Source organism: Paramormyrops kingsleyae, chromosome 11 (assembly GCF_048594095.1).
Source record: "Paramormyrops kingsleyae isolate MSU_618 chromosome 11, PKINGS_0.4, whole genome shotgun sequence".
Classification (NCBI taxonomy): Eukaryota; Metazoa; Chordata; class Actinopteri; order Osteoglossiformes; family Mormyridae; genus Paramormyrops; species Paramormyrops kingsleyae.
This window is the reverse complement of record NC_132807.1, coordinates 3,781,174-3,851,293: the sequence shown is the minus strand read 5'-3', so window position 1 is coordinate 3,851,293 and position 70,120 is coordinate 3,781,174. Positions and strand designations below refer to the sequence as shown.

General features: G+C 46.2%; 4 protein-coding genes and 1 long non-coding RNA gene across 19 annotated transcripts in view; 2 read left to right on the top strand and 3 right to left on the bottom strand.

Annotated features, from left to right (window-relative positions):
• The window catches only part of fkbp16 (FKBP prolyl isomerase 16), an 18,541-nt gene extending 3,796 nt beyond the window's left edge, over positions 1-14,745 (top strand). The window contains exons 4-8 of the mRNA XM_023841975.2: positions 9,795-10,012; positions 11,338-11,519; positions 12,202-12,279; positions 14,233-14,370; positions 14,457-14,745. Of these exons, the coding sequence (XP_023697743.1) occupies positions 9,795-10,012; positions 11,338-11,519; positions 12,202-12,279; positions 14,233-14,370; positions 14,457-14,543 (703 nt within the window). The 3' untranslated portion in view covers positions 14,544-14,745. The remainder of the gene's footprint in view (positions 1-9,794; positions 10,013-11,337; positions 11,520-12,201; positions 12,280-14,232; positions 14,371-14,456) is intronic.
• Positions 1-15,333, bottom strand: part of LOC111859377 (uncharacterized) — an 18,933-nt gene extending 3,600 nt beyond the window's left edge. For 5 of the 10 annotated variants that reach the window (XR_011993737.1, XR_011993740.1, XR_011993734.1 and 2 more), the window contains exons 1-6: positions 14,417-14,545; positions 14,084-14,256; positions 13,365-13,505; positions 12,167-12,333; positions 4,175-5,011; positions 2,861-3,941 (exon numbers count right to left, since the gene is read on the bottom strand). This is a non-coding gene — a long non-coding RNA (uncharacterized lncRNA). Of the gene's footprint in view, positions 1-2,860; positions 3,942-4,174; positions 5,012-12,166; positions 12,334-13,364; positions 13,506-14,083; positions 14,257-14,416; positions 15,113-15,208 lie in introns of those variants that run through there. The other 5 variants (XR_011993739.1, XR_011993733.1, XR_011993741.1 and 2 more) reach the window with 5 other exon arrangements.
• A 76-nt stretch (positions 15,334-15,409) lies between these two features.
• On the top strand, positions 15,410-17,163 carry LOC111859375 (small EDRK-rich factor 2-like). The gene is made up of 3 exons (XM_023841974.2): positions 15,410-15,561; positions 16,481-16,589; positions 16,727-17,163. The coding sequence occupies exons 1-3, from the start codon at positions 15,555-15,557 to the stop codon at positions 16,791-16,793; spliced, it is 183 nt and encodes a 60-aa protein (XP_023697742.1). The 5' UTR covers positions 15,410-15,554; the 3' UTR covers positions 16,794-17,163.
• Positions 17,164-18,057: 894 nt separating this feature from the next.
• LOC111859365 (ras and EF-hand domain-containing protein-like) lies at positions 18,058-26,046 on the bottom strand. 3 transcript variants are annotated; one of them, XM_023841944.2, is made up of 15 exons: positions 25,348-26,046; positions 24,103-24,193; positions 23,162-23,254; positions 22,631-22,746; positions 22,482-22,550; positions 22,071-22,152; positions 21,940-22,001; positions 20,061-20,184; positions 19,878-19,976; positions 19,487-19,622; positions 19,290-19,371; positions 19,098-19,212; positions 18,627-18,695; positions 18,480-18,556; positions 18,058-18,392 (listed from the first exon to the last, which is right to left on the bottom strand). In XM_023841944.2, exons 1-15 carry the CDS (start codon positions 25,665-25,667, stop codon positions 18,275-18,277), a joined length of 1,653 nt encoding a protein of 550 aa, XP_023697712.1. In that variant the 5' UTR covers positions 25,668-26,046; the 3' UTR covers positions 18,058-18,274. The 3 variants fall into 3 exon arrangements, with proteins under 3 accessions (XP_023697712.1, XP_023697711.1, XP_023697710.1); XM_023841943.2 differs by having other exon boundaries at positions 18,627-18,740; positions 19,487-19,619; positions 25,348-26,045; XM_023841942.2 differs by having other exon boundaries at positions 18,627-18,740; positions 25,348-26,044.
• An 11,427-nt stretch (positions 26,047-37,473) lies between these two features.
• LOC111859369 (semaphorin-4B-like) lies at positions 37,474-69,578 on the bottom strand. 4 transcript variants are annotated; one of them, XM_023841958.2, is made up of 15 exons: positions 69,345-69,578; positions 50,852-51,195; positions 48,855-49,015; positions 48,515-48,577; positions 47,670-47,768; positions 47,057-47,168; positions 46,825-46,941; positions 46,239-46,396; positions 43,856-44,040; positions 43,614-43,764; positions 43,130-43,340; positions 42,937-43,052; positions 42,473-42,630; positions 42,176-42,267; positions 37,474-41,709 (listed from the first exon to the last, which is right to left on the bottom strand). In XM_023841958.2, exons 2-15 carry the CDS (start codon positions 50,955-50,957, stop codon positions 40,943-40,945), a joined length of 2,496 nt encoding a protein of 831 aa, XP_023697726.1. In that variant the 5' UTR covers positions 50,958-51,195; positions 69,345-69,578; the 3' UTR covers positions 37,474-40,942. The 4 variants fall into 4 exon arrangements, with proteins under 4 accessions (XP_023697726.1, XP_023697727.1, XP_023697725.1 ...); XM_023841959.2 differs by having other exon boundaries at positions 69,265-69,550; XM_023841957.2 differs by lacking the exon at positions 69,345-69,578 and adding an exon at positions 63,475-63,702.
• Between the last annotated feature and the right edge of the window lie 542 nt (positions 69,579-70,120).

The window sequence follows — 70,120 nt, the reverse complement described above, 5'->3', positions numbered from 1 at the left end:
TCTCTTTCTTCTTCAGCCTTTCTGGAAAGTTCCCCGATGCGCATGAATGGCACGTGTTTGCTTTGGCACGATGCCAACCTGGTTTTCTAGGCCGGTTCAGCTACTATCTCGGGACATGCCGTGGATGCTTCCTTCAGCCGGGGGGAGGTTTACAGGAGGCACGTCGATGGGAAAACCCGGAAAAAAACATGAATGTTATGGCATTCAGAAGAAGAAGGTGAACAAGCAGAATCAGCTGTGAAATACCCTCCCCCCCCAAAAAAAAAAACCCAGAACTCCACCATTATAATGCAAGAAGGTAATGGTGGCTGACCAATGTGCCCGGGACCCTGTGCTGGTGACGCACTATGCTGTGTTTCCATTTGAATGCTTTGCCATTTGGGTTAATGGTCTGGGCTAAAGCAGTAAGTGCTTACATGGGCCTTAGATTACAGACATGGAGATTTTAGTAGGATGCCTTCAGAAAAAAAGTATGCTGCACCTCCCCGATTAACAGCTCAAAGACTTTTGTTTGACCATACCTAGCTAAAAGGTCTTTGTTTGCCAGGACCACCAGGGGCCCCCATGCCCAGGCGTGTCGCCTGTCTCTATGGCCAGCGCCCAGATGCAGGGCCAGATCAACGGCCCTGTGTTTCCTGTGAGCAGCCCATTTAAATGAGAACCAATGTTCTGTCACAAGCGAGACAGACCCCAAGGGCTGATTCCGAAGCATTGGGCCACTTTTCCACTCAACAGTCATCCATCTTCCATAACTGCCTGTCGAGTACAAAGTCATAGTGCTGTTTTCAACCTTGTAGCCATATGTTTTTGTGAAAATGGCAGCTAGAATATTAATACTCGGTAATAATAACGGTGGTAGAAAAGAGAGGTCTTCGCTATGTAATATAGCTCCCTCTGCGTCTATCTACCTTCCCAGTGGGCCGGACATGCCCCCAGCTCCCTCTTATTGAATTTTGTGAACTCAGTGGGGGTGGGGGTTGTGGTCCCTCCATAAGTTTCCCTCCATGGTTATAATCAGAAATGATTCATTTTTTGAGGATGAGTGTTGCTATTCTCTGACACCCAACCAGCTGAGTACTCTGTGACGTGACTCTTTATAGTCAACTGGTTGGTTGAAACAAAATCTTGGTCTGGATTCTCACTTTCCGGACCTGAATTTTGCATCTCTACCCAAATGCCTGCCCGCCTAGCCCCGGTTCACCTGTTCTTCTAACTGAAACACAATGAGAGTCTGACTGAACCCTGAGGTGCACATCAGAGGCAGGAAGCATCACTTAACCCAAAAAGGGCATCGAGGAGGCCTGACTTCAGGTGTTTTCTTTTATCTTTGGCCTGCATCACAGGCTGGGAGCTTAGTGGAAGTAGACAGTGGGGCCATATCGTGCCATCAGACTTATGAGGTGTTCAGGCGGCCTGCTGTAAGAAGCCATTATGTGCGTGTATGATTAACAGTTTTTCCAATAAGAACTACATGCAGGAGTTATTTTCTCATATTACTGAGTCGCTCTTCTTGGATTTTATTTCTGGAATTGAATTGGACTCATGTCAGAAAGACCACATTACTTGTTATGAATGATAATGTGATTACGACAGACAGTCCGGGGCTCAGTCTTACTCTCGCTTTGTGGTTCTTTGTGATTAAGCCACCTGCACAAAGAAGACGGACCCATCGAATCCAGGACTGCGGTTCCTGTCGCTTCAATTCTGATGTTGGATTTGTACGCATCTTGTCTCCGGATGCCCAAGAAGGTCATACATGCCGGTAATGATCTCAGAGAATAGAAACACTCACCTTAATACAGCCGCTATAATTATCACCCAGATGCATGAGGCTCCACTATGGCAACCTTCAAGACATGCCCTTAATTAGCAGAAGAGAGCGGCTGCGAGTCAGGCGGGGCCGTGCATCTGGGGACACCACGTCCCAGAGACGTGCCGCGGGGAAACAAAGGGACCCTGAGGTCCAGAGATCCCCACTGTTGATTTACGTCTAATGAGTAAGGAGAGAACATTTCAGCTGGTCGTCATGTTTGTGAAAGTTTTGAAAGCCGGTTCCTGTGCTCCCCAGGCAGTTTAAACTGGTTTTACCTCATCTGTCATCCTTTGGGAGTTTATACTGGTGTGCAGTTTAGGACCTTAAAGCTATGTTTATCTTCTAATTGAAAGAGTTCAGCTGAAACTATGACATATAACAATATATCAGCCTTGTTACATATGTGCCAGGCCCTGTCTGCAATTACTCCCACCCCTCCACACTCACTGATGTGTTTGTGGTCTTTGCATCTCTGCTGCTTCTGCCCTTTAATACAGGATCCCACCCTGGGGGCTGAAGTTGGCCCAGTTTACAAAGAGGGCTCCTCGGTTTTTTTTTTTAAATGAGGACCGAGACCAACCGCGGACCCTCAGAGCATGTTCACCACATTAGCCTGTTCATGTCAAATGTGATTCCTGGGAGATCAGGATGCAAGACATGATTTATCTAGGGGTTGGTGGGGGACTCTACAGGAGGTCCTCAGCCATGTTCTTCATGAAGCCCCAGATGGAGCATCTAAACTCACATGGCTGGTCAGACACCTCGTCACTCGGATTTTCACCATCTGCAGGGACGGTCAACCTCCGTGTCCCCTGGAACTTCAGGGTGACCTTGCACGTTGAAAGATGTCAAATGCCACCACATCGCGTCCCAATCCAAATGAGGCGTTTGCATAGACATACATCCTTACATTAAGAACATTTATCTGAATTTAGGTTTGTAAGTCCTGCTTGGGATTCCAGACATCGTACAGATAATGGACAGGCATTGATGTCGTTAATGCAGGCTAAAATTAGCTTTACAAGTGAGATTGCCATCATGTCTCACCTTTTGCTGTCCCGCCGAGTTGTGTCATTTTTATTTACATAGTGAATGTCTTCCTCCTTATCCCTCTTATCGCGTCATGTTTGTGTTTGGCATCTGCCGCAAGGCACTGCAGAGATGTAAAGCCGAGATACAGAGTCCTTGTTGTGGCACATAACGTGGTTTACAGTCAGGGTACAGTGAATTATTTCTCACAGAGACGTCTTCGGTTGGCAGGCTGTAATGGTCTGCTGGAACCACTGTCGGCCTGGATGTAATCTACACAGGAAGCCTTTGTTGCTCAGATCCGTGGTTAGAGCACGGCACTGCGAGGCTCTGGAATATCCGGCCTGCCTTGTAATCAGATCGGAGCGATGCAGTGCATGCTGGGGCTCGTACCCGCACCGCGTGGCCCGGGGCAAACAGGCAGTTTGTGAAAATGGCCAACTGTGCCTGGACTGGCAGAATCCCACCCCCCCCCACCCCCAAAGGAACCAGTGTAGTGGAAATACCTGCTACCTTCTTGTTTAATAACTGGTGAAAAAAGCAAATAAGCTGCACAGTGAACCGTGTAAAGACGCAATAAATACGTCTGATAACGACAATAATAACCTGATGTAAAGGCATTACCTGATCCACTGTCCACACCAGTAAGTAAACAAAAGATGTCATTTATTAAGCTGGCCGTAATTTCAACCATGGGGCCAAAGCTGTGGTGGTAATACTGATAGAAAGAATAACTATTAATATAGATATATAAATATATATCACTAATAATAAAAATAAAAAATCCCAATAAAAAGGTTTCACACACGCAAAACCTGAGAAGTTCCTAAATGTCACGTGGCATAATTTACTTAATTGGATTTTCATGGAAATCCATCATCTTTTCGTACTGAAGCCCAAATGCTGGGCGTGTTTTTTTTTTTTTGCAGACGTGCTACTTGCTGGTTGCCATGGCAACCACGGGGTCGGGGGGGGGGGGGGGTACATGCTCTGGACAGACTCATCTTTTAATTGTGTTAGTCCAAACGACGCAGCTGGAAGCATGATGTTAAGGCGACGCTTGTTTTTCGCGGGACGGCCGGGTCGTAGCAGGCCGAGTCTGTCTCCCAAGAGCACAAAACAGAGAAGAAAAGGCATCTGTTCATCCTCCCAGATCAGACATCCGGATAAAATATATAAAATATATAAATTTTCATGAAGGATATTCATATTCATTTTACTCTCAAAACATCTCCAAATCAAATGACTATAGTCTGGACAGATACCATGAGTATATTTACGGGTAACAGATGATGGTAGTCAGATAGCATAACTAACTACTGACCAATCTACCTGGAGATACCTGGTGATGGCCACAGGTGACCTAACGTGACTGACACTGGGGTGACCTCCCCGTGCCCTTTCACCTCTGGGAACCGCTGAAGGTGGGCTGCCTTTGTTATTCTGGGAGTCTAATATCTCCGCTCTCCCTGCCTGGGGAAGCAGCCCATCTGCTCCAGTGACAGCTGACGGCGGACCTTTCAACACGACTTTGAGGAAAGACAGGACACAATGGAACAGAACTGTCAACAAGGCCTCCTCCAAATTCTGCCAGACTGAACATGTTTACACAAGTCCGTTTTTCAAATCCAGCCACTTCCCCTTCTCTTTTGGGGCAGGAGCAATATTGTCAACCTACAGTGAACACGGTGAGAGTAAAGAACCTCCCCAGCTCCTCCCAGCAGGGCCCCACCCATCCTTAAATCCTGGGTACACAAGTATCTTTGGTGTGGGACTCCACCTGCCAGTTTTCGGTACAGCCCCCCCCTCCTGGAGAGCTCCATAAATGGTGCCCACGGTTTTACTGAAATCCCCACAGGCAGCCGGAGGCCTTCCCAGGTGCTTTGCTCGTAACAACAAACACCTGCGCGCTGTGTGCTCACATGGGGGCGGGGGCTGTTTTTGGCCGTATTGGATAGAGCCCGCTTTGTGAAGCAGCATTCTACTGTAAACTGCAGGCTTTGGAGAAACAGATCCCTCCACTCTTCGTCCATGAAGCGGCCCATTCAGGACGACACCTGAAATTTCCGCTGTGACTCCGTCAGCCTGCGGAGAAACCACTTCCTGTGGGCTTCCTTGTCATTGTTCAATGGGCTGTGAATATTGAAAGTGCCGGAGTGCATCACCTGCCTGGAACGAAGAAAACAAATATGCCAGGTTGGGAGTGTCCGTGAGACAGAAAGCGAGAGATATTATATCACAGCTCAGGTACTAATGCGGTCATCAAACAATGTGTCCTATCCGAGTCGCTGATGCCGAAGTCCTGGGGTCCGTCATCCAGCTCGGTGATTCATACTGCAGTACCCTTCTATTAGGCTGTCGTTACCCCATTTGGCATCTCAGAAAGCACACTAAAGCACTGCTTCTGCGTAAGGGTATCCCAGAAGGTGGCGCAGTGGTTGAGGACTGAAACGCATGATCAGTAGCCTGCTGAAAATAAGCAGCAATAAAATATATAAAAATGATACTGCTGAGTAATGAGATAATGTGATAAATTACACATAAGTGAAGAAATTACAAGCTGGTTCAGCTTCTTGTAAACAACTCTGACACTGATGCTCATTTGGTCACACATTTAATGTTCAAATATTCCCTGGCTCTATTGGTTTTACACCTTTTGTTAACCAGGCTGACAAGGGAACTAAACATTTGTAAACGTGTAAAGGTAGGGCCTCCTGCAGGATGTTTGGTGTTAACTCGTCTTAGCTCATGTCAACTTGTGTTAGCCTTCTTCTCATCAGGGGTGATGGAACCGCGAGCAGCTACCTGTGCAGATGGTGAAATGATTCATCTCCTCAGCAGAGCAGTGTACGAGACCCCCAGAGGGCTGAACGTGTGGGGCAGGGGGGGGGGGGGGGCGTTCTCCTGTGATTCACTGCCTGCTTCAGTAGCTGAATTCTTTCTTGCAAATCCAGGTTCTTTCATGAGCCGAGAGTGGATGAGGGATGTGGAGATAGATGAGCGTTGGATTAGCCGGTGGGTCAAAGTCTCACGTGCGTTTCGTGGGCGAGACACCTGGCTCTCTGGAAGGCGGGATCATTTTCACTCAAAGATAAGCATCATATTGTTATCCCAGCTTAAACAGGTCTTCAGTGAAGAGGTCTACTCCTCTCAGCCGGACATAGACCATGACTCATCGGAGACCCACAATGCTGAGACTCTGTTAATTGGCTGAAGAGACGTTTTTGTAATGAAGCTGTAAAATAGAATCTTCTGACAGAGGGATTCATTTCTACTCTTCTTCAGCCACTAATAGGCAAAGAAAATGTGACTATATATGTACCACACATGCTTTGGCCCGCGGCTCCGCGAATAAACTACAAGACCAGACAGACCCTGAGACATGCTACGTTATAGCCTCTAGATCATCCCAAATTTTCAGTGCACTTCTTTCCTTAAAAACACAACACAAAATATAAGGCAGCAGGTACTGGAGAGCTTGATAAGCCATAATAAGCCATAATAAGTCGAAGACGTCAGGCTTAACTCCCAGGATGGGACCCAGCGGTGGTACCTCTGAGCCTGGTACTTCACCCGGAATGCTCTGGAAATATATCAAGCTAGGAATACACATAAAAACTGTTTTTGTGGGCCAGACGCATAAAGAACTATGTGGTACTGGGAATCAGGGAGGTGGTGGCAGGACCAGGGGCCCAAATCACACAAACACTGGCCCAGTACCAACCCAGTCAATCAGACTGGGAATCAAAGCAACAGGTCTTGAGATTGGCATCAACACAAGAATCTGGGACTAATGAAAGACAACAGAAGACTACCCCCCCCCCCCCCCCCCCAACACACACACATACACTTGATAATGCGAAGATTTAAGCTGTTTCTGTGCTCTTTACTAAACACAAAGGCTTGGTGTGTGAAGAGCCCAGCAGAGTGTACCAGAAGGCCTGCAGCACGTTGTCTAAACACGCTTACGCTGTATATGTGCTGTCAGGAAGCATTCATGGGCCGTACGGAACACCTCAATGAGCCGAGCAGCAGAAATTCACCAGGCACTGAAGTGTGACCGCTCATTTCCTCTGCTGTATTACCTTGCATCGACTTGATGACGGACCCACTGTGTACTGACTAAGAAGAAGAGTGATTGCCTATTAATATGCGGGGAATTCAGGTGATGCACGTTTATACAGGTGGTGCTGCTTCCAGCCCCAGGGATCCTGGGTTTATGCCCTGGCTCTGCGCTCGAGGAGCTCGTCTGTCTTCTTCAGTTTTCTCTGGCTTTCCTGCATCCCCTTTTCCACCATTCTCCATTCCCAGTTTCCTGATTGGTCTTTCAATGAGTGTCACCCAACCCCAGCTTAACAGAGCTCAGTTACATCGTCACAGACTGCTTACACAGCCCAAACCACATAAGTGTGGATCACAGGCCCGTGCCAGTTGGTTCTTAATGGGAAATATTCCAATGAAGTTGTTTTGATATTTCTGCCATAAAACTATATTTGGGATCTTAGATTTATATATCAAATCCGGGAATTAATAAAAAGAGCTGTGTATCGGCTATTCGTGTCCGGCGGGTGCAGAGATTGAACCCTGGCCAGACGGTCAGTGGAGTTAAAGAGCAAAACGCTGGTCTGCAGATTCATAAGAAAGCGGCCACAGCAATGAGGGCAGTAGGTGCAGGCGTGGGCCTGTAATCCACTGCAGCTGGTAGGGATCATATAAACCCGTCTCGTATTTAACGGAGCCCTTTCTCCTGCTCACCCTTTACGCTTAATTAAAATCTGCGGGGGCCCACCAGCTTCATACGCCCCTCTTAACCCAGGTGCCGTGCCCGATTGCAGCAAATGAGATATCTGGTGCCTAGTAAGCTGAGCTACAGGTTTGTTTGGCTATTCTGACAATGACTCCTTACAATAAAACTACTTTTTTTTTAAATCTCAGGTTTCACATGGGAGACTGGGGTATACCTGATGAGGAGAGTAGAGATTTTGTTAAAGAGGGTAGGACGGAGATGGCAAAAAGAGACTTTCCCCGCAGGGATCAATAAAGTATCCTTCTGAAGCTTGAGATGTTCTCCTCGTTGGTTGTTGATTATTTGACCACATTGTTTTTGAAGCCCTATGTCAAAGTTGATTAGGGATTAAGTGCCGCAATTAGCTTGTGTTCAACATTTGAAGATAAGCTTTTATGATAGGATTTTGCTGTATTATCATCTCTTTCTTAGGCATCCGTTTCCAAAAGCTCTATGAATCTGTTTACTTCCACCTGTCATTAATGCAGACTAAGGATTCCTGCTTAAGCAGGTTGAGCGTGACCCAGCATTGAATAATACGTTTTATAGATTGTGTCTGTCCTTTATGGAGTGTGTCTGCCCTGTTTAACAGCGAGGCACACAAATCATCAGCAAAGTAAGATTATGCCCACATGGGCTGAAGTCAATAGAAACTATAAATCACCGAACACAGGGGCCAAGGTGCTGTCTGGATGACAGAGTGGCTAGAATGTAATGGGCCTCGTAAACCGTGCATCGTGTATGAGGCCAGACTGAGCAGAGGCTGTCACTGCATAAATCAGCGTTTTTCAGCTGTGCTGCAGCTCAGCTCTCTGCACTACCTAGATATGTTAACTTGTGGGGGTCAACAGGAAAAATCACTAGTGATTGGTGGAAATGAGAGATCACAGACCCCAGAAAAGAAAGACCTCAAAGCATGATGAGATACAAGGTCTGGAGGTACCAAGTTCTTCCGTACAAATCAAATCAAAGATTTAGTTGTCATATACTAAGGAATACAGTACAATGTGCAGCGAAATGTTTGTCTAACTCCAAGACTGCGGTAACAGAAAACACAAATATAAAGAGACTAAACATTAAACAATAAACAATGATCATAAATAACCATTAATAGTGAACATTTAGTAGTAAAGTGACAGGTGATAGTGTCAAATGAGTAAATAAGTATATCCATATGAAAATATATAGTGGGAGTATATAATGGGTTGTAGAGGGACATTTTAAGCGTATATGGTGTGAAGGCACTATGAAAATCCCACAATAACAGCATAGACATGAGCCGGTATCACAGCATCAGTCCCTGGACAATATCCCATTGAATCGATGTTCTCCATCATCAGGAACAGGGTGTCACATGAGAAGGGGGGACAGTTCCTACACGACAGTCAAGTTGTCACCCTCACTAGTCCAGCAAAGCGGCTGTTTGCCGAATTCTTCTGGCAGGTGGTGGGGACCATGCTCAGCCAGGATTGAAAGCATCTGTGGCGAAAGTGGAAACGGCACGGTCCCAGACGGGCTGGGCCGTCTGCTGAGGCTCCCACCCCAATAAAGTGACCACAATGTACAGCAGACTCTGTTAAGCGTGAGGCTGCTCTCATTTACAGGCATCTGGCAAGCATTCTGGAGAATTTTCATAAACAGAACTCGGGTCATTCCTGAGTTTCCTCAGGAAAAAAAAAGCCCTTATATCGAACAGCAGAAGGTCCTTTGAAATCATCTGTCACCAGAAACAGCACCACATGGCACTACTAACAACGAGGACAACTGGTAATGGTCTCAGCAGGCTGGCATTAGGAAATGATCATTCTCTATGTTTAGTTTAGTGAGCTGACATCACTTTTTCTCCACCTTAGTCAACATTAGTAATCCTGTGCATGTCTGTTAGAGTTAAACCAGTTGAAATTGTATATTTATATCTGGGAATTTGTTTAGGTTGGCTCAGTGAGTTTCAGGGGGTATGAATCCTACCTGCATTCAGAGTGGGTGGAGTTTGTATGTTCTCCGTAGGGAAGTTTACTTAAACACCTTTTGCAGTGTCAGTGATGTGAGATTTAGCTCCTTTGTGAAGTCCAACTTCCCCGAGACACTTGTGGAGCACAATGTTGATGAAGCAGGGACTGATGTCTTCAGTTTGTTTCAGTAGAAACATCATGACTGTCTCTGCAGAGACCCTGATGTTCCAGCCTGGGCCTCTCTGCTCTATGAGGTCCAACTCCTGGGTTTCAGGGACAAACCAGACCCCCTGACTCTCTCGATCCCGGACCGCATACGGATTGGCAACCAGAAACGGGAGAGAGGCAACTTCTGCTTTCAGAGGGAGGACTACAGCATGGCTGCTAGAGTCTACTACATGGCCCTGGATGTCCTGACCACAACATCCAGAGGTAAACCTCAGCATTAGGCCATATGCGGCCATATGCTGTCATTTGTACTGTGGGTTGGTATGAGAACAAATCTGAAAAAAATACACAGTCTCGTTTCCCAGAATGGTGGCTGTAATGACCCTTTTGACTTTCCTAAATGTCACCTCATCTAGTGTACAAAGAAAATATCTGAGCTGAGCCTTATAGTAATAATCCATACAAATCTTCATTAAATTCAATGACCTGCCCATGAAACAACCCATGTATATGCACAGCTACTGCTGTAAACATGTGGCAGTGATATATCTCAGGATATGAAGTCCCCTGACCTCACAAACTGCTTTAAATGCAGAATAAAGCACCCGAGAGCCACCAGAAATGAGTGCAGTGAAGGTTGACTCCAGGGACTAAACAGCATTGTCAGGGCTTAGGAGCACATGAGCTAACACACAGAGTACTTGGGCGTGTGACCCTCCCCAAGGAAGATGCTGCGGGCCAACAGAGATCTGCAAACCTTCAAGAGGGAAACCATCGCAGTGCATATTTCCAGATGTATAAGGGGCTGAAATCAGCAAGTAAAAATCATAATGATACCCACAGGAGAACCTCCCGGTCCAGAAGCAGTGCTGCCCTCCAAAGGATTTCCCAAAATTCACCAGCCTAACTATATATTCAACTGTCGTCATCTGTCTCACACAGGAGAACAGAAATGGTGGGAAAAAGCTTAGGATGAAAGCTTGTAATTTTTTAAAGGCAGGATATAGGATCCCCCTCACCAGCCTCCAGAGACATCAGAGATCCCACACACCAGCAGCCCATAATCCTCAGATACGGCCCATGAACCCAGGCAGCATGCAAATTGGGTCTTAGTTCCCAGCAACGTTACAGTGCAATGAGACTTGTACCTCAGATTTCCACGCACCCTTATTGACTTATGGAAGCTGAAGACAGTCCTTTATACCTTAAAAGCGACAGTTTAGCTACAGGCTACTTCCTGACAGTTGGCCAGAGGCTTAATTTCCACAGAAAGTCCCACCTCTCTGGTAACCATACTGGCTGTTTTCATTGCCAAAGCAAGTGGCTGTCAAAATTCTGTGAGTTCCTCCTTTCTCTGATGGATGTCGTCTCCTTGGCGGTGAATAAGACATCATATATAGGGACAGTGTTTTTATACGGGTGAAAAAAGTGGAAGAAAGTTCTACAGCCACCAGGATCACCTCCGTTGTGGGTAAGGAAGCGTGATGTCCATCCCCCAGCGTCCTGGCCAATCCCCCCAAACTCCCAGCATCATTTAAAGCTTCATGTCCTCCATATGTGCAGGACCTTCTCCTGTATCCCCCTTGCAGACTGGGACAGTGCACTGGAGACGGAGATGGAGGAGGAGGTACGGGGATACCACATCAAGTGTCTCAATAACTTGGCCACAGCGCAGCTGAAGATGGAGCAGTTTGATGAGGCTCTGAGCACCAGTAGGGATGTACTGGCCCTGGACCCCCTCAATGTCAAGGCCCTCTTCAGGATGGGAAAGGTAAGGAGCCAAAGTCAAATCCTGTCCAACATAGGACATGCCTGAGCGACACAAACCTGGAATGATGGGGCTGGGTGGGACCGCTCACACTTTGCTTGCGCCAGGTTGGCATTTTTGGGCGTTAAGGTTTCACCTTTACATGTTAGCAGCTTGCTCATTACTGGGGAACTTTTGGAGGTATGTGGCCTTGAAATTTGGAAAGTTGGCCTGTGGCAAGTGCTCATGGGTGTTGTACTTACACAAAAATGTTCTGACGGCAGATGGAAAAATGATTGGTTCAGGGAAATAACTAATCAGACTGGAGAGGAGATGGATCTAAGCAACTAGAGGAGGCGGGACCAACCAATCAGATGTCTTGGTCCTGCCTCCTTCTAGTTGTTTGGACCTACCTCCTCTACAATCTGATTGCTTCAGAGAGATAACCAATCATTGTTCCTTCTGAAACAATAAGGGTTCCTTCTGCCCACAGAACATTTTTCTGAAAGTAAAACTCCCACACGCATGGTGAGCAGAGGTAGAAGAAGTACAGACCCAGACTAAACTTTTTTTAACCAACCAGTTGAGCATAAAGAGTCACATTCACGCAACTAGTTGATTGAAACAAAATTTTGGTCTGGATATGTCCTTTCTGGACCTGAACTTTTCACCTCTGGTGGCGAGTGACACTGCCCTCTGTCCACAGCTGCTGTCGGACAAAGGGGAGCTCGGCGAGGCTCTGGAAACGCTGAAAAAGGCCCTGAAGCTGGAGCCTTCCACCAAGGTGTGTCTTCTGAGCATCTCCCAAACATCCTCCCCCGTCCCTGCTCTCAAGGCCCTGTAGCCAAGCAGATGACATCATCAACGCCCTAGTGTCCCCATCTGCTGGTGAAAATGCACTGCGAGATTTACAATGTGTTTATACTCTCAGTCAGCACCCTTGCTGTACCTCCGACCAATGGATGGCAAGACATGTTCTGACAGGAAGACTCTCATGAGTTACTCTGCTCAGCTGGTGCACCCCCCTCCCCCAAAGAATGAATACCAAAAACATAGATCCTTTTGATACCAACCTATGCTAACAGTGCTTTGTAATGGAAGAACAGTCTTACCATTAAGCCATTGTTTCGGTGACATTTATAAGCTTAAACAAACAGCAACAGCCTCTCCTGCTGCACTCTGCACCCAAACCCCAGACTCTCTAAATTTGTTCTGTCCTTTTTTGTGATTATTTGTGATTTTTTTCTGGTCTGTGGCAGATGTTCTTTGGTCTATGCCTGCCTTGTCGGTAGTCTCGAACCTGGCAGTAAGCCAGACCCATTTAAACAAAGTGAAAACATCCACGCTGTGCTCCATGTGCTGAGGAAGGCCTTCTCCTCTGCCACCTGGAAGGCTGCCCCTCAGGTGTGAACGTGCTTTGAAATGGCCTTTGGGGTCGGTACAGCCCCAGGCTCCTAAGAGGTTACCTGTCACGACATGGCTTATGTCTGTTTCAGAACCTGACCTCTAGCAGATACAAGAAGAGCTGTTTTGCATCCTAATGTATTTCAATTACTTCCTCCATGATTTTGGCCATCTAGCATAAATAATCTTTCTAAAAATGTTTTATATAGACAGAGACACCAATTTAACATACTGCCATAGACATGCAAATACATTTTAAAAAGCAGAATGACTGGTCTGGTAGCTCTGAAATATTCAAATATGATATTTTCTTACAATGTCATTTCCCTATGTCCAAGATTCAGCGGAACAAAATATTTAAATAAGCAGTTTGGTCTATTAATGTTTCATGTTACAAACGGCCCCAGGAAACTGTATCTTCACAGGAAAGATGATACAGAAAATCAGAACCCCATCAAAACACACCTTGGTTGCTTGGGTAGGACTCCAGGAGGAGAGTTAAAGGTGCCACCCCAAACGGACAGCCGTCGCTGCTGCAATTCTCTGCTGACCTTTCTCAGCTGGTAACTGTTTTGGTCTCAGCTGAGTGGGGACATATATTGATATCTGCGAACATGAAAAATAAGAGAAATATTTCAGATTCCAGAAACAACTGTGTGTGACTCAAACTGTTTTTTTCTATTCTTTTGAAAATTGTGTCTGTTTGAATAAATATACAATATAAATTACAATAACTCTGATCAGTGACCAAGTGAAAGCTGATGCGTGTGAATTATGAGCAGATTCAGAAACATATTTAACGATGTTTCCCCCCGTGATTTTTTTTCCTTCAAAACACACAATCCACCCAATGATCACCATTTAACGACTCTGTTAAATATTTGTGATTAGTTTAAACACACTGATTAAAATATAAACAGAGACTTAATAGGAAAAATGACAGGGAACTTTCATTTCACATGACTGTGTAATTTCAGTTAAAAACAAAATGCACTATATGCATTAATCTATTTTAACAAAAGTGCAGCATTGCAAAACATTCACCCTCCGTACATCTGCGTGATCAAAATGTGGTCCATGATATCTCAAAATACACACACAGTTTGCTGTGCTATTTATTCTGTGATCAGCAAGTGGAAGTTACTATGGTTACTATGTTGATAAGAAATCATGAGTTTACTTACTTTTGCTGCCTCCTGCTGGTGAAATGGAAAATGTCATTAATTTGTGTTCTGAAGTTTTCCCAGTTTTCCTTTACAACCCTGTTGCTGGTTAATAATGTATGGTCCTTGAGAATATTATTCAGGTCTGTAGAGAGTGTGATTTTCTCTAGGCCATCCACGTGGAGCTGTCGAAGCTGGTGAAGAGACAGGCCAGACAGAACGAAACTCAAACGTGGAAGCGGAAACCCGCGCAGGTCTTCAGGGAAAACATTGTACCGTTTTCAAAATCGTCAGAGAAGGATGCTTCAGTAAGCATGCAGACACACTTCTGGGGAAGGGAAAATCCAGATTCACCTCAACCAGTTTTTAAAATTCCATTTTTCTTTGTTTTCAGGAAATTCCTTGGAAGTTCCTCTTTGGTGCCCTGGCAGTAGCCTTCGGAAGTTTGCTGACATCAGTGATACTGACCACGAGGAATTAACTCACAGCTCACCTCCTGATCAGGAGCAGGACGAAGCTCAAAGCAAATGTGTCCTGGAGAAGGGAAAGTAGAACGTGCACACCTATACTTTCTTACAGGAGGAGAGCCTGAACAACCTTGTCTGACTAAAGAATCCATGGGCACGCTCTGTTTTAAAGAAGTCTGACACTGACTATTACTTAATACACTAGATCTGTCCAGACCTTTGTGCATTTCTCTTGTTTTTGTCAGTTTGTTTCAAAGGATAAGCTGTCATTTATCAATCCTCAGGTGTTACCTGCCCATGTGTTAGCAGTGCTAATTGTGTAATAATAGAACACTCACATCACCATTCAGGGAGTGCAGGCTCACCGTGAGAGTGCAGCCTATCCCAGCGGGGTCACCGTGAGAGTGCAGCCTATTTCTCAGCGGGTTCTCCATGAGCGAGCAGCCTATCCCAGCGGGTTCTCCGTGAACGAGGAGCCTATTCCACTGGGTTCTCCATGAGCGAGCAGCCTATCCAACCGGGGTCTCCGTGAGCAGCCTATCTCAGCTTACCTTTGGAGGTGGTTCTGGATAAAGCTCACACTCTGTGGACAATTTAGGAACACTAATTCACTTAAACTGCATGTCTTTGGACTGTGTGAAAAAAGCAGAGAAATTTGAGAAAAAATACTTGGACAAACAGGCAAGAATCCTGTCAGAGTGACTGCAAAGCAGGCTAGGGTTGCCACCCGTTCCTTAAAGCATTGTCCCGCAGGTTCAATTGCACTCTGGACTTCTCACGTGAAATTATTTTTCTGACGCATGCAATTTGTCGTAGGAAGTTGAGGTGAAGCTGATTCGGTCCGCGGGGGAGCCTATAATACTCCAGGCCTGAAGGTGGTGCTGTGACCGTGTAGTTGGTTAGCGGAACACCACTGAAATATAGAAGAAGAAAAAGACGACAACGAAGACAGCGAAGGTGGAGAGGAGGCGTTCGGCTCTCTGGGTTTGCCTCTCGGGATCTGGGAAACTCTCAATACTGCGAAGATGACGAGTGGGTACCCCAGAATTCGCTTGCTTTAGTGGTGTAATCGCTGTCAATGTTTGGGTGGTTTGGTTGTCTTTTCCCGCGAGGTCTGCAGAAGAGTCGAGCTGCTAGCTCTGTAGCTAACCGGATTTAGCCAGTGTTAGCCTGGACTAGCCGGGTTTAGGTCAGCCGTGTAGATCGACTTGAGTGCTTAAACCTCGGTATGTTTGTGCGTAACCGAGTCGGCTGGTTACTGAATTAAGTGCAGTCATTTTGGCTAGTGAGTAGTAAGCATACGTGAGTCGCTGGCGTTCTCCTGGCCTATCCCATCCCTTTGTTATTGTTATTGTTTACCAACTAGTCCGATTTCGTAATCGTCAGCATGGGGAGCGGCTACACACCTGTAAACACGTTTAATGTAGGTGGGTGTAGACGGACCACTAATAGTCTGCAGTCATCCAGGCTGTCGGCGCAGCGCTGCGGCGTTAAGCGCATGGTGACCGTTGGATTAGGTCTTGTAGGCTGCTGCTCGTACGCCCCCGGTACTGCCGTGTTTTTGGCTTTGATCTTCTGTTGCTCCAAATTTACATAATTGTGGTATGCCCTGGACATCTTCGTTAATATTACGTAAGTGGTAAGAATGGTTAGTTTTGTTTGAATGGTGGGGTTTTTTCGGACTTCAATAGCAAAGTGCCCTCTGACCCTGTAATATCACTCACTAACTCTCACATCTTAAATTGTGCAGTTGTAATTTAAACTGATCCTGTTGTAGTGTCTGTGTTGTTTTCTGCAATAGATGGAGTAGTTATCAGAAATGACAGATTTGAGAGAGTGACTCTTAAAAGCGATCAAGCGAAATATGAACCATTTCAGCAAAATGTGTCCGGATGTAAGATTTATTTGTACCTGAAAAACCACAAGATTGTTACTTGGACATGGTTTTCAGGGGGAAACCAGCGTGAACTGGCCCGTCAGAAGAATGCCAAGAAGCAGACCGATATGACCAAGGGCAAGAGAAATGATGATGGTTTGTCTGCTGCTGCAAGGAAACAAAGGTATGTGTCAGGCCTGCAGCAGAGCTCAGTCAGGATGTATGTGTTCTCTGTGCACATGTGGCTCTTGATGTTGTGGCTTGTTAAGTAGATGGTGATTGAAGCCTTTAAGAATCCTATCTGCTGCTCCTACTCCACAGGGATGCGGAGATAATGCAGGAAAAGCAGAAGAAAGCCAATGAGAAGCAAGATAGTAAAGCCAAATAAGGAATCCGGTGGCTCAGGATTCCCTCAGCGTGAGACGCTACTCCACGTTTATGAGGATGGATCTTTCTTTCTGATTAGGTTCCAAATCATAGATACACTTGCATTCTTGTAATCTCTAATGTGGTGGACAGTGTGGCCACCTGCTCTGGAATGCTTGTTTGCTGCCTTCTCAGATTATGCACAGGTTTTCCTCTGAGCAGCACTTCATGTATAAAGCAGACACAGGACCGTCCAAGTTTGGATCTACATAAATCTTGTATTTTTTTATCCTGTATTTTGTGCACCCCAGACTTGACACATAAATGTAGCTTTCTAGTTCCTGCCAAGTTGCATTGTTCTTTATCTAGAATTAAACCTTATTTCTGATGCATACAGTCTCTGTGGACAGTGTTGTGTGGCTCTAATTGTTCTTCAGAATCAGAATCAGCCTTTATTCGCCAAGTGTGCTGGGGCACACAAGGAATTTGTTCCGGCAGCTTGAGACTCTCTCGTACATAGAGACACTATACAAGCTATACAACAATAAATGACACTATGCAAACAAACAATAATTACACTGTACAAAAAATTACAAGTGTGAAACATAAATATTATATACAAGCCCACGTGGGTAACATTGTACATTATTAAGGTACGACGTAGAGTGTAGACAGGGGGCAGGTGACAGCTTAGCTGTTTATGAGGGTGATGGCCTGAGGGAAGAAGCTGCTCCTATGTCTACTGGTTCTTGAATTGTATTAGAAAAACTGAAGTTTTCTACTCGCCCAAACTGTGCTTGATAGTATTTAAGGAAAATGGAGAAGAAAAAAAAAAACTGGATTGTTTGGGTACTGAGCTCACAAAAGTATAGGGGTGTTAAAGGCTTGATTACAATTAGTTAGTCAATCTGGAATGACCCTGACTTTGGTTTATTGCAGCCAATGGAGTAATTTAATTCATTCAGTAAAAGTGTGGCTCAGTTTTAGAGAATGCCAAAGAAATTAGACTGATGACTTGTTCAGATTTCATATGGCAGCCTAAGAACAGCCATGCACTCCAAGACAGTGGGAGGGTTTTGTTTCCACAAAAGACCAAGGAGGATTTACATAAACCAAGAATGCAGTCTGTACCAAGAGCTGATCCAAGTCTTAGATTGTTTTCTCAAAAGGTAAGTGGATTTTATATTATGAAACTTACCCAGTTAATACAAAAATCACGTGATCAATGAATCGCTTCATTCATAGCATGGATCACAAAATAGTTTTTAAAACAGTTTAAGACAATGTAAGACACTTAAGCTTTTATTTAAAATTTAGTTTTGAAGACATTAAAATGACTCGCTAAGGAATAATTTCGCAATAAAACAGTTTAGCAATTTTGCAAGACAATGAAAAGACGACCAACATGGCAGACTGGGCTGTTTAACTGGATAAACTTGCATTTTGGATCCTGCCAAGATGTACATGCGTGTCCATGCTGTCTGCTGTGGAATTCCACAAAGGCTACATTCGGCAGCAGCGTCTGCTGGCAGTCTTTGCTCCTTCCTTCTCATCCTCATCTTCTAGACTTAGCTTCACATGTGGCTCCAAAGGCTCCTTCAAAACCACTCTCTTTACTTCTCTGAACACAGTGAGAACAGGCTGGTTAGACCAAACCGGTCAAGCAAGAGAACAACTGGGAACTTTGTGTGTCGGTAACAGGCTTTACCTTGCAAGGTGAAGGACAGCTTCAACAATGTTGGTTCCGTCTTTGGCACTGGTCTCGCAGAATAAAGCACTGTACTCCTGTAACCAACAGACACAAGTGAAGATGCTTCCGGGTTGATCTTTGGATGGGAAAACGGATTCTCCTCACCAATGCCAGCTTCTCCCCGTTGCCGGTGCCAACACAGCCTCCCTCAGGATGCTCGGACCGGAGGTCAACCTTGTTTCCGACGACACACATTGACACAGGTTTATCTATGGATTCCTGGTAAAACACGAATGAACGACTGACATCCGCTGTGTCCCTCTGGGGTTTGCTGAACCCTCACACACAAAAATGATTATGCTAATTAACATCCGACACTTTTCAAAAGGTCAACTTCAGAGACATTTCAGGAGGTAGCAAGTACTATGTTACTGATTTGAGGTTGAAAACTATAATGTCTAAGGAGGTCCACTATTGCGGGCCCACTGCTGAAAGTAGGGTAATCAAGGGATTTTCCTATTACTCTTTGCACACTTGTTAAAAAGGTTTCCCATCCACATTTTAAGTGACCTTAATTGTCTACCAATACAAAGGTTTTCTCCACAATGGAAACCTGTACACACACCATGTTAGTACCTGGATCTGGTCCATCCACTCTCTGATGCTGAGGAAACTACTCTCAGATGTGACATCATACAACAGGAACACACCGTGGGCTTTGCGGAAATATGACCGAGTGATACTGCGGAAGCTGTTGGGGCAAGAAACGGCCATTACGTCATTAAAATGCACAGTGACAAAATTTAGGCTTGTCGTTGGTGACCATACCGCTCTTGCCCTGCTGTGTCCCAGATCTGTAGTGTCGTTTCTTCTCCATCTACCAACATCTTCTTGATGTGCATATCCACTCCTGAATCAGTAAGGTTGTCCATAAGAAAAGTGGTCCGATCTTGGTTTTAGAAAGTGTTACATTTTAAATTGGACATCAAGAATCTGCCTGAACCATGCTATAGTTTCCTACTCACCCAAAGTGGTTCGAATATCTCCTCTGAATTCATTTGTGCTGAGTCGAAGCAAAAAGCTGGATTTTCCTGTTCCTGCATCTCCAGCTAGAACTAGTCTGTAGACAGGTGAAGTCTCTTTGACATCTGCTATGTCCTGCTTTAGTCAGAAAGTGAGACAGGTTAAAGGTATTTCCTGTTGGTTTGTATTGGAGTCAGAGGCAGTAATTGACTACACAGTAAATACATGTAACCAGGAGTCTCAAAGCCACATTCATCTCATTGCTATTCAATTTTAAGAATGTAGAGACTTGAGACCACAGTGATCAGAGCAGTTAAATGAAATGCTGTTGAAACACAACTCATTACCTGCCCAGCATGTCTGTCTTTTTTTTTTTTTTTTTTTTTTTTTTACCTGGATGGGAAAGGCTGAGAGACGTCTACGGGTGGATGAGACAGACTGACGTCTGCTGGGAGCAACAGAGTCCATCCCATTGGGGTTTGAGTAAGGAATCTGAAACAATAAGTTAACATCTACTGCCCAAGCTCATGAAAGGTAAAAACAGTAAAATTAAATCTAAATCATAGCAAACCTTACGCTAGCATCAGAGCTAGGAGAGTCCAGATTCTCCTGGTGGTCCTCACAGTCAAACTCTGTGCTTGAACTGTCCTCTTCATCTCTCCACAGAGACAGTCCACTGTCCAGGTATTGATCAGCCCAGCTAACAACATAGGAAAGATCTCTCAGGGATCATCTTATTTTAGTTTTACTACTAATTGCTTCTAAATAGAGCAGCAATGGTACACGAATAACTGCGCCGTTCAGTACATCCTTTTCTGTTCAGTACCTACAATGAAAAGAGTGCATTCATTTATTGACATGGGGAGAACCTAAATTCACAAACACAGCAAACATTATGCTAATTGTGGCTTTGAGTAGGTTATGACTAAGGCTGGTAACAGTCAGTCAGTCATAAAATCGGCAATTTGGGAACATTTTTATTTCCCAATAAAATACACCAGCATCAGAGAGAATGGCTGATAAGACTATCGGTTGTGTTTCAGGAAACACATCCAACAGGCTCTCTCATTTGAGCCGAGTGTGAGTATGACTGGAGCCAGGCAGAAACTGCCTCTGCAAGTTAGTCTCCCCATCGCATCTAAAACATTTTAGCCAGGAAATTCAGAACAGGCTAAAATAACTATGACTATGGGGGTGTTTATTGCTGAAGATCACACTCAGTAGCAAAATACACAAAATTTAGATTGGATTTAGTTCATTAAGACTGTTGTTACATTTTCAGTTACAGTGGTACCGCAGTACTCAAACTCAAATTTAAAAGTCGAACCAATCAGTTCGAAAAAGAAAAAAAAAATGACCAAGATCTCAATCTGAATCTCAGAAGTCAAACCGTGAACGCCGACCTAAGATAACTTGTATGCGCAGGGAAATGAGTCACACGGCACGTCTCAGCGGAAACAAAGGGTAACGCTTCAGTCTCAGCCTCGCATTCGCTGTGATAGCATCCTGCATGTTTACACTAGCTGAATAGATATATTTAGACAGTAAAAATACATTTAGACAATGATAGACAGTAACAGTAATTACTATATAATACATTTAGAAATTCTTATTTTAATATCACTAATAATAAACAATACATTTAATTATAATAATATTGTTGTGCCGAGCGGGGACAGAACGGAGACAAAGGCGCAGACGTCAGGGTATCGGCGAATACGGGGTTTAATTACAGGTAAGGCAGGCAAAACGCAGACAGACAATGCAATGACCGGACTGGGGAAACAAACTGAACGCGGATTAAATGCAGAGGACTAATGACAACAACCAGAAACAGTTGATCACACGGGGATTCCACACGGGGTTAACAAGGGGGCGTGGCACACGGAGGGAGCGGACAGGTTTTTTTTTTATTATTATTTATTTATTTTTTTAAACTTTACACATTAAATGTATCCAAACATTTTCTCACTTTACAAATTGCTGTTTTGATAAATGTGCTTAGTTGTGTTTAGTACAGTATATTCTCGTTTTATCCTGTTAATTTTGTGTTTAAATGCTAAAAAAAAAAAGAAAAAAAAAAAAAAAAAACACACATTTAGGTGTAATTTTTGAGGGCCAGGAACCAATGAAGTGGTTTTTCATGATTTCTTATGGGGAAAATTCGATCAGAACTCAAACTTTTTAGGATTCGAACCAGACTTCTGTACGGATTAAGTTCGAGTTCTGAGGTACCACTGTAGTTTATTTTAAATATTTATGTTTACAATATATAGATGCTTATTCATTTTTTTCCAGGTTGTTCTAGACATATGACTTGGAGAATTGTGTTTTCCCTGCTATACCAAGATTGCACTGAACGTTGAACCAGAACCATGGTTTGTACCAAACCATGAACTGTGTGTACCATTACACATCTGCTTCAAAACATGGATGATAACTTTCACATCTCTACCTGCTGCTGGTCTGTACAGATGGCTTCAGTTTTCTCAAAATGTGTTCATCCTTTGATGGGACCTATAGATATAAACAGATGAGCATCTAATCACAGAATAATTGATCTTATTGAGAACATCCAGATCGTACCCTGCTACTGCGGGACTCTGCAGTCCTCTCCAAGATGGACTGGAACAGATCATTGCTTTCATGCAGATTTCTCTTAATTTGCCTTGAGGGTGGAAGAGAACATTTTTTTTTAGAGTCTTGTACTCAGGATCACAGTTTCAAAGTGATCAGATTACTCAGCTGAAAACCTGAATGCTTAAGACCATTCACATGTGAGGTTAATTCCCCAATCCAGTTTAATGAGCTCAAACAAAACCCCACAAAACCCAAGATGTACCCATGACAAGCGATTGCGTCACATACACCTCCACCCAATGAGGTCTTGGTAGAGGAGGGCTCGCCAACTTTGGCCAGTCCGCCCAGAATAAGAACTCCACTTTCACTCGCTAAAAGCCACTCCCCCCATATACTGAACACGGACTGCTCACTTACTGGACAAGTTTGGTGTGGCTGCAGTAGGACTGATATTCGATCAGCATCTTTTGTAGCTCATTTTTCTCCCTTTGAAGACGAAAGAGGAGCCAGCCGTCAGTCTCAGAGAGAAGCTTCTCACTCACACACGCATCCTGATAGCCCCTCACCTCTCATGCCGAAGCCGCTGGTCTACGTTTTCCATCTTCAGCATATCCAGCTCCACTTGCATGTTGGAAATATTCACTTGTGCTCTGATCAGGGCATTATGCAACTGCTCCTTTTCCTACAGTGAAGGTTACCAGTCATCCCAAAGGAACATTCTAGATTTATACCACAGGTAGCGCACACTGTAACAAACAAGCAACTGCGACATTCTAGACCTAGTCAGTCAAGGTCTTAAGGTTTAGTAAGCTCAGGATTAAGGTACTAAAATATATTGTGTGCCTGAACCAGAGACATACTGCATGACCTGGACAAAGAACTTATTACTGGCATTAAAAACATCATTTTCATTAAGTGTGACAATGCTGGAATCTCAAATGGTAAAATGTGTACAAATACTGATAAAGCAGAAGCATCATGCTGCTTATGACAAGCTTTCATCAGAAGATTAGGTCCTTTCACTCTGGAGGTAAAGTCTAGCTGTGATGGGGAGGCTGAAGCTCCATCCTAGGAGGAGGTGCAGGCCACAGCGCCACCTTGTTCAGCCTCTTCAGAGCAGCCTGTAGCTCCGCCATCTCGCATTCGTACTCTCGCTGTGTAGCGGACATTGAATCCAGTCGGTGCCGTTCCTGCAGCGAGAACGGAAGGAAGCTGAAGTTGTGGCTGGAGGCTGTCGCATTAACCCTCGCTTAAAGGACACGACGCACGATGTGGAATGTGCTTCCCGCCTGACCCCAGTTTATAGACACCGCTCCTTCAAAACAGGGTTTTCAGCCCAGGTTCTGTGATCTGCTGAGCGGCAACAGGGCATAGGACTGGGCAAATCATCATATCAATTATGATTTTGGCTTCCAACGATCATCAAAACAAAATCATTAAGATAAAACAAGTTGTGCCGCATTTTGTTTCACGATGAGGCTCCTGTCTTGTTACAAATCCTGAGTAACCCCATTCCAGCCCATTTTTATTCATTTCTCAGTTGAATTATACAGTTCAAGGAAATCCACTGATAAAAAGACAAGTTTTTAAAAAGGTCAATAAAATGCATGACAGTTTCCAAAGTCAATGAGTAATCAGCTTAACTGACCTCAATATTGTCCAGAATTATTGTGATTGGAAGTTTTTGCCATAATCAAGCAGCCCTAGCAGGGGGTTTGCATAACCAGCATATTCATCCACTAAGGGGACCCTCCCCAGTCCTTAGTGACATATACACATCAGTGGTAAAGGCTCCCACCCCCATTTTCATTTGCGGTTTCTGGTTTAAAAAAAAAAAAAAAGGGAATCATTTCATCTCTTCAAGTCATTATGCAACCAACCCTCAGAAGAACCGAATGTATTCATTATATGAATTGACATATTATGCACATGCAGTCATATAGGAGCCTCTATTTGAAATAGTACCTACTAAATAACAAACCAGTCAATTCTATGAAGAGTTCCGACACTCTCCAGCAAACCCTATCACTATACTCACCATCTCACACAAAGTCTTCTCTATACGACCAAGCCGCTTCTGCAAGCTGCTCTTCACGCCGATGTGATTGTCAGAGGCCTCCTCTTCCTCCCTATCAGTATGCCAAAAAATTCTCTTAATTCTAACAAAACTCAAGTATAAAACATAACACTGGGGCCACACACATCAGCGATGCCGGATCTGATGATGACTGGTCCTGCTGTAAAGAGAATTTGATCTTCTGGCTTCTCTGTCTGAGGATCTGCAGTCATTCTGGTCTTTAATTGTAGTTTTTTTTTTTTTGCTTTTCTTGGGTGGGTGGAACAAGAACCTCTCCCACTACCTCATTCATGTAGCACTAAGCCATCCAGCCCCCCTGTCAGGTGACAATCCTGGGCTGGGGGCTCCTGGACTTTGTACCATTAGCAAGGCCTTGTGAAAAGGCACCGTAACAGTTACCCAACAGTGGAAAGCGTAAAGTAACTATAGAGATTCTGTGAGTAGAGTCAGAAAAGCACGGTCCTTCTCCCAAATGAAGAATGTGTACAGCAAACCTTCATCGGCTTAAGCAAACCACAACTGGTTTATTAACCCATGCACTGTTGAAGTTTGTTTTCTAACTGATGACACACGTTTTGATTTCCCAGTGGTATTTGCAGAACACAAAAGCAGGCATCCTCGATTTCCATCTGGACACCTACTCTAGGCCCATTTTCTACAGTTTGTTTTACAAAGGACTTATATGAAGCAGCACTGCCTATATAGAGTAATCCGAGTAATGAAAAGTCTCAATTCCCCTTTGGCTGCCTTTCAGATAACAGCTATAACATTCTGACTAACCAAGAAATCCAGATCATTACATGGTGCTTTCATAAATCATTTGTTCATTTGCCATAATCATCTAACAGCATCGTTTGGCAGTTTGTTTTACGTTTGTCAATCACTGTGGTTTCAATTGTATTGTCTAAATACAAATGTATTCATTAATAAATTAGCTGTAAGAATGGACAAATACAGATGAATAAGCTGTTAAATTAAACCCCGTACCCATAAGAATCATGGAATTTCTAAAGTGAAAATTATTGAAAAGGTAATCTTAACACATACAGTTTCTGAAAACAACAAAACATCAGTTACTGGCTCACTCCTAGGTAATGATAATTACTACAGCGTCGTACACTGCCAGAGAGAAATTATGATATGCAAGAAAGGCAAGGCAGTTCTTGGGAATCCACCCCCTTCCTCCGAAAGGTGAGTTGTACTTACCTCACCGGTGACGTCACCCCACCATTTCCATTGCCCCGCGGTGCTTTGGGCACGGGCAGTTTACCCCTCGGCGTCCCTGAAACACCCTCAAACAACACGCAGTCCCGCTCATCTGTGCAAAGCACCAATCCGGCCACCGGGCTGGAGGTACAGAGGGTCCGGCAGGCGTCTCCGCACCCCCCTGCGATTCTGTCCGCGCACCCGCATGGGACGCCTATGGGAAACCACGCCAGGGCAGTTCGATTCTCATATAACCCTGTATGGCAAAATCTTAAAAATTTTTGCAAGACAAATCGAATTACAAAAATTGCGGTCAACATCGTGAAATGAATCGCTTATTCCAAACGCGGCGTATTTTTTTTATTAACTTTAACCTACCGATGCGATAACACACCCCTTACAATATCACACATCAGTTTCTCCCAATCTCTCAGTTAATACACACGAAGAGCTACTATCCTCTTTCCGATGGCGAGAGAGTACGCTTATTTAAACAGCATTTAATAAAATAGCTACAAAGTACCGCTTCATTTTATTGCGCAAAACCCCAGAAATAAATGTGATATGCAGCCTAACCACGGTGCGCTCTGTGTATCTGCCCAGCTAGTTTGTGCGGTTTGAGATCTTAATTAACTAAGATAAACCAAGTTAAAAGGACTGCCCTAGAGCTAATTTTGAAGCAGACTAAATTCGTGTCAGGTGTATTAGGCAAATACGATAAATGCCCTTAACCCAGGGGTGTTAAACTGCAGTCCTGGAGGGCTGGAGCCCCGTACATTTTTGGGTTTCCCCTCATTTAACACACCCGATTCAACTCCTTGTGCTAATTACCACACAGCACTTGAATTGAATCATTTGTGGTGGAACAGGGAAAGAACTAAGCTACCAATGCAAAGTTTCATTCTTTATTTTTACTGCTCCCGTGCAGTGGCGATTCTAGACCAAATTGACCAGGGGGGCCAAAGTGGGGCCAATTATTTTTGAGGGGGGGCACGTATGAGGACAAAAAAGAGATCAACATTTAATTGTATAATACATGAAGTGAATTTATTTGGAAGACAAAATAAACTGAACATTAAACAATAAGACAAATGAGTTTCAAACACATACTGTATGTGCACAGTAAACCTTGAAACAAAGTTTCTTTTTTGTACAGTAACGTTTCTCTTTGTGCACAATAACTTTTTTGTACAATGCGGGAAAATGAGTCACGCGGCACGTCTCTCAGCGGGAACATAAAACTAGCGGGCTGCTCCAATGCGTAGAGTGAAAACTTAATCTTTTATCATGAGTCACGATATTTATGTGATATGTGGGCCTGCTTCCTTATTTGTGTATTAATATGTGTTTATTTTTATATGCATATATATTTACGCATGGGTGCATATGTCTTTGTCTTTTAAAAAAAATAAGACTACTGTAGTAAATCTGTATTAGCTTTGGAGATTAAGCAGATGAATAAGAAGAAAATCGTAACTCAGACGTTGTTAACCCAGGGACTGCCTTGTACCTTTTATATCTGATATGGTATTTAATTATAGTTTAGCAATAACGCTAATTAAGTACACACACACTGGATGCCATGTTGCTGGAGCAATAGGTGACACTGTTTATTAATACCGTTGCTATGGCGCAGGAAGGGACTTGCCTACAGCGTACAGCCAGGGGCGTTGCTAGAGATTTTGGGCCCCATGAAAGCATATCATATTAGGCCCCCCAGTCCAAACCAATCCAGTTATTTTCCTAATTTTTTAGGGCCCCTGTCACTCAGGGGCCCTTGGAATCGTCCTAGCTTTCCTCCCCCTTACGGCGCCCCTGCGTACAGCACGCAGATCCGAAGTCCTGCCTGGCTAGTGGAGGACGCACTGATACGGGGATTTACTCATATATGTCTGCCTTGTGGAATACTTGAGTAAAAGCTGAACTGTGATTTCACTTTGTTACGAGTAAAACTGGCTGCTCCCACTGACAGGTAACTTTGGCCTTGACTTTGCAACGTGCTTTACCATGATCCTGATAAATTAGCAAACTTGTCGGCAGAGAGAAATTCCCCTTTCCCTGCCTGGAGATGTAATTAATGCATTCATGTATTTATTGCAGGTCTAAATTCTTGTGGCTAAAGGAGGCTTGGAGGGCCCAGGAGGAGACAGTGGCTTTCAAAATAACCACTGACCTACCAATGCTCATCAGGGAGCTGTATTTATGAGCGGTGACCAAAGATGCCCTGGGTACCTTTTTCAGTAGTACAGTATTATGGAATTTTTGGAAGGAAATGAAAACAATAAAACAGGTGGATGCGCAACTGATTTGCACCCTCTACTGGGTGGAAATGAACTGTTCCACAGTCATCCAGTTGTTGAGAGAGGACATCTTGACTAAAGCTGCAGAAGCTACAAAAAAAGTCCTCAAATCACACGAGAGGCCGACAGGGATTGGGCACAAGCATGTGACAGATTCAACTCTCCACATCCAATCAGACTTTTCATTGGCTGCCATTACAGGTGCTTAGGAAATAGCTGTGAAGCTCATTGACAGCATACGTGGCCTTTTTGCTGATGAAGATGCTCCAGAAATCATGGGGCACATGATCCTCTCTCTGGCTGTTCACATCTTTGACAACACCCAGGCATTTCTGAGGCGGTTCTTCCATCTGCAGCTCCTCAGTTGCCAGAGAGTTCGATCCCTGAGGCTCTTATCACTATTCCAAGCCTCATACCTGCAGGCTTCCAGTAATGGGACGTCCTTGCAACTGATGCCATACCCAAACATTCCCATCCCCCACGGCTTCCAGGACAGAGAATGCTGAGGTTCTGGACATTGATGAAGGTGGGGAGCAGGCAGCTGTGGGGATGAGTATCACAGTCTCAGATGAGGTAGCACCTTTGATTTTTTTTGTACTCTGGTCCATTCTTCTAGGGACAAGAAAGAGCCCTTTTCATGCTTTGCTTTTATGGCATAAAAAAGAACAGAGGCACTGTGCCCCCCCTCAGCCGTGAGTGCAGAGGAAGAAACTGGCACAAGCTCCTCCACACCTAAAAAGCCCTCAGTTTTCAGAGGGATACATTGTACTTTTACAGAGCAGCATCCAGGTGTCTCAGCTGTTTGAAGAGCTAGTCTCCTGGGTAGTGGCAAACTACTTTTATTCAACCTTGACCCCTCAGTTTGGCTCAGTTACAAAACCTAAAAAAAATTACATACTTTTATCTTGACGTGTGTCATGCAAACAGTGTTAATTTTGTTAACGAAAAATTTTCGTCATCGTTGTCGTCAAGGACCTTTATTTTCAGACACATTTCAAATAAAACACGGGGTTGCCAACTTCGGCCAGCTGGCTGGAGTGAGATTTTCAATTCGAGATGTCTGCACACATATGTAACAGTTCTTACCTTGTAAATAGTCTGCTTTTGTATTTAACCATGTAAATACACTTTTGACATAGCTAATTTTAGGTTTATAATGGAATAATATAGATTTGCCGTAAAATTTTCTGCATTACTCTGAAAGCGTGAGTATCATGCCAGATTCTTGAGATTTGGCAACCCTGAAAACGTACATTTTTTGTTTCATTTTTTTGAGTTAATTTATGTAACAAATAACATTACTTTATACAGTTGTTAAAAAGGGAAAACTAAATCACCTGAAAGAGAGGAGAGTTGATTTTTGGCTTTATACACTAATAGAATTGTAGCCTTGGGGTAATTATTTTGATGTTGAAAATGCTAAAATAGAATGGTTACACTTCCTGCCACTGATAGCTGTTGAGAAGTATGTTTTCAATGTTTGGAATTTTTTTCTTGATAATAGTTATATATCCCTGATGCCATTATTGGTCTTTTCCTTTGAACATATTTGAGAATTTCAGGTGAAACATTTAACAGTGAACAATAGCAAATAAAAATATTACAAATATTTATTTTCATTTTAATATTCAGAGAGAGCAGGCCTGGTGGCATTATAGCCTATGGACTTTTTCTTTGAAGTGATTTTATTTTTGCACTAATGGCACTGCTGATTTTACAGTACTCAGTTTCTGGGTAAATCAACACTTGTTTGTGTTTCAAATAAGAGTGGAATCTGTGTTTGCGTACTGCATAGTCAGACCTTAATACCATTCCTTAACATTGGTTTCATTTCATCTTGGTGAACATACTGACTTTCAGAAATCGAAGGGAAACTTTAAACATTATACTTTGCACTTTTAATTTTAGTCAACTAAATCAACTGTAGTTTTAGTCGACTATAATCTTATTATATTTAGTAGACTAAAACTAAAATAATTTAGAAGACTAAATTATGACTGAAACTAAATTACATTTTAGTCAAAAGACTATAACTAATACTAAATAAAAATTTGCTGTCAAAATTAACACTGCATGCAAAGTATAATGAAATCACAAATGGGAAATGTATTGCTATGAGTTTATATATATATATATATATATATATATATATATATATATAAAATTTCAGAATAGCTACGTGAGAAGGTGAAGCTTACCAGGGCTCCACCTAGATGTTGACTGTCACTAACTGAAGTGCAGTCCTGTTTGAAGGTACATATATGCTCAAATGATACCTCACTTTGTCCATGTAGCCCATGCGCCAGTGGATGTCACCTGCAGGTGGCGCTACATGCCAGTGATAGTGGATGAATCACTCTTAAATATGAAACATTGTGTTATGGATAATGGATGGATGGATATGAAACATTGTAAAGTGGCGTATGAATACAATGGTACTTGCAGTGTAATGTCCCATTATGGACTAGAAGTGCAGCAGAAATTCATCCAACTTTAAGTGAGAGCAAACAGTGCCCTATTCAGTAGGAAATGCTCCTCCTGGGTGCTATTCAACAGATGGATGCATTTGTTTCTTTTAATTAAAATTAAAATAACGTAAAAAAAAAAAAAAAAAAAAACAAAGAGAATATGGGTGTCTTATAAAAATTGGAGTTTTGTACTACAATAGCTTCCCTAGCAGAAGTCTTTAACTCTCCAGCATGTCCTGGGTCTGCCCCAGAGTGTGATGACCAGGACAAACGCAGGAGGCAGACCCCGAAGTGCAGTAGCCAATCGTTTTATTTACAGAACCAAGAGCAGCCAAAACCAGAAGGGAGATCCAAAAGAATAGTCGTGGCACAGGCAAAAGTCAATCACCGGGAAGGTCAATCCTACACGAATAGACGAGACGTGGGGACAACGAGGGAGAAGGAGCAGGATCGTCAGTGCAGCAGGGCAGGACGGAGCAGGAGGGCAGGTCAGGTGGGATCAGGCAGGCCGGAGAAGGGCGAGGAGCAGGCAAGGCAGATGAAACAGCAAGGCAGGACAAGGCAGGCAGGACAAGCAGGGGAGACAGGAGACAGGCAAAACGCTCAGTAAGGCTCATACGGAAATGGCAACAATACTTCACACAGGAGAAGCCAGTTTAAATAGTAGCGCTACTGGCTGCCAATTGTCCACCGGTCCTCGGCCCCGCCCTTGTGGGCGTGACACAGGGTCTCCTCCCGGTTGGACATACCTGAAGCACCTCCCCAGGGAGCCATCCTAGACAGACACCCAAACCCCCTCAGCTGGCTCCTTTCGATGTGGAGGAGCAGCGGCTGTAGTCAGTGTTACTCCCGAATGTCCGAGCTCCTCACCCTATCTCTAAGGCTGAGCCCAGAGAGCCCGCAGAGGAAACTTATTCCTGTTCTGCTGCTTGTATCTGCAATTCTATCCTTTTTGTCACTACCCAAAGCTCATGACCATAGGTGAGAGTAGGAACGTAAATTGAAAGCTTCGCCTTCTGGCTCAGCCCCCTCTTTACCATGACAAAACTGTACAGCATCCACATTACTGTCGACGCTGCACCGAATTGTCTGTCAATCTCAGGCTAACTTTTTCCATACCTTGTAAACAAGGCCTCAAGATGCTTAGAACTCCTCCACTTGAGGCAGCAACTTATCCCCCACCAGGAGAAGGCAATCCACCCTTTTCTGGTCGAGAACCTTGGCCTCAGACTTGGAGGTGCTGATCCTCATCCTGGCCGCTTCACACTCAGCTGCAAACTGCCCCAGTGCATGCCGATTCATTGAGGACATTTTAATTTCATGACTAAATTGTAATGACAATGTGAATGAAAAAATGTCTGAAAACAAAAATTACAGTGAAATCTCTGCTCGTTATATTGAAGAGTAAAGATGAGATGAAATTGTTGGCTCTATTTCGGCAGACAACCTAGATCACAGTAGCCATTACAATGCACTGGTTGCTATCCTTTTTATCCAATCATTTACATACACATAAATCTGCAAGTGCATGTACAAATGTCTCCATGTTTCACTGTCTCCATACATCATACATCTTTCTCACTGGATGATTTGTTTTTCCCACTGGCTGCGCAAATGTCAGCTTCCAGTATAACTAATGCTACAGCATTTTAGCCCCAATTTTCCGCTCGCCAACAGTTTTTTGAAATTGCAGACTAAACCCCCAGATCTGAGACAAATTGGTGTGCAATCGGCATTGGCAAATCGGCGCTTGATCGCTATGTGTGAACTGTTCAAAGACGCAACCCGGTGGAGTCACCGATGCATTGCAGACGCCTGCCAGATACCTAGCAGGCTAACTATCTTGACCTATTGGCAACTCCAAATCCTGTAGGTGTAACAGGGTTTGCGACTGGCAATGAGCGCGGTGATGAGCTGCAGTCAATGGCGCAAAACACGAGGAAGGAATTTAAAAGGCTTAAAAAGTTGAATTTGTTTAGAAATTGTTCTTAGTGTTCAGGAATACACACACATGCACACATATATGTGTACAAGGGTCATCCTGGAGAGAAGCGCCTTCCTGAAACTAAAATAAGAGAAGTAAACTGAATCTAGTAAACAGAAGGAAAGACAAGCTTAATGCTTAATCGTAAATGACACACTAATGTGCCTTTTTCATTGTTTCAGCAATTTTACTGTATTATGTACTTTCTGTTTTTGAAGAAGGGTTACTGTAAATTGTGAAGACAGGTTTCGCACACAATTAAATGGGTGTTTGATGCCCTAATATGGCCATTAAATTTGCCAACTAAACAAAAATGAAACAGGGAAAAATACAAGTGTGTTTTTGACGTATGCAGAAAGAAAATACAACCTGTAAAGGAAATGTGATTGCATTGCACTTTTTCTAACAAAGTTTAAGCATTCATTTTTTACGTATGAAGAAGTATGGTGCCATATTCTCAGCCTAGATAACTAAGCGTCATAGAGTATGCTTACTTCTCAGGGGAGTTTTTGCAGGCAGGAGAAATATCCTTCAGCAAAATCCATTTCAGTATCATTTATCTGTCTGAGAAAATTATGACTAAATTATAATTGCTTAAAATGAGGCAAAAATTAAACCTGAGTTCCATCGACTAAATTTTAACTAAAACAAAAGAAAAACAAAAGACTAAAATCCAATTACAATTGTCAGCAAGTGACTAAGACAAAAATAGAATTTTTTGCCAAAATGAACACTGTCCTGAGGCTCCCAAAGCAGACCCACTCCACCCCTTGGCTACACCTACAATTCTGTCCATAAAAGTTGTGAACAGAATCGGTGACAAAGGGCAGCTCTGGTGGAGTCCAACACACACCAGGAATGAGTCTGACTTATTGCAGGCAATGCAAACCAAACTCTCGCTCCATCTGTATAGGAACCTGATGGACCCTATACCCAAACTCCTCAAGCGTCGCCCACAGAATGCCCAGAAGGATATGATCATATGCCTTTTCTAAGTCCACAAAACACATGTAGACTGGTTGGGCAAACTCCCATGAATCCTACTTCTTTCAGTGTCCTTGTGAGGGTGAAGAGCTGGTCCAGTGTTCCATAGACGGGATGGAATCCACATTGATCATCCTGGATCAAAGAGCAGATCCTCCTCTCCAGTACCTATAGTGTGGAAAAAACACAAATGTAGCAATTTTTGAGGCTGCACAGGGGGAGGTTGGGAAGGAGGAGAATATATAAGCAGAAGGATGTTTCTCAGAGCTCCAAGATGTGTTTGACTGTAATAAATGTACAATATGACTATATAATGTAGTTTTTGATAACGGCAGCATTATTTTAGGCAAAAATGACAAGATCAAAATCGGCCAGATTTGGTGCACACACACACTGAATAGTACCGCGTTAAGGTCTCTCCTGCTGTCCTGAAGACCTTCTATTAGCAGCCATAGAGAGCATCCTGACCATGAGCATCACATCGTGGTTCAGGAACTGCTCTGCCCAGGACCGGAAAGCCCTGCAGAGGGTGGTTAAAGCTGCTGAGCACTGCACCAGATCAGCCTTGCCCTCCCTACAGGACATCTACAACAACCGCTGTAGGACCAGAGCAACGAAAATCTTCAAGGATCCATCCTACCCCAATAACTCTCTGTTTTGCCTGCTGAGTTCAGACAAACGCTTCTGCAGCTTTATGACCAGAACGGAAAGGTTAAGGAGGAGCTTTTTCCCCCAGGTCATAAGGCTCCTAAACCAGGACAATACTTAATGCCTCTAGGTGCTGCTTCACACTGTCCAAATCGCTGGCACTTACCTCAGGTCTCTTGCACATTGCACTTATATTGCACAGCAAAATACCTCTGACCTATCGCTTATGTATAGATTATGTACAGCTGAACATTTCATATATTGTTTATCTTATATTATTATTTTTCCTTATTTTTTCTCTATATTTTGCTATCATAAACAGCTGCTCGGAGTGACCAGGGTTACATTCCACTACATGTTGTATGTGTACAACTGTGTACATGATGAATAAACCTCTTGAATATTGAATCGTGTGGAATCCCCGTGTTATCGGCTGTTTCTTGTTGTTGTTAATTAGTCTGATGTATTTAAGTCTGAGTTTGAGTATGTTTCCCCAGTTCTGTCATTAACATCATAATGTCAATGCGTGGTTTCTGCCTGTTTACTGTCCTACTGTATGTGTCTTCGCCCCGGAATTAAACCCCCCTTGAGTCCTGCCTCTGCTTCCACGGTCCGTGCCGTCGTGCAAATGTGACACCAGGCTAGTTCCAATTTTTGCTCTGTTTTCTAACTGTAACGTTGTGCATACTTTAGTTCCTTCTTTTTCATGTTCTGTTTTTTGTCTCTTTCTTTTATGGTTCGTTTAACGCAGGGGTGGCCAATCCTATCCGCAAATGGCCAGCTGGTGTTCTGGTTTTCGGTTTAGGTGAGCTGTTCAAGCCCAGGTCTGAGGACTCTTCAACCAATCAGTCCTCTAATTAGTAATCAAATTAGGAGTTCCAGTGAAAATCCGCAAACACACTGGCCCTTTCTGGATAAGATTGGCCACCTCTGCTCTAATGCAGATTTTGCACTTATATGAAGTCTTCTGTTTGTCAGCTGCTACTGTATGTGGATTGTTCCTCTGTTCCTTTCCATATGCCCCGCTGTAACATACAATATTGAATAAAACATCTCTTTTTAGAAGATCAAAAATCCTACCTCGTTTTTTTCATGCCCATATGTCTTTTCAGAATTGTCTTTCACAGATTAACAGAGAGATCCCTCCTCTGTATGACCTAATAATTAGGAAACATTTGATGTACAACAACTACATATCAACCTAGCTGCAGTGACAATACTGAGTTGCGTGATAAAAACAGAATTTTTCGAAACCCCGATACTACATCTCCTTATGTTGGTGTTATATTAAATAACTTACTAAAACATCTGTATCAGTGCTCTTTATTTATTAGTTCAGTTTTTAATTTACCTTCTTTTACGATATTTAATAAGCCAATAAAATCTTCAAACTCATAAAAATAACATGCATTCCTTGATAAAAGTAAAATGTAAATTTAAGGCACCCCATACATACAACTTCAACATTAGATATGGCGTGTGAAAGTCTAGAGGATTTTTTTTAATTAGCATGAAAAATACTAAAACCAGAAATTTATTCTCAGCTTTCAGTGTGTATTCACACCTAGCTGTAATGAAGTTTGCTGCAACACTGTCATGTCCTGCCCACGACGGCCACCTAACCCTCCTGTTTACGTACCAAGCTTGGCCCTAATGAGCCCCTCCTGGTGCCCGTTTGCCTTACCTCACGTTAATCACTGCATCTGTCTGTTGTGAGCTCCCTTGTCCCTCTTATATATATGTTCTTCCCGGTATTCAGTAATCTAGTACAGGCACTGACGTTGCGCTCTTGTGTTCTGTTTGCACTGCCTCCCTAAGGGCTTCCTCTTTGATCCCTTGTGATATGGTTTATTTCTGCAAGTCCCTTAGCAGCTAAGCCTGCTCTCGCTTCCATAACCGGGAGCTGCAGGGTTGCCAACTGGCGAGACACTTACGCTTTCAGACCCTCATGCTCACACAAGAAATCTTACGGCATATTTATATTATAAAATTCCCCTGGATTATATCCATTCACTTAGATTATAACCTTTGTGCATTTTGTGATGAAAGCACAATAATTTGTTACTTATAGTCAAAAGAACTCCAAAAAAATTGGATATTGAGCAATCACGAACTTTCAATACGTTGCCCGTGGCAGCCATTTTTCAAAATGGCTACAAGTGAAAAATGTTTTCAGGTGAATTTTATCTTCTCTTATCAGTGTTGCAAATAATATGACATTGAGGACATAGTGAAATTTATTTACCATACATAGTTCTAAGGAATTCTCATCTGCAACTCAGCAGTAACACTGCTGTTCACCTTAGTCTTAAATGCTCTGCTCGGATGGTTTGTGCAGGGGGATAAACAGCTTGTTGACATAGATGATGAGTCCACCACTTTCAGATCTATGTTCAACTGTTCCATGCATGCATGCAGAAGCCAAGGGTCGCATCTGATCCTATATGGCCCATGCACCACTATTAGGAAATAATTGATTAGTACCCTGTACTGGATGGAAATGAACTGTTCCACACAGCCATCCAAGTAAGATGTCAAGGAGGATATCTTCACTACAGCTGCAGAAGCTACAAGAAAACTCTTCTTCAAATCATGTGAGAGGCCGAAGGGGACTGGGCACAAACATGTGGCAGATTAAAGTATTCCACATGCCATGGGTCAGTCAGACGTCTCATTGGCTGCCATTACAGGTGCTTAGGAAATAGCTGTGAAGCTCATTGACAGCATACGTGGCCTTTTTGCTGATGATGCTCCAGAAATCATGGGGCACATGATCCTCTCTCTGGCTGTTCACATCTTTGACAACACCCAGGCATTTCTGAGGCGGTTCTTCCGACTGCAGCTCCTCAGTTCCCAGTGAGTTCCCCTGAGGCTCTTGTCACTATTCCACGCCTCGTACCTGCAGGCTTCCTGTTGGGACTCAACTGGGATTCAAGCCGGAACCCTCAGTTTGGCTCAATTACAAAACCTAAATAAAATTACCTACTTAGCCCATTCTTTCTCCCCAAACAAGTATGATGGGCTGAATGACCTCCTCTCGTTTATTATTATTATGTTCTTTTGTTTCTCATATACTATAAAGTCAGCATGCCCCATTCCCTGCTTTGTAAAATTCTCTCTTAAGATGTTGTGATGTATCACAACACACCCATGTAAAGAGCCTTGGGGTGACTCTGTTGTGAAAAGTATTATATAAAAATGAATTGAATTGAACTTAGATCTTGACTTGGAGTGTCATGCAAAGCAAAATGCATTGCTATTTCTACATTAAATATGGACAAATATTTCTTTTTGTCTCTGATGGTACATGCAACGCAGTTCTTTACATAATCATTTGCAGAGCCAGAACAGGTCAGGAATGGGGGGAGTGGGGGGAGACTTTGACTTTCACTGACTGAAGAGCAGTCCTGTTTGAAGGTACATAAAGGCTCAAATGATTCCTCACCTTGTCACCCCTAAAAGCCCATGCAGGATGGCTGGTGGGTGTGACCTGCAATGTAAAGTGGCAAATAAACACAAGGGCACTTGGGAAAGCAATTCACCGTTTACCTGATAATGAAAATGAAGCACAGGCCTCCGGGGTTTTAAATATCTGCTTGTATTACATCTCAGACTGGATCCAGTTAGACTTCCAAAATGTTTAATTCCTAAGCACCTCTTCATGGCCTGGCTTATTTGTTGCACATCCAGCTTTAAGTGACGGCAAACCATGCTCCGTCTAGCAGGAAAAACTCCTCCAGGGTGCCATTCAAAACATGGATGCATTTATTTCTTTCATTTACAAATCAAAATAAAGTGCTTTTTATATACAGAATGATACAAACAACACCGAGGACATGGGTGCCTTACAACGGATAACGATTCACCACAGTTTTGTACTACAGCAGGTTCCCTAACAGAGCTCCTTTACATGCAAATGAGAGCAGATACAAGACAGTGACTCTCGTGTGCTGGAGTCACAGCCAGTTGGAGGCTCTTCAGAACCAGACTCCATGCACCTGAGATCCCGTAGCTGTGCTTACTGTCTGCAGTGTGATGTCATAACAGACCACCAACCCTGTAAAAGCAGAACTACTGCAAATATGATTCACTACACTGTTAGGTCATAAAGCAGTGACACATTGTCCTTTTCCTGATGAAGGTAATAAATATTGTCTCCTTTTGAACAATTCGCTACACTTTTGTTGTCTTGTTTGCTCTGTGTTTATTTAGAACTCACCTACATTAAAAATTCCAAACAGAGCAATACACTAACTTTCAGGCAAAACATCTAAATCTGTATCTAATGCACCACAACAATGGAGTTTTATTTTCCTGGTTGATATCTGGCAGTGCAGCAGGTTAACCGGTAAACTCAAACTTGTTTATGCGCAGTACGGTTGGGCAGACAGTGAACCATCACACAGGAGTGAAACAGCATGAAAATAACAGGGCGAAAGGACAACAATTAAGTGCAAACACAACTGAGATGTTACTAATAGTTCGAGGCCACTGGCTAAACTCACAAGGAGATGATCCGTGTCTGTTATGGTTCCTTGGTCTGTAAGCATGCCCAGTTATTGGTTTGGTTGAGGTTTTTGTATCGGCGGGGTAACTAAGGGGTAACGATGACAGAAATACAGCACAGATGTGTGAGAAAGGCAGTAGGGGACACTGGAGGAGGGAAGTCACTGCTAAGGCTTATACAGTACTGTGCAAAAACAAGGCCATTGAAATATAACAAAGATTCAAATAAAAAAGGCAATTTCAATAAAAATTAAACACAGCTGCGAATAACAGTTACTGAAGCAAACCCCCACACGCCACCCAGGGTATCACCAATGAGGAAATCCTTTTAAGAGAGAATCATTGCGTGCCAGTGTGTCCCGAAACCAAATATCATGCAAAAAATTCTCCACATATCGGAACACCACAAAATTTACTAGATGGTTTTTAGTTTACAAATGGTTCCTACTCCCATTCGAACACAGTATCTGCGTTCCCTAGGAGAAAAGTTCATAAGATCAATGTCAGCTCACCAACGGCCCAAAGTCTTATTGCCAACCAATCAGTGTGTGGCCTTTTATAATCATCAGATCATAGGCTTTTACTGGGGGAAAATAAGTAAACCGGCATTCCAAATTTCAACAGTAATGGCTCACGTTAGCCAGACTTGCTCTGCCTTTGTGAATTTCAGGATGCCAAAAGATGAGAGGCAGTGGTTTTCTACCCAGTGGAATGGTTGGTGCACAAGTAACAGTCTGAATAACTGTGCTTTATGTTAACAACGCTGCTGTTTTATCTGGCCTCCATAGTCGCATATACCAGTGTCACTCTCCAAGGGACATGGGATTCCTCTGCACTGTGAAGGATATTGTTTCTATCGCAGGAAATGCAATGCAGTACAGCGCATGAGAACGTACGGCTCGTTGCCCCCTAGAGGCAACACCACAATGATCAGTGTCTAATTTCTCTACAACAATACATCTTGCACAAAATCCCTCAAATACAACACGAATATACATTTACATACACTAGACCAATCAGAAGCAGTCTGTCTGTCACTTTGTCAAATCAGCTCCCTTGTACAAATATCTAACCACAGAACATAATTAAATAAGACAGAACATCATTTTATTTGAAGGTTGGCTTTGGAATATCTATCAGTACCCCAGACACATTCCGCTTTTAAACCACTCCGGTAAAAGTCTGGTCATTTCCTCGCTGTTCCTTTGGGAAATGAGGCAGTGCGCGTCATGTTGGTGCCGCTTGATGCATTTCGTCTTCAGGAAGGTGCAGGAAGTGGCTTTTAATTGTGGATGACGTGTCAAGCCGCTCCAAGGGAAGGAAAGCGGAGCAGTGAGAGAGCCGGGCTCCCGTCACACGGCTGGCCAGTGAATGCGGACCCTCAACTGCTCCACAAAGATGGGCCACTGGCTCGGCACGGTGCCGGCGCCGGGTCCGAGGACAGAGAGGAAGTGACACCGGCTTCGTGACGTAGGATGGGGTGAGCAGTGAGGAAAGCAGCAGAAAAGGGAGGTGCTTCTGGCACGAGGTCTGATGCTTTTGGTCAACAGCAGCGCACAAAAACGAAAGCCCTGGGGTGTCACCGTCGGTTTCTGCACGCTGCATGGGGCTGTCTAGTCACTGTGGTCTTCGCAACCGCAGGCCCAACCCTCTCTGTCCACGGAACGGCTCAGACTTGCACGCTAATTCGTGTTTGCTGTGCCTCAACGTGTGATGGAACCCACTGCGGACCTTCAGTTCACGAGGAAACATGGCTTCCTTCTCATCACTCCTCCGCCGTCAGCTTGCATAGTGAATTTGTGCTATAAGGTTTAACTGGCCCAGTTCTCCTCTAGATTCCACAGACATTCCCAAATCCATGCCCTGTATCCCCACCTCCTCTTCAAAGCTATGAAGTGAAATGTTACTGTGGGAGAGTTGGCTGGACGACCTGGTGTTTGCCCTTTTGGTGGAGAGAAGGTTAGGGGGATTTAAACTAAAAAACCGAAACAGGAATACACCATTCAAAGTGAAACCAAAAGATGTCGGACCAGGAAAAGCGAGAGAATTCGCAGCCAAAGACCCTTGTAAAGCTCGCCACGGGATGGGAGAGTAAACCGCGGAAAAGAATAGAAATCCGCGGCCACTGACTCTCTGTGAATGCTCCGGTAAGAAAAACAATAAAAAGCATGCCAGATATCCCAGATAAATTACGTCGCTCTCTGGTCAGACAGCAGCGAGGTGATGCCTTATTGGCACAGACAGAACCGTTCTCCAAGAAGTGCTGGTGGTGTCTCATCCACTCTGGTGATTCCTGCACCGTATTGGCCATGGGTTCAGATGGTGCAGGGTGGAGATACCGTGTGGCTATGACACCTGCCTGACAATGTCAACAAAGCCTCACAGATCTCCGGGTCGGAGTGGAGAGATGTTCATCACGTTTGACATCACAACACCGAAGGCAAAGTGTGACGGTCGGGTGATTTGCTCTCGGGGGTGTGCAGGCAAGAAGGCAGTGACTGTGCGATCAGGAAGGTACCTCAGCACAGGACGAGGGTGGACTTCACCAGGGACAAAGTCAGACAGCAGAAACGTCCCTGGTGATGACGCTGAGGATCATGTCATTTTTCCTTCTTGACTCGACGTTTCCGTTTTGAGAGCACATGTTCTGTTGATCGCTTCATTTGAGTTGGATGTCTCATACGGGCACCACCTTAACTGGGTCCTCACACAATCGAATCCTTGATCTCCGAGCCCAGTCGTATGCGTGGACGTGGGCAGGTGGGCGAGATCTCCACGTGACTCTCCTTGAAGTTCAGCGGCCGCCTCTCTGACTCGGAGAAGCTCTTGCTGTTATCGGGGGAGGAGTCCAGCGTTGGTGTGCTGCAGAAGTAGTTGTCGTTGAGGGTCTGGTAGCCCTTGTGATCGGAGGAGGAGGCAGGTAGGGGGTTGCCATTGAGGGGCAAACTCTCCACTGGCTTGCTCACCATCCTGGGCTTCATCTGCTGTATGTTGGGGCACTCGCTCTCCTTCAGCATGGACTTCATGTGGCCACGATTTCTATAAACCACCAACAAGGAGAAGACCAACAACGAGAAGGCCAGCAGAGTGCAGACAATGATCAGCTCATTCCAGTAGGTCTTGGTGCTGATGGATGGGAACCGCGCCTCTCCGGGAAGGACGATAGTGTCCCGGTGGACCTGGGTGGTCCGGGTGCGACCCATCAGGGTGGTGGTTTCCTGCCAGACCTCGGCCCGCACGCAGTAGTTGGCCAGCAGCTGCTGGAAACCCTCCTCCACAGACCAGCAGGCGTAGTTCTCCTCTGTGTCGGCCTGGGCCACCACCAGCAGACCCCCGTCGGGGCTGGCATACACGGAGTGCCGAGCGCCCTCACTATATTCCCACCGCCTCTCTGCCAGGTTGGAACGCACGTCGCACGGCAGCACCCGGAAGCTGTTGGCCGGAATGACGACCTCCTGGCACACAGACACGTCTGTCATAACAGACAATAAGGAACAATGAGTCATTCCTGTCACATGGGCAAACATCCTAAAGGTGCTGTATAAAAAAAACCACGCAACACGGCTAATTCCCAAGCCTGGTATAATGGACATCTGCTCCCTAGAGCTTAAATTCTAAAACCACAAGCGTGTAAGACTACAGATCCTTCAGACGGATGGTACCAATATGCACCTGGTCCCAGTATCCCCACATGCAGCAAGGTGACACACGTAAATCCACATCTCTTAAATAAAAGTCAGTAAAGAATGACTCATAAGAGAGACGTATTGTTTTGAAATGTCACTGTGTGATAGCACTCTATATTAGGATCATCGAGGATAAGCTAATAGAAACGGAGCAGAGCGGTACAGTCACTTGATGTTAACCCTCTGAAACCCCGACGGGCCGGTTCTGCGTGTCTCACAGCACGGAGGACAATCTGTCAGAGGGACACTTACGCAGGGTGGCCTTTCTGCCAAGGTGGTGGCTGAGTGGGGACCTCTTGCAGGTGGCGGTCATGTCCGCAGCCTCCACGTCCTGCTGCCAATGGCTGAAGGACAGGGGACAGATCAGCACGTCCAAGGTAGACATTTTCAGTGAACCCACATACCCCCCCTAGAGGCCAAAAAGAGTAAAACATCGCAGGTATGCTGGCAGCTTCTCTGCTTCCTCCTTTGTAGCAACACAGTGTAACAAACTGTACCTGATGCTCTTATAACACCTGGGGGCGCAGTGCAGAGACGCGCGTGGCTCACCTGTCGGGAGGGGCCCCCCTGACGTCTGCACACTCTCTCCCCGTCCAGGCGCAGTAAGGGTCCCGCGACAGAACACAGTCGCCACAGCTCTGGTAGTTACTGCAATTGGCCACTGGGAGCTCCAGAATCCCCGAGTAGGAGGACACATAGAGCAGGCCCTACAGGGAAGGGGGAACCACGGAGAACCATGAAGAACGGGGCCTGCATTCTAGCGATGGCCAAATGAAGCTTCATTAACTACTGTCTTTCATGACATCACTTGATGGTGCTTTTAATAAAAAAAAAAAAAAAAGCTCAATTCATGCCCCAAAGCAAACCAAGAGTGCCATCTAGTGGGGTCATAAAATGCAGGAAATGGTTCTTGAAGCTTCATTTGGCCTTCACTAACTACCTTCACTTCAGGTCCATAGGGGGGCTTGGAACCTGCCTCTCCTGCCCGCCCAGGGCTTGGCCTGACCACGTACCTTGACAGAGTCCAGTTCTATGTGTGTGATCGGCTGAGGTTCAGAGAAGAGCTCCAGCTCCTCGATGATGTGCATCTTGCCGTTCGTGCTGATAGCTTTGTGCAGCTTTCCATCATCTACCAAAAGAAAGCGTGGGTCACATGACTGTCTGTCGCATAGGCCGGGAGAGTCACCCGTGGGCGGGGTCACGCACCTGTGCCGACGAAGAGGACGTCGTAGGTCCCTCTGAGGGCGCGCACACGGTGCACGGCGATCTGGGTGTACGTCACGCTGCGTTTCAGCAGCAGGGGGGCACTGCGCACTGCACTGTCCATCAGGAAGTGGTCCTTCACGAAGTTCAGCACCTTGTCTGGCATTTGCAGTGAGGAGGAGATGTTCAGGGCTCGCACTGCATTGGTGATGCACTGGGAGGGGGGGACAGCAAGTGCAAAGTGAGGCCCCAGATTGTGGTAGGGACAGGGACATGACGGGGGACAGGGTGGGAGAACTGGGACACAACTGGGAGCATGGGGATAGAATGAGGGACAGGATGGGGGTATGACGAGGACAAGACGGGAGCACGGGGATGTGATGGGGGCAGGACAGGGACGTGGGGACACATTGGGGACAGAACAGGGGCACGGGGATGGGGAGCATGGGGATGAGAGGGGGGCAGGACAGGAGCGGCTGGTGCTCACCGCTCCAGGCCGGGGCTCAGGCACAGCATGGTTGTAGGAGTACCACTGCTGTGTCTCGCGGTTGACCTCACGGTAGCGACCCCTGAAGGCGGCCTGCACCTGGTCCATGGTGAAGGAGCACACAGCTGAGCTTCCGGAAGCACCTCTGTACCTGGGAGCACAGAGCGGGAGAGTGGGCTGTAGGGGCACAGGAGAGCACAGAGGCACACAGGCATGCATGCACAGGGCAAAGCGCAGCTCACCACTGCGATGTGAACACCCCGTAGAACCGGGTCTCCTTCCAGTCCTCCTTCCTGTTGGGCTTCAGTACAAACACGTCCCGGATGATGTTAAAGGGGAAACCGTCGTCATTCAGAGCGCAGAGCAGCTGGGCCTTCAGGAAAGTCGTCCACCGCTTCTGCAGCACCCTCTCACCACCGATATCCCCCTGTGAGCGTAGAAGGACAGGCCTGGTCACAGCTGAGCGGAGGATGGCCAAGGGTGGCATGCAGGGTTAAAACTGTCCAGTAGATGGCAATATTTAGCCAGGAGAAAAATGGGAGATAACTGTAATGCTATGGAGAAAATGAGCGATGCCAAATGTTGTCAAACAATTTTTAGAAACAATTACAATTTAATTGAGGGCTTATTTATAGCATCATGTGCTGAAGTTCTCATCCAGTGTGAGGCTGCTGCTTCTCCTCTAAAAGACGCAAAGGGATGACCACAGCACATAGCTACAGTGCCTGACAGGCACACAAACAGCTTCCTGTTTCTGTTAGACGTGTCTTTATCTCCTGAACTATATATCGTCTGGGTGAGGCTGTCTCAGAGATAAGTGATGACCGGTGATTTTTCACCTGGTAATTACCTGCCAACCTGGTAATTACCCGCAGCCAGTGGTAATGGAAGCGCTGTGGTACCTCCCGTCCTTTATTGTCTCCCGGTTACCCTTCATCACTTCTGGGTGACCTTCAGGCCAGTTTCAGTAGTTACAGAATAACACACCTTCAAACCTCTTACCACTGGGACTCCCTTGGGACTGAACCGTCATTATGTCACCTGCTGCCACCCTGCTGACCACAACACAGCAAAGCAAGCGAAACATGCCCCCCAAGAGCACTTATTCAGGAAGGGTCCGTCAGATGTGAAGTCACACAGACAGAGAACTGCAGTGAGTTTGATCACAGGCAGCCACATTTTCAGACAGCTTTCCATGTGACCTTTGAATTCCCCACCTGGTTGTACTGGGATGGATATTAAACCACACGGAGCAGGTTAATGGGTTCTCTCTCGGTATCTGACGCTCCTCAGGGTGGCCCCACCTCCCTGCCACACAGACCTAGGTCCGGAAGTTTCTGTGCGCCCCATTCTATCCCCATGTGTACCAACATTAGCTCATGAGAATGAGCCAAACACCGTGTTCGCAGAATTACCCAGATAAAACTGACAGATGATAACGCAAAACTCGTAAGGGCCCTAAATCATCAATGCTTCAGGTCCTTTAGAATATGTTACAGATTTTAAAATGAAAGGAAAAAATGTGCAAAGTGCTTCTTGACATGTTTATGCGGGTCTTGCCACCAGGTTAAAGGTGGTGCTCTGAATGACTCATTTACATTTCATTCGTTAAACAGACATTTTTATCCAAAGCAAAACCTTGGAGGTATTGCGGATTAAGGGCCTTGCAATAGGGCTCAACGGCGAAATCACTCGATTTGAACCAGCTACATACTGATGACAGGGACAGGATCCTCACTCACTGAGCCATACACTGCCCTCCTGTCCAGGCTGTTACTTACAAACATGAGCTCATTCTCAAACACTAGCTGTGTGTAACTCCCTGGTCTGCTTCCTGATGCCACTTATGTTTTATCTTGAATCCTAAATTTGGGATCAATTAGGTAAGTAAGTAAGCGAGCGAGCAAGTGAGTGAGTATCTATCTATCTATATATCTAACTATCCATCCATCCATCCAACCATCCAACACAGTCTGCAAAAACAGGCACCGGAAAGACAAAGAATGATGGATAAAAATGGGAGACGGAGAAATTTTCAGGGCTGGCTGTGCAGGATGTGATGTCATTTCAGAAGGTCGCAGGCAGTCAGACAGACGACTTCATGCCCCCTGTCATATATCAGACCCATGCAGATTTGTGGGCCTGTTTGGGTCTGATTTAGCTCTCAGCAGAAGTGCACACACACGCCAAGAGCATGTGGTGCCCCGTTTGACCCATAAGAATCATGCAGGACCCACGGTACCAGACCGCTGAGAGCTGATTCATCCTGTCTGCTCCAGTCTGACGTGCGTCAGGCCCTAACCACCGTCTTACACAAACGTCACGTGTAATTCCAGGACCCGACCGCCTGGCATTTCTAGCAGGCATGCTTATGGACACCTAAGGAGCAAAGTGGATCCAGTTCCCTAATGCAGCTCCTTTTTGCTGCTGGGTGATTTGGTGACGCCGCATTTCCATATTTAGTGCAGAGCAGTGCCCGATTCCCCAGGCGTAGGCCCCGCAGTCGCAGGCAGGTCCAGTTATAGCCGCTTGGCACACTTATCGGGCCCCTTCATTCACATCTGGTTCCCGTTTACAATCAGCCCCGTGACCCAATGACCCCCTAGTGAACCCCAAGCCTCTCACCTTACACACACGTGCGATGCGTGACACGACAGTGTTGTCGAAGAAATCGAACTCCCGCCCCACTTCGCTAAAGAAGAAGTAAATCTTATCGTCATCGCCGAGTGGGTTGTCTTTGGGGAGGCTCTCGTGGATGTAAGCCGATCCCACAAAGGCCGGGTCTGCAGGAGACAGATTCGAAGTTAATGTCTGGGTTTAGAGGAGAAATTTCAACTTAAATCAATGCACTAAATATCACATTTACTACCGATTTCACTGTATTATACACTGTCATTTCATTTATTTCTTTGGTTACTGTCTGTTGGGAGACTGTCATTTTGGGATTTAACTTTGCAATGCTACCCTCCCCGGATCGATAACGTTCTTTTCTTCTCCACCCAAAGATTAGAAGAAATTCATCTCATTCATGTTCTAAACCATGTAGATCGCACTAGATGTTACCATAGTGACCAATGCAGGAGAGAAACCAGCCACACTGAGAGGAATTGGTCCTGCAAAGTTGCTTTGACACGTGAGGCACTGTGAACTGGTCCCTACCTTGCCTCTGGCCACACCCCCCTCCCCCCCCCACCCCCACTCGAGGAATCACCTTGAAGCCATTTCAGGGAGTTCTCTGTCTTCAAGGCTGTCCCCTGGCCAAGGCTCTTGTAGATGACAGGTTCATTTCCCTGGAAGTTGCTGACTGTGCCGGCATACAGCTCCTCATCTGAGAGAGGGGACAAGCCCAGACAGGGAGCACGTGAGCCTGGCGGACTGAGACAGAGCTCTCCCCCAGTGCCTGCTGTGCCGCGTGATCCAGAGCCTTCCAGGTCAGCCCTTACCGACCATGATGGCCGTGGATTTGTACTCGGGGTTAAAGGGGCAGCGGCTCCTTCCATCCTCTGTCACGATCTCTCCCGTCTTGGTCATGACCAGAGTGAAGTTGGAGGTGTTCTATGGAGCGAAGTAAGCAGTTAGAAATCTGACAATCAGAACCACTTCGGGTCTGCCAATTAAAATGCTGCATGATGAATGTCTGGAGTCCATGACCCTGCCTCCATTGGGAGATTTCAGGGCAGATGAGGGTTAGATTTAAGATTAGTTGTAGGGTTAGGGTTAGGGTTAGGTTTAGTAACAGGGGACCACTTCCATTATTTCTCAATCAGAAAGTCAGGGCTGAATATTAGGGCCCTAGTAAATTTCTATAGAGAGAATGTGACTTAAAGATGTGGAAACCTACGGGCTGTTGGGCTTGGTACTGAGCTTGCAGTACCACTGCAGACATATCAGGGGCGATATGGGTTCAGAATCCATCCCGTTTTTTTTGTCATTGAATCCCTGCTAGACCATGCTAATTGTAGTAGCATGGATAGATGGATGGATCCAGATCAGCTGCTCGAAAGGCCCCATTAGCCACGTGTTCACTTGCAGATGAAATATGTAAAGCGCACTTACGATGTACACACAGAGCGGGCTGAAGGCGTACGTCCCACACATGTACAGATGGGTGCTGTTGAACCTCAGTAAGATTTTTATGTAATTGAAGCAGTCGGTCTGGATCAGATAGAAAGAAAAGGGAACAAGAAAACAGGAAGTTAACATTACAAAGGGTTTGTCTCATCACTTGTGATCATAGCACTTCTTCCCTACTCTACACAAACACAGAGGTCTTGATTTAGTACAGCCCAGGATGGGTCTGGACACTCTGCTACCGAACAACGGTGGAAGAGCTCGAAACAAGCACAACATCACCCCTGTATGTTGGGGGGGGCGGTGTATGGCTGACAAGGTAAGACTCTGTACTCATAATGGGAAGGTTGCCAGTTTGAATCCCAGGGCCAGCAGAGCGATGCAACTATGGGGCCCCCAAACAAGGCCCTTAACCCCCACGTGCCCCAGGGATGCTGCATACTGGCTGACCTGCTGTGACCCCCAAGCTTGCTGTCACCTGCATGTGTCTGTGTGTTTCATGGAGAGCGAGATGGAGTAGGCAAAATGAGAATTTCCCAATGGGATAAATAAATTATCACTATTCTATTCTATTCTATGAGTATTCTATTAAAAAAAACGTAAAGACCTGGCTTTTACACCAAGGCGGTGCAAATTTTTACACTGGTCTGACGTTGATCTTTACACCAGAATGACACTGGTCTGACACTGATCTTTACACTGGTCTGATACTGATCTTGACACTGGTCTGACATGGATCATTACACCAGAATGACACAGATTTTTACACTGATCTGACACTGATTTTTACACCAGAATAGTGCTGCTCCACATCACTGCATATCTCTAACCTGCAGATCTTTGCCTTTGAAGCTGCATTCCTCTCTTCTTTTCTGAGGGGTCCTCCATGTCAGCTGCATACAGAAGAAGAGGTTTAATAACAAGAACACAGAGCAGTTCAGCAGCCAGAGCCAGGGCTCAAAGCAGGCCGGAATGTGCAGGAAGGTTCCCACATCACATGCAAACCCAGTGTGGCACCTTTCCTGCATTCCTGTAACGTAATTCATTTAATAATTCGGAACCCCACCCCAACAAAGCTCACAACTGCTATCAAACAAAACGTTGGCATTGGCCAATTTTAAAGAATGCCAGTGATGTGTGAGGGTGGGGGGGCTGCCAGCAGACGCTCACGTTCTTGTGCAGCTCTGGCCGGCTGATGTTGGAGAGATTGAGGGCAAACAGAAGCTCCCTCGCTCCCACATACAGCATGCCGTCCTCCTGGCTCAGAAGAACCGACGTGTAATTGAAGACCCCGGGAGCAGAGAAGCGTTTGGCGGCCCTCTCCTCCGAGTCTGCAAAGGGGAAAGAGTGGAAGAGAAGCACCTTGTTAGGGGATGAGAAAGTGCCGGGTGTGCAGCTTGCATTTCAATACTTTTCATCACTAAATGACACGTCATCTCCTTTACCAAATGCCAAAACACATCAATGGACAGACTGGGAAGAGAATCTCCTGCTGCCTCGATCAGGAGGGCATCCAGAGATGGACCAGGATGCTATCGAGAGGGACCAGGAGAGGATCCAGAGAGGGGCCAGGAGGGCACCCAGAGAGGGACCAGGAGGGCACCCAGAGAGGGACCAGGAGGGGCATCCAGAGAGGGATCAGAATGGCATCCAGAGAAGGATCAGGATAGAACAGGGAGAGGCAGTGTCTAAACTGCTGTATAGCTGACAAACTCATTTCTTTACCTGAAGAGACCTACCATTTTCCCCATTTTAACAAGCTTGTTCTCAACATCTGCTATGAAGAAAAGCTAAAAGACTCTTGTCCATTTGGGGAAAAAAGCAACCCCCCCCCCCCCCGAATCTGTATGGATGCTTAAAACATAACTAGAGAAAACTCAAATTTTTCATTTAGTTTTCTCTAGGACCAAGCTCTCCCAGGCCATAAAGCAGGTCGGGAAACGTGGGCCTCGGTGGTGCCTGTAGCTAGAGCTGCTCAGCGAGCCACTCGCCCTGCCTCGACCCGTGACAGAGTATCTGATCATTCGGCCCTTCCCCTTTCAGGCCACACCCCTCGCCCACTCAGTCAGCCAGCACAGCTGTCACCTCCGCTCACGGTGACAGGCTGTCCTCAAGGTCATTGTGACAAACAGGGGGGCCGAGGCCTTCCCCATAATCCCCGATGATGATATCAGACCAAGGTCAACAAGACTTTTCCTAAAATAATCCGCAGAATAATCAGCTCTGCAGGGCATTGTGTCTGCCTAGCAGGCAAACCCCTGGGATCATTGTAAACATGCTAACGGGTTAGCATGCATGTGTGAGGGCCGCCATTCTTCACAGGGTAATAACTGGGTAACACCCTGTGCATTCTCACCATGGATCTCAGCTGCTTGTGTCCCATAAAGTTCCCAGACCTCTTGAACGAAACCCTCGACCCTTTGCAGAAGTTTTTAATTACTATTTCTCCTTCAGTTTAAATTAAACCTTTGAATGCATGTTTAAGTTCTTGAGAGTACAGTGCTCAAGCTGGTCTCTTTGCCATTGTGAATGTCGGTCTCCCACCAAACACTGGCCACATTGAGTAAAGGACTCCACTGCTCAATGAAGACTAATCCCAGCATTCCCAGCATGAAAGCCTCAGACTGAGACAGAATGTCTACCTCAGTGCTTCCCATTGGATGAATGCAAGCATTAGGTATACACACTTATGTATATACCTACTTGGATGGGAGATCAACTAGAAAAGCTAAGCTGCTGCTGGAAGAGGTGTTGGCGTGGCTAACAGATTAGCCCATCCTGTGGTCTGTGTGGATCCCAGTGCCCCAGTGTAGTGATGTGGACATCGTGCTGTAAAAATGGTTAAGATATAAAACCGAGGTCCTGACTCTCTGAGGTCATGGAAGGTCCCAGGGCATCTTTCGAAAGAGAGAAGAGGTGGTACCCTGATGTTCTGGCTAAAATTGCCCACTGTGGCCCTATCAGGTCTGGCCTCCTAACCATCCCCTATATCTAATTGGTGAATTCTCTGCCCCTTCACCACTTTAGCTACTGGGTGGTGAGCGTACTGGGTCAAATGGCTGCCGTCGTATCACCCAGTCATTCAGTCATTCACTTACTTATGTATAAATATATTATTTACAGATGGAGGAAACGAGAGAGAATGTGAGAAAGATGGTTTTACTTACTGTATGGGAAGCTTAAGCGTGGAGTAACGTCACTGTCCGCTGCGGTCACCTGACAAACGTCCGTCACCAAGAGCGTGACGGCCAGCAGCATGCACAGACACCCCATTCCGGCTCGAACGGCTCCTTCAGAAGCTTCCGGGGCAGCAGTAGCACGGCCCTCTTCTCCCTCGGTGTGTTCCTCGCTCTCTACTCGCACGCTTGCTCTTCCTCACATTGTGGATCAGCTTTCTGCTTTGCAGGGAAGTCGGACTTCTCCCTGGTGACACTGGGTTCAGGCCAGAACCCTTTCTGAACCTCCACGCGGGTCTGGACTCCTCAGGTGGGCCTCAGTGCGGTTCTGGCACCTGGAGACAGGAGACAGTAAAGTCATTCATACTTAAAAGCTTGAAATCACTGATTACATTGCCCCGGGCTGTTGGCACTTAAGGCTTCATCGTAACTGAAAGCTGTCATTTGCAAAAGTCTCGTTCCCACGGCCTCCAATAAACAGCTGCATTTAAATAAGAAGAACAAGAGCAGGAAAATGGACTAGGATCACCAGAGAGGTACCCTTCCTGATTTTAAAAGGCAAACACTCGCGTTTTCACCACTGTCCTTCAGAACTCAGGCAATCATACTCATGCCGTCCATAAGTATTCAACCCTAAAACTCTCCATCTGTGTCTGAAGTGGACCAAACCCCCTCTCTTCCAGGCAGCTCAGTTCAGATGAAACACTCAGTTTTCCCTGTAGAATGAGCCAAGAGGTAAAACATTAAAAAGGCACCTTGACTGTTCTTCCACCAGCCTTTTATGTTAAAAGTCACGTCTAAACATGAACTGTAATGCTAATTGGACAGAAAATACAGTAGAAGTAACAGAACTGGGCCGCAGTGCTGGTCCGAGGGGCGGAGTTTCTGTGACAGAAATGCGATTTGAACGTTCATCGTTCCACAGGAGCGACCTCCTCCCATTGGAAACAGACTCGCATGGTTCACTCAGAGCCGAGCCCTAAGCGGCTCCAGCTTAGCACCTGGCAGGACGTATTTAAAGCGCAGCAAAGCATCCTGCCGCATGCAGCCTGCGCCGAGGGCCAGGATCTCTGCTCCCCGGAGCAGGCAGACAGTCACCCGGCCTGAAATGCGCTTTAACTGCACCGTCAGCTTTTTTGTTTCTCAGTCCACAGCGCGTCTTGCGGCCAGGGCCTGGATCCAATTAAATGGTCACAGACGGCACATCGGACTGAAAGGATGGTATGGGAAATATCTGGGCTCCCATCTGTGGGGACGAGGCGCGGAAAATCAGGGAGGTGGTGGACGAGGCTCGCGGTTAATCACACGGCAGAGAAACTTCCAGATTGGGATGTGAGCTTAGCGGGCAGCCGGCACTGTCCTCCACGAAGCGCTCCAGAAGACCGCGTGCACGCGGCCGCCAGGGTGCTATTATCTTAACCGCTTTCAGACACGCACCATCTGCTCCCTCTTTCCGCTTTCGCCAAGCGTATCAAATAATGCAGCTGGTGGCGTTCCAGGCATCGTGAACGAGTCAAGTAGGGCAGACGAGCAGATCCGTGCGGACGCCACTGCGGAGCTTCTCGGGAGCGGCGTGGCTCGCTGCATGATGCCCGTGTACGCCCGGGCGGCACGATCGGAGCGGGACCCGGCCCGCAGCTGCTCGTCATGGATTCGCCGCATCGCTCGGTCTGTTCAGCTGCTGATTCAGCCGTGCCCCCGTGACCTCACACACGCTGGGCTGCTGACACACAGCCTATGGAAACGCAGAAGAGCCACAAACTTTGGCTGAATGCCATGATGAACCTGTGTCTGACTAGTGTTACTTAAACATGCCTCATCACCCTGATCCTTTAGGATCGCAGTGGTTAAATCGCTTCCTTAGTGAACTGAAGAGCTCTAACGGTGAATGATGAATGAAAAACACATTTATCTTCCCATCGCTTACTCTCAGCAGGGTCAGAGGGGGCCTGTAGGGGGCGATATAAAGCATGATCAAAGTGCTATCATTCTGAGGACCGCTCTGTCTCACACTTAGACAGCTTGGAAGGTGACAGACCAGACTTAATCAGCTGCGCCGGACACTCAAGGAAGTGAAGATGGTCACTGTCACCTTACTGCTGTTGCAAACAGCCCCTTTTCTTCAACATCTAGTTTTCTTTCCTCCTCGATTCTGCCTGAAGTTTAGTGAGACTGGAATATCAGAAACAGAACATGAGCAGGAGAGCTGCCTGACTAACAGCTGAGAGCTCGCTGACGTGCTGGGAGTGAGAGGCAGGGCTCTCGGGCCGCTCTGGAGGCCCTCAGCGGGGTGCAGCACGCTTCTGCTTCACAGAGGAGAGCTTCTCAGGGGCCTGTTCTCCATGTGCTCCACAGACAGACACTCCTCAGATTGCTTTAGGTTAACAAATCATGAGCGGGGCAGTCAGGGAGAGACAGGCAGATGCCAGCCTCCGTCTCCAAAACGGACGACACCAAGAGGACATCGAGGGCCGGGTAGGCAGAGCCCCCCCCCCCTCCCCTGCACCTCCTTCCAATGAGGAGGAATGACAAGCATATGTGCCTAAACCCCAACACAAAAACTCCATATGCAAATGAATGGGCTTCACACTCAATCCTCTGAAACAGTTAATTTAGCTCTTACCTCTATTCTGCAAATAATTATTTTAATGCAGTTAAAAGATTAAACGATAGACATCAGGCAAGTATTACCGCTGGCGTTTACAATGGTTTCCCGTATATAACAGTGGATATCAATCCAGCACGTCTCTTAATGCACTTTGATTTCTGAAATACAGGCTTTTACACACGCAGACTGGATTGAAAAGCGTTGCAGATAAAAAAAAAAACCTGCAGGCAGGACTCTGATTAATCCAAGTGTAGGAGGTTTTATAGTCTTTAAGCCTAAAAGCTTCACTTGTAAGCAAAAATTTCTGTTAATGAGAAAAAAAAATGAAACCTTTACATGGACAACCTGAAAGTACCGAATGCTCCCTTCGCGTGACGCGTTTGTGTTTCACTGTAGGCGAAATATTAGCCGCCGCACCCAAATCCCTAAACAGGTAGGTACCTCAGGAGATTAACTGTGCAGATCCGCAGCCCCTCGCACAAAGGAAATTATATTCTTATTATGTTTAATAACCAGATTGTTCACTCACGGTGCCACTTTGAAAAGAAATGCCTGCAATGAAAAACAGGATATGACAAGTCACATTTAAAAAAAAATCCAGCTTTTGGGAAAAAAAAACTGCCTTTTGGGGGCGTTTTTGGTGAAAACCTTGCCTCTCTGCTTAGGACAGACTGACACAAGAAATCAGGGTCTCCGCCGTGTGTCGATACATATCACTTTACAGGATGTGTCAGAATGAGAATCACTCGCACGCTCTGGCTGGAGCGTATGGGGATGGTGTGACCTACAGGCGGACAGAAAGGTGATAATAAACCGTGAGACTCTGGACAACATTCTCCCACCCACAGATGGGCCGAAACTCACTCCCAAGTGTGTGACACCGGTGTGAATTTCATTAGTACGGGTAACACCCGATTCAGGAGGAAGACGGACTCTGGAGAATGAAGTAGGTCAGGGTGCGAGATCGCCCCCGTCCCCAGCAAAAGCATTCTTAAACCAAAGATTATCTCAGAATAACCGTCCGGGGAAAACGAATCCCAAACTCCCATCTGCATTCTCAGCTTTCACGTCCAGCTCACAGATCTTAATCAGAGCCGTTTTCCTTCACGGCTGAGCTGAAACAGGCTGACTGCTTCCATGTGCCACCATCTAATTAGACCTAACAGGCGAATGGGTTAAACCTGTACATACAAGGGCTCACCTCCCACAAGAAAGACGCTGTCTGAGTGATTCCGGGAGACTTACTCTCTCCCATTTACAATCAGGGGACAGAGCCGGCGAACAGACTCTCCTGCATGGATTGATCAGCCTTAAATCATCAAGGTTTTAAAAACACACCAACGTCTGATAACACATGTGCCGACCCCATCTCGCTAAGCACGTCTCAGCCTCGGCCTGCCCACTGCTGTGAGCATCAGGCAAGATACGACCCAGATGTAGCAGTTTTGGGGCAGACAGGAACTTTATTAAGGAAATAGACCAGACTGTACATGAATGACAATGACCGAGCTGAAAAACACAGTGAGGACAGGCAGAAATATACAAGAAACATGATTGGCAGAGGAGAAACAGGTGTGAAGGGGCAAGGAAGGCAGTTCCTTGAGGGCTGGGAAAAAGGTGATTACGGGATGACCAGTGACCTCTGCTGGCCAAACGGGGACAAGACGGAAACAGATCACGACAACCACAAATGCATCCTGCATCTCCCCTTAGCTCCTCCTCTCATGGACGCTGGGTGTGAATCAGATGAGCAGCACTTTACACACTGTGACCAGACCCGCGCGCCCCCAGGGCCAGCCTCACTCACTCCATTCATTGTGGGCACTTGGGAAATGCCTGACCTTTACGGTGCTGGGTGTGTGTCCCGGATCTGCACACAAATAGCGCTCTATACACCGGAAGCATGCTTCCTGGGCGATCGCTGTCGGTGCGCCGTGGGCGTGTCTGCACCGTGATGCCGTTTGTTATCGTCTTGCGCAAACTGCACCGAGCCCTTTGTTAGAGACATTTAGCAGGACAGCATCCACCAGACTTGCAAGCCCGATCAGAACAGATACGCTCATATTTCAGCAGCATTTAAAAATGTCGGCCTCGACCTGCCGGGGAGGCTTTCTTAATGATCAATAAGAATCGATGAAACAGTCACTCCGCTTTTTAAATGGCTTGCAAAAGGCAGCAGGGGCCAGAAGAAAGAACAACTCATGGCATTGAAAATGCGCCAGACGATTCAGATGGAAACAGAGCGGGACGCCGGAGTTAGGGAGCCGGAGTTCGGGAGCCGGAGTTCGGGAGCCGGAGTTAGGGAGCCGGAGTTAGGGAGCCGGGAAGCAGCACCGCAGCCCAGGGTGGATTCCCCGGCGCTGGCTGGCCGACCCTTAATACACCTGCTTATGCAGCCTCATCAGGCCTGGCTGCTTTTCATCATTTAATTGGCCTTCGGGTATCGGCCTGGCGATCAATCAGCACGCGACGCGAGTCAGGGAAACCCACCCCCCGGCTCAGCCCATCACCCAGCTTCCTTAAAACTGAAAAGTCCTGAATGAACCCCCCCCCACCCGAGATTCCGAACGCAAAGTGTTTCCAAAAGCTGCAATCACAATTTTTGCATCTATTTCTTTGGGCCGTGTCTTGCGCTCGCCTCCAGTTTCCAGCTGGCGGGATGGTAACGCTTACAAACTAGGAGAGCTCCGGCCCCCCACGGCACCAGCTGAAACCGGGCTCTCCCGGCCAGAACATCCCATATACACCTTGGAGGACCTCGCAGGGCTCTCAAGGTGGTGCAGCCTTCGTCACAATGTGGGGCCCCCGCACCTTCAGCGATTCTAATCAACTGCATAGTCGGTATCATCAACAGCCCCAATCCGAAAAAGGACAGGAATACCCCCACAATGAATGATTATATATATACACACACACACACACACACAGGTTTGTAATTATATCTTTCTACAGGGAAAACTCTAATCCCAACATAAAGACCTTAACCCCTATACAGCCCTAACCATAACCATAAGTTACCAAACAAAATATGAGACTTTTGACATTTTTAGTTTTTTGATTGCATTCACTGATCTTTGTGGGGACCTGAAAAATGGTCCCCAGAACATCATAATAACTAGTTTTTAATGCATTGTGGGGGATAATTGGTCCCCACGATGTAATATAAACATAATCCACACACAAGGATAAATATCACACTGTCTCATATGGTCTGTCGCGCTCCTTCTGAGTGGGGGCAGTAATCATGCCCTATAATGCTACTCTCCATCTTTCTGCTGCCAGTCTAGAACATTCTGTGCAGTCAGAGGCACTTTCTGGAGGTGTGTGATGCTATCACTGAGAGTGATAAAGGACATTCGCTCTTGAGAGATAACTTTCACTAAAACGTATCCCTTTACCCAGCAGCTTCCTTAATTAGCACTCATTACAATGCAGCGAACTGCTCGGACAGTAAAGTACAGGCAGGTTTTCAGAGGCATCGTGATTAAGTTAAATTTACACTACAGTTAGAGAAGAGGCAAGGAAATAAAGGAATCACCAGTGGAGCGTCACGTGCTCTGCCCGACTCACACCGTGGTACCTGTCCATTGTTAAACAGGGGCATGACTGAACAGAACGATCACAGATGGGGCTGGCAGGCGGGCGGGCGAGGACACGCCAACTGCCAAGCTCAACAAAAAGTATCGAAAAAATCCTCCACGTGCCCCCAGGAGAAGAGTATTATGAACATGATTCATGTGCTGAGCTGGGGTTAGAATCCACAGGGACTTACACTTTAATCCAATTAAGGCACCACGATATTTTACCCGTAGAATTTCAATCTAGGAACCTCGATTACAGGTGCAACAGACCCTCCTCCCCCCAGGTTACAAATCTGTGCCCCTCTAGGACCAATGGCCAGCACATTGCAAGGACATATCCAAAGGATTATTTCCTTGGTGTCACAATTATTTAGTGTCACTCTGCTTCTTATCGTGTTCTGCTTCCTCTTGCTGCATTCTGTTTCTGTTTCCCGTTGTTGTGTTCTATTTCCTCCTCTTGAGTTTCATTTCCAGGTGTTTTGTTCTTTATCTTCTTCCGTTCCATTTCTCCATTTCCTGCGTTGCATTCTATTGACTACATTTGTGATCCGTTTCCACTTGTTGCATTGTTTCTCTGTTTCCTCCTGCTGCATTTAATTTCCTCCTGTTCTGTTCTATTTCCTGTTGTTGCATTCTGTTTCACCATTTCCTCTTTGTTGTGTTCCATTTCCTGTTGTGTTCTATTTCCTGTTGTTGCATTCTGTTTCACCATTTCCTCTTTGTTGTGTTCCATTTCCTGTTGTGTTCTATTTCCTGTTGTTGCATTCTGTTTCTCTGTTTCTAGCTGTCGCATTGCATTTCCTATTTTTGTGATCCATTTCCTCTCAGTGCATTTCATTTCCTCTTTTTGCTTTCAATTTACTTTTGAGTTTTCCTTGCTCTTGTCCTCTTGTTTGTCACTGTTGCACTGTGTGTGTATTTTCCGTGCAATAAACCTGACCTATTATTTATGACTCCAGCTGCATCGAGTAGTTGGATCGTAATGTTGTTTGTAAGCAGCAAAGTAGACTGACTGTTCCCCAGTGACCTTCACAAAAAGCATCTCTGACCCTTCCATGTGGACAGAGTTCCAGTCCCTCCCCCAGTGAGGCTATCAGCACTGAATCCAGTGCTGAATCCAGTGGAGATTCCAGCTCGCCTCACAAAGGCCTTGCAGCTGCTGGTCTTCTCAGTGATTGCACGCTGAAACGCTTCCCAGGCACTCAATGATGAAACATCAGACGACTGTAGTGATTTGCTTCTGAATCAACAGAAGTCGGCAGTTTTGCTGAACGTAAAGGGAAATGAAGTCTGGGAGGTGGATCCCTTTCCAGATTCAGCGGAAGGACAGAGTTATACAACACAAACACACTCTGTTTACCATCTGTGCGCTCAGGTTACGGTCCAAACGAGCAGAAGCGCCATCAGCGGTCCAAACAAGAACATTATGTTCCATTACGCTTTCTGTCAGTGTTCGAACGGCCAAGTGCTTCTTGGTGGCCCGTGGCCCCTGCTGACCGGGGAGGGAGCCCCCGTTCCCTCCCACTCACCCGCCCAGGGTCACTAACTGCCACAGAAACACAGTTTGTATTATGATATCACCGTACATCCAGCACTCCCACATACCGAGAATGAGGATCACTATCTGAGCCCGAACCTCCCAATCTTGTGCAAACAGACAAACCCCCTCCCCTTTAATAATACTGATCTTTTTAATGATGCGGCTGGGCTTGGGTTCAAGGCCTTCCAGTGTGGATTAGCATGACAGGGTGGACCCTATAATGCAGGCCAGCGAGCATAGATGTGGCTCTGAAGGCACAGCTGCTTGACGTTACACAACATTAGCTGGAACAGCTTAGAAAATGAAGAACTGATAAGCTGTTAGAAGGTCTCTCTCTCTCTCACTCACACACACACACACACAAACACGTAACCATTTCAGGAACTGCCAGCGTGTCACTCAGGTCACCGGGGGTGGTTAGAGTATGAGATGTCACAGAAGTACATCCCTCCTGTACCAAAACTGAAAAACATGACCATACTTTGGGGGTTGAGAAGAACCTCAAGACACTCAACAGAGGAACCCAACAGAAGACACTCAGCCACAGGTCCTCAGAACATCACCCTGTACACGTCAGAATCAGGCTCTGAGGATCCAGAATCTAGATTTAACCCCTAAAATGAGCTTTGGGAGATCACAGACACCGAGTAAGACTTTGCAGGGCTCTGTGTTTCAAGTTCTTGAGTTCTTTAAACATCTATATACTTAAGAATCATTCTCACAATTACCCCGAGGAGAAAAATGAGGTTTAGTTCCAGGCAAAGGCATTAACACACAACGACAGAGTGGATTAATCAAAGCTCCTGCGAACTCAGCCAAGTTAAGGTCAGATCAGGTATCAGCAGGTCCTGAACGATGCCTTTCATCAGGGGCACATGGCAAGACTGAAAATGATTGAGCCCAGTTAAATTTTTATAGCCACGGGACTAAAAGGGGCCACTTTTGGATACAAGGAGGGGAGCAATAATACTGTGTGCTGAAATCTGTCAGGTCAGGGTGATCCATCCTGCTAAAGGACACGGCCTGCCAGCGGGTCACGTTTACCAGTCATCTCTGTCACGCTGCTGACACTCCGCAAATGCCTGTCAGATTCAAAAGCTCCATGACGTTCCTGTATTGCTTAGTTCGCTGTTGTGATCGACGCTGAGCCCCTAACATTGCGCTGAGCAAATCCCTCCTCCGCTTCCACACGCATGCAGACACCAGACATCCAGTGAGACGGGCATGATCTAAAGCGGCGTTTCTCAGCCCAGTCCTCGGGGACAGCTTGGGGACCGTCTGGGGGACCCTGGGGACCGGGTTGAGAAAGCAAAAACCACCATCTAAAGCAAAAACCACCAAAGCAGGAAAAAAAAAGCAACAAATATATAAGAAAGGAGTTCCCTGCAATGGCTCACCAGCCTGTCCGGCTTCTCTTGCACTCTAGGATGCGCTTTTCTTGCCGGCTCCACTGATCACGCTTCCAGCTGGTGCTTAAACCAACAGGAGCACGGCGCCTCGCCTCATCCGACCCAAGCGAGGCCAACCTGACAGAGCCCAAACCAAATGCTGCATCACGTTCCGACAGCTGGCTGCCACGTCACGCCTTTAAGACCCATAAAGCAGCACGATGACCCCTGACTGCTCTCTGTATTGGATTTTCATGGAGGCAGTAAGCTGTGGGCTTTAAGGCTCTCCTACATTCAAATCATTAAAAAAAACATAACAGTGACAACAAAAACAGAGCTATGAATACAAGATAATATAGACTGAGTGGCCAATATTACCAATATCACCCCTTTTATAGCATTACGACAATCACAGCTGTCCCGGGCAGCTGGGGGCGACGGCTGAGCGGGTGTGCAGATCACCTCGGCCCCCGACGGCGAGCCCCCACCTGCATGCTAAGCAGCTGGCACTGGAGAAACGGCACCCTTGTGCTACCCGTGAATCGCGGCCAGAGCGCCCCCTTCCTGCAGGGCAGGCTGCCAGCCAGGCGAGAAAAGGCAGAGATCTAGAGCCTAGCATCATGAAACATGAACCATCAACAGCCAAAACACCTGTCTTGGGGGGGGGGGGGGGGGGGCTGGCCAGCAGCTCATAAATGCAAGTAACAATCAAAGCCTTTCATCAAATTTCAGGGTGGTACCTTCTCCCACAAAAACATGTAAAGCAGTTTCCCAATCTGGTCCTCGGGGAGCTGGGAGGGAGCAAAAATGTGGACTGTCTGAAAAGGAACTTGGAGGGAGCGAAAACGTGGACTAACTGCTGCTGCTCAAAGCCCGGACTGGCAGACACTCATGTAAAGCATCATGTGCAACTCATTTCGACCACAGCTGACTGAGCCGCTGTCCACGTGAGGCTCTGCCTTTTGCATACTTCTCATTTCATTCTATGCATCTGCAAGACCCTGTCTGCAAAATGTCACGATTTAAGGCAGAGATACGGCGATAGCATGAGTGTGGCTGACCTCCGGCTCACAGCCGCAGTTTAATGTGAAGCACGCAGGCGTCTGCCACAAGACCAGCTCGTGATTCAGATCTGCATGGAATGATTTTATTTCAGCCATCTGTCCTTCCTCCCCTCACATGTCAACCTGTTTTTAATTTTTGCTTCTCAGAATAAGCAGGAATAGTCTGTTTGCTTTCCTGCCTCCCAAAACAAGTGCACTGGGGCTCTTGCGTAAGGGTTTCATGACAAAAACACATACGTTTGTGTGTAGGGTTAGGATTAGGGTTTGGGTTAGGGTTCGGGTTAGCCCGCGAGAGTCACGTCTGGAGGGTTCAGGATCTTCTCCTGGAGGAGTAAAGGACCTGGAATGTCCTGATATCCAATCACTGTCGGCGGGGGAGGGCCGAGCTGGGGAGGGCTATTTTTATTAGTCAGCCTTGCAGCTGGAGGACCTGTGAGTGGAGACCTGTGAGACGAGCACATGGGTCATCTACGGGTTGTTAGACAGAGCTGACGTGCTGAAATATCCTCTCTACCGTGACTAGACTCCCGCAGCCCAAAAAAAGCATTTTGTAACTCCCAGGATATGGTTCCAGATAAGCTTCGTGCCTTTTAATCATTAACTACTAAATGTCCACATCCTGGTGAACCTGACCTCATTCGGGGGAGCTGAAGCCAGCGTTCTTGTGCTCCTTCCCAATTCGGCCCTACAGAGTCAGGCCTGCTCCAGGCTGACCACCTTCCTCCTGCTCTCCGCCACTTCGTAGATGTTGCCTGTCAGCTTTGTAATCACTCCGCAGCCATCTGTGATGAGACGGGATCCAGGAAAACAGGCTTTCACACTGAGGATGACATCTTAGCCATGTGAGGAACTGCACGGCACTACATCAGCGGACAGCCCCTCTGCTGCGATCAGCACGGGGGCCGAACGGGGACTCCTCTCCCTTCCATTTCCACTCTACATGTGGACCTTCCGTCTTTGCTAGCTAAATGGATCTGCGGAGAGCCTCAGGCAGCATTTTGATGATCTGGTAAACATTGCCCAGGGGGTCCAAGTATCAGCCTAAATGCGCGTGGCTGGTCCGACATGAGATATTACCCAGTGAAGTGCTCCCCGGGGGCCGTCACCCCGCCCCCCCCCCCCTTCCTGCTGACTTATTTTTATTTTATTTTTTTATTTTTCGCTTTCGGCCACATTAAATTGACAAATAGTCCCCAGACATCTGTCGTCATTCTGAAAAAACATAACCTATAAATAATATAACACCTAAAAAGACAGACTGTGGGACTGTGGACTTTTATCACACTGCACATGCCCAGTTAAAAAGAAGAACCTGTTCAGCTACGAGTTTTGTAGGGAGTGACCTCAGGGTGCAGAGACCCGATTCACCATGACATCAGCGCCTGAAGCCTTTCATAAGCCGCTGGACGCCGCGGTGTCCGTGCTACGCGACTGTCGATGCACGCTGCTGCCCTTCAGACCCAAATGTACCGCTGGGCCGGTTCCAGAGAATCGGACTGGAGCCATCTCTCTGCTGCGTGCCTGTAGATCAATGCCCCCAATCGGTAAACAGCAGACAGACACTCACCCTGCTGAGTAGAGGCCGAGCTCCTGCAAAGTGTCCTCCTTCTGGAGGACCGCATTTGGAAACAGCGGAAATCCGATACATCGCAGTCACGCCGGCTGTCAGACAGCAGTTCATGTCTCTCTTCAAAGGGAGCTCCATGGTCACGCTAAGCCTCGCCGTGTCTCAACCGGTGGCTGGACTGAGGTTGAATGTCGGGCCTCGACTTTGGGGTCCCCCACGGTACATTTTACCCAGCAGGAGGGAGGGGTGGACACCCATGAGAACTTTAGCGAGGCAGGATAATGTTTGCCAGTCCACATACCCATCGGCCCGCCAGTAAAATGCCCATTATGCCGGAAAGCCAGCCGAACCCTGATGTCGGCCTAAAATACCTGTATGGGGATGCGGGTGTTACCCTTAAAGGACACCTGGGAGGTACAGAGAGGACAGGTGACATTACAGACCCCACGACCACTGTGTACCAACCATTCACAGGCCGATCAGCCCAGCCAACACTGATCTGTGCTATCGATGGGAACAAGACCTCTATGATGCCGTAATCACAGAAAGTGGTCAGAACACAGAGGTACCATGAGCCCAGCACAGTACGCTCAGAAACGCGAGGGACGCTCTCGCCGCGGCGTGTGAGAGCAGAGAGCTTGCCAGCTCTAACGCACTCTCCGCGCTCCTGAGAGGCCCCGGTTCGAGGGCGGTGCTCTGCTCCGTTACCCTGTAAACACTCACATACGCACACTCCACCAGGCTTAATTCAGGATTACTCACTCCACCAGGTTTAATTCAGGACTACTCACAAACGCGCTTGGAGTTAACAGCAAAACAGCCATGTGAAAGCGGACAGAGTAATCAGAGGTAAATGAGTGACTAACCTGCCCGTGCGGTAGTTAATGATCAGAGACTCACTCGCTGTGACCTTGCCAGCCCATCGGCAGAGATCATTCCCAGGGACAGAGTGCCGTGTCTGTCGGCGGCAGCAGCCAAGGAGCGGGACGTGCCGATTGCCTCCCCGCTGTGACAGTGTGCGCCAGGCCCTTGCAATCTGTACTCCCGCTCTGTCTTGCTCTTCACTCAGCCTGCAGAGCACCCAGCCTGGATCCTGTTACAGAAGGCTTTGACTCCTCCCCCAACACGCGGGGGGGGGGGGGGGGGGGCTCGGGCAAAGCAGCACTTTAACCCTGCGGCTGCAGACTCACATGAGGAGTCTGTCATGAAGAAGTAATGAAATGCATTTCGAGTGTGATTTTTTTTTTTTTTAACTATTTTTTAATTTTGCATCGTTTTGTCCAGAATGGGGCGACTGAAGATCCAAGTCACAAAAAAAGATGCTTCTGATTTTTGTAAATAATGTTATTTGTATTCCAGGTCATGTCCGCAGTCAGTTTGGACCCCATCCATCTCACTGATGTAACCACTTCAAATGCAATTCCAAGGCCAGGGCTGTAATTTGATTTAGACACTTATTCCTCATCAGTCAGCCCGAGCGCCGATGAGATGCGTCCATTTTCATTTCATCACGGGTCATAATGAAGCAGGCGATCGCAGCATCGTGGGTTTTGGCCGGCGGATCGATTCCCCCGCCCGGGACCCATGACCCCTGACCCCTGACATGTGCCTGAGTTGAAAGGGCAGTAATGATCCCTCCGTAGGCGACCTTCCCCAGGCAGCCTGGAGCTCGGATGCAGACCCAGCGGAGCCCAGCACCGGATCTTTCTGTGTCCTTTGTGAAGTGGTACAGAACCAGCTGTCTAACACGTCTCCTGAGCACGGCTGGGGGGGGATGACAGACACTCTGAAATTCATGTGGAGGTTAAATATTTAGGTTTTAGGAGGTCAGTCCACTTCCCAGGACGCAAGCAGGAAAGTGGAAGCAGGAATATTCTAGTATTTAGAACTGGTATTTTCACTTCTATAACTAGATGACTACACAATGTAATCATTTCTGTATAATTACACTGTAAACCTTTAAATGAGGTGGCACATTTTAATGAGCGCTAAGTAAACGTAATCAATCATCTGACAGTTTATAAACACTCATAGTGAAGCATGGAACTAGATTATAATGGGCTGCAGACACATCACACGCTCCGTCAATGACATAAACATGACAGCCAGTGACAGGCTTCTGAGGAGTCGCTCGCGACCACACAGCTGCCGTCTCTCCCTGTGGTTCTCGTGAAGAACCGCCAGAGGGTCCGAAACATGGCTCTGCACTCTGTCCAGAACCACAGGAGAGGACCCCGCGAGTCTGGAGCAGCCCGGACAACGTGATGTGACCAGGGAAGAATGGCCCCCACACTGCCATGAGCCGCCCGCCGGCTAACCAGCTCTCCTGAGTTACGGCATTGCCAACCGACACAGCTCATTGATCCGACAATCCAATTTCATTTTCCGATCCACTGCTCGGTGGAAAAACGAGACGGGGGGAGTGACACCTAACAAACATGAGATTAGCATAATTCGTCATGCTACAGATTACAATAATCTAACAGGCATGTGAAAGGCTAGGCTTAGGGTCGGGGTTATAAAGTCACTTTGGGTGGAAGTTTAGCCTGACGGGCCACTCATTTACTGCAGTACTCTCAGCTGGCCTTAGAAGAGCGCAGCCCGTAATGTCTGCAGCAGCGAGGACAGTGTGAGGACCTGAGGAGGCTCATCCTGAGGGCATCATCCGCTCTGCCTGAGCACCATGTCCAGCAGGAAAAACAAAGAGGGGGCTGAGTGAGTCCTCCCAACTCCCCGCTGCCTCTCGGAGACGGTGCTCGTTCCCGAAATGAAATCAAAGTACAAAGATTACGATCCGAAGCTGCTGCGGCTCAGAGGGATAAAGAGCAGAAAGGCGCGCAGATCGAATGGCACGACGTGAAAGATTAAGGTAAGACGATTCGGGGGAAAATTCACTGGAACCACGCCACAACGAGATAAACTTATTTTCTTACCAAATGGATCCTTTGATCTTAAAAAGCTCAAAGCAAGAGGCATTGTGTGTCAGTAAATACACATATATATAAAACTCATGCAGAAAAAAAAGTTTATGTAAGTCTTTTGTCTGTCCTGGTGAATCAAATCAAGCAAAACTGAAACACACACGTAAGCACACACCATACTAGGCAATCTCGGCAGCAGAGGCACAGATAGGACTGCAGCCAGCGGGCAAACCTAGGTCACCTAACAGGCATTCTCCAGGACGACTAAAATCACAAAATCCACACAGAACAACATTTAACACGACAACTGGGCTCCGTCAGGACAATATGAGCGAACAGGGTGGCAAGACGGGCATGAATGAACTGGCTTCCTGTGCGATTGTATAGTAATTCTGTGGGGGAGGCGTAAGGACATTCGAGCTACACCTAAGGACATGACAGGAAACGCATAGTTTTTTTAGGAAGACAAAACGACTTAAGAAAAATAGCAATGACTTTAATTACACAGCTTTCGAATTACGAACACCAGGGTATTAGAAGGCAATTTGGAAACATACAATATAGCTATATTTTAAAATTCCTTTTAAATTAAATTTGCTGCTGAGTTCTAGGTTGTACTTTAGCTGTTCTATATCATAAACGTGGATCTGGATTGTTCTACAGGTTCTTACTATGTGTGTGTGTCTGTGGTCTTGTCCAAGCGTGTGATTGTGTGTAAATGAGCATGCAATTGTGGGTCAGATATACATTACATATACATATAGTCCCCACAATGTAATAAAGAAACCTGCTAATGTGATAAATGTGTGTGTCGTTATTTCAGTCCCCAAAAGGGGAAATTAAATTTTATAAAAATCTGAGACTGCAATGAAGAAACTAAAAATGCCAAAAGTGTACAGTGGTACCTTGGTTTACGAGCATAATTCGTTCCGGAAACATGCTTGTAATCCAAAGCACTCGTATATCAAAGCGAATTTTCCCATTAGAAATAATGGAAACTCATATGATCCGTTCCACAACTCAAAAATATTCATATAAAAATTATTAATACAAAATATAAAGTAAAAATACATAAAACAAATTAACCTGTGCTTTACCTTTGAAAAGAATCGTGGATGGTGTGAGGGAGATGAGAGAGGAGAAGAGGAGAGTTAAGGGTGTCATTGCTTGGATTAGGGTTTTTCCTATAGAAATGAATGGACGGTACCCACAAAGATATGAGTACAGGTCTGTGTGTGTGTGTGTGTGTGTGTGTGTGTGTGTGTGTGTGGTCCAGGTATACCTTACCTTCTGGGGACCAAATGCCCTCATAAGGTGATGAATACCCAATTTTTTTTTACCTTAGTTTCCTGGTCCCCATAGGGGAAAACTCTATTTTATAAAAATCTGTGACTGCAGTGAAAACACTAAAAATGCAACAACTCTTGTATTTGGTTTGGTGACTTATGGTCATGGTTAGGGCTGGGTAGGGGTTAAGGTTGTCATAGTTAGCATTAGCATTTTTCACCATAGAAATGAATGAGCGGTCCCCAAAAAGATGATTACATGACTGTGTGTATGTGTGTTTGTGCGTGTGTGTGAGTGTGTGTGTCCCTGTTCCAGGGTCTTCCCCAATCTGCCTCTCTCTCCTGGTCGCAGAGACAGCCTCACTCTGTGCTTCAGAAGCCCGAATGAAAGGAAACACTGAGTTATCTCTGTGCACTGAACTGGCAAGGAGATGCAGAGCGATCCAGATCCCGCAACCCTTGACATCCCAGGGCTCTGACGCTCCACAGAAAGGTAAGAGAGAAACATAAAAGGGATAATGACAACCAATTAAAATGTGGGTGTGGCCATGGTCTGCCAATCACCACCAAGATACTGAATATTCATAAATCAAGCCCAAATTGCTGCAAACTAATTATCTTTTAATTGACAGGAAGATGATCTTATCACTGAGCGTTTCAGCCGCTTACATGGATCATCATACTCACTCATCACGGTAGCGGGATAAACGTGAGCGTCCAACTAAGGGTACAACAGCCCCTCCCACTGCAAAGTCCAGCTGTTTCAGCACTTTACCCACCGACTCCATTTTGCTTACAGCAAGAAAACAGCCAATAGCAGGAGAATCTCATCACAATTATTATTATTGTTCATGTTGTACATGGTAAATTGTACTGTTTAGCTGTAAAGCGTGACAATTTACTGAACTGATTCACAGCCGAAGCAATCGTGCATAGGAAGGACACTGCACCCCACTTCTAAATCAAATTACAGGACCTTGGGGAATCCCTAAACACTACACCACCTACCAGAGCACATCCATCTTTGCCCACTGTAGCTGTTTATTAGGTTGAGTAGTCATATCCCTTCTCAGCAGTGTACTGAGGCACATTGGCAAGCCTGAAGGGACCATTTATAAACATCTAGCACGTAAGCCGAGAAGATGAACGGCAAGGAGGTCACTAAGCAAACAGTTCGAGGGGGGGGGTTGGGGGATTGACACACTATGACCCCGGCATGCGAGAAACAGGCCCCGCCTCTCATAGCCAATCAGACGGTGGATGGGCAGTGACACCCTCTGTGGCCACCTGCAGGGAGGGGCGTGGCCTGCAGATGGGGGATTGGAGATACATGTGCACTGCTGACATCCAAAAACCAGGCATGTGAAATTCATACATGGGTGCGCCGCTATCAAGCATGGCCCTGTGCTGCTGGTTCAAACATCATGGCGAGGACCAAAGACACAAACTGTAGCCTGAGTCAGTGCCCTGGCCCCCAAGTAACCTACCAAATGAACCCTAATTACAATCCTGACATTCAACAAAGGGACCTGTGGTTTGAGAGGCATTTTTATGCCTACAAATGAATAGAAACTACTTTTCCGTTTTCCTTGTACACATCTTGTAAGGAGTTCATTTGAGCAGCTTTTATTGCTCAGAATTTTAAATATGTATTTTTTAATAGGATTTACATCTAACCATTCATTTAGAATAACTTCAGTGTGGCTTCAGTTGTGAGCTGTGCCACAAAATCACACCAACATATATTTAGAGAAAGATGACAACCATAACTCGGGAAGTAGATAAATATTTCAGACATACAGCGATAACCGCGAGAGCTGATGACAGACCGGGTGCGAGGAACGGGGGCGATTCAGTCCCAATGAAATGGCAACATGCTTCTGAGCAGAGCTGTCAGGAGCACAGTCCTCAATACGACGAGCAGACATAATCACATATAAACGTCAGCACAGGAAAGGTTCCGAAAAGCGGGTAATTACAGTGGAACAATCACTTCATCCGAAATGCAGAATATTCTGGTAATACTCGGCGACGGCGTCTGATCGGCACCTTCCGGAAATAATACCAAAGAAACTGAGCTCTCCGAGCATGTTAACGCAGGCATGGCTGCTGCTTGCACGTTTTCACGCCTGCGTCTTTTCCCACACACTTTACACCGCATCACACGCGTCCTTCATTGCATTTTTCACCTGTTACGAGATGAATATAGAAACGGCCACTTTACACATTGCAGCACAGTCCGGCACAGCCTCTCATTGCAGGGAAATAACATGAACAAAATCCTTATAATAGAGGAGGGAAAGTCCTTATAATATACAGTGAAAAAAGCAGCCGAATAAAACACAGCCGGAATAAGCAGAAAAAGCTAGAGAGTATCCCCCATCTGAACAATCAGGGTCTCAGTAGGGGAATCCACCTCGTTTCACCATCGCAACCATCACCTCCATACCATCAGGGACCGGGGACGCGGAGAGCTCACGCCACTGGTCTCTGCCGCAGCGATCCCTCGGCTCCTCCAAGGCGACTAACCGGTGCTGGCTGGAAGCGGCTCCACTGACCGGCGTGGCTCCTCTGTGCGCAGGGAGGGCAGGTGGCGCGGGCGGCGGCGGCGCTGGAGGATCCCCGACGGCGACCACAGCAATCGCTGATCCGCCCCATGCAGCAAGCCGGCGAGCGGAGGAGGGGTCGAAGAAGGAGGAGGAGGGAAGCCTCGCCCAGCCGGGCGCATTACATCATGGGCTTTTCTGCCAAACAGCTGGGGAGGGGGGTGTGGGGGGGTCTCCCGATACCTGCGATAAAGGTGAATTAAAATCATACAGCGTGGTTATACAGGACCCGCTCTGCTTTACCGGCGGGTGGACCTGATGCAGACGCGGAGCTACCTGAAGATCGTCCAGGGACCTGCTGGAAGTTCAGCAGTGACAGGAAGCCGCGGTTGCATTTATCGCGACATAGTGTGGATAATTGGGAGCAGTTTACCGCTATAAACACGTATAACGTTAAAGAAGGTAAAATACTTTTACAACTCGTAATCGTTCATTTGGGCACAGTTGGTGGTGCCAGGATTACAGTGAAATTTGAGGCTAACTTTATTAGACGACCATACAGCACGTGGCACCAGAACGGCTGCAGCCAGAACAGCCAAAAATAAACCAAATCCGGTGCCGACATTAAATGTTTATCACTACCTTACCCTCTGCGCATTTACGCCCATATCAAGGAAAATGACACAGAATCACAAATGGTGGGACTGTCGGCATTATAATAGGCCCATGCAGATTTCTGTGAAATTCATATTTAGCACT

What these genes read in the sequence shown, in the direction of transcription:
- LOC111859375 (XM_023841974.2), top strand. An exon ending in GCTGCTGCAAGGAAACAAAG is followed by an intron (nt 16,590 to 16,726) that starts GTATGTGTCAGG and finishes CCTACTCCACAG; the next exon opens with GGATGCGGAGATAATGCAGG.
- LOC111859365 (XM_023841942.2), bottom strand. Translation starts at nt 25,667, where the DNA reads ATGTTGACCGCAATTTTTGTAATTCGATTTGTCTTGCAAAAATTTTTA. An exon ending in CTCTGAAGAGGCTGAACAAG is followed by an intron (nt 22,747 to 23,161) that starts GTGGCGCTGTGG and finishes CCTTCACTGTAG; the next exon opens with GAAAAGGAGCAGTTGCATAA. An exon ending in AGCCACACCAAACTTGTCCA is followed by an intron (nt 22,153 to 22,481) that starts GTAAGTGAGCAG and finishes TCCACCCTCAAG; the next exon opens with GCAAATTAAGAGAAATCTGC.
- LOC111859369 (XM_023841958.2), bottom strand. Translation starts at nt 50,957, where the DNA reads ATGGGGTGTCTGTGCATGCTGCTGGCCGTCACGCTCTTGGTGACGGAC. An exon ending in GCCCGCTCTGTGTGTACATC is followed by an intron (nt 47,169 to 47,669) that starts GTAAGTGCGCTT and finishes TTCGCTCCATAG; the next exon opens with AACACCTCCAACTTCACTCT. An exon ending in GGGGTGTTCACATCGCAGTG is followed by an intron (nt 43,765 to 43,855) that starts GTGAGCTGCGCT and finishes CTGTGCTCCCAG; the next exon opens with GTACAGAGGTGCTTCCGGAA.